The following is a 72,089-nucleotide window of genomic DNA, read 5'->3' on the forward strand; positions in this document are numbered from 1 at the left end:
CTAACCCTCACCCATGCAAATCTAAGGGTAATCCCGAATAAACAGGAGTTCATAATTAGCTCAGGATTGAGATCGAGTTACCTTGTTTATCTAAGCAAAATAGTCAGTCTCAAACAGTAAACAACATTATAAAATAAGAGTGACTTATTTCTTGGTTCAATATTATGCAAACTCATTGCATAGGACACCCCCACTCTTCATGTCAGTACATGAACGAATCAAGATCACTTCATTTGTAGCACCTTTACAACAACTTGTAACCGCTACAGAGTAGGCCACATCCAATAGTGTTACTAGAATAAGGCACCCAACCTTATTCGTATACACAGACAATTTTGGTTATTTACTCGAACTTGATCCATCTTTATGTCTCTATATAAAGTTCACGTATTCATGTAATAGCCATGAATTTTAGTTTATTGGATTTAGACTGTATGAATGAAATTTAAAAAATTCAATAACAACTTTATTGAAGAAATGATGAATAACATCTTTATTGATAATAGAATGTGTTTAACTTTACAAACTGTTAGTTTTAGGATAAAAACTCAACACTTGCGTCCTTAGCTCACTTACTTCACTAGATTGAGAAACAGTGTCATCAAGAGTCCTTGTGCCAAAATTCTGAGAGTTCTCCGCCATTGTTGATATGAGTTGGCTTGCTTCAGTCGATGTTTTGTCCGCTAAAGCTCCATTGGCAGACATATCAATGTTACTTCTCTTGGATGGAAGTAAACCTTAGTAAAAATATTGGATTAGATATTGTTCAGATATTTGGTGATGTGGAAAAGAAGCACACAATTGTTTGTATCTTTCTCAGTATTCATACAAAGATTCTCCAACACTTTGCTTAATTCCATATATTTCTTTTCTTATGTTATTAGCTTTAGATGTCGGAACTAATTTTTCTAAAAATTTCTTCTTCAACCCGCTCCAAGTAGTGATTGATCCCATTGGCAAGTAGTACAACCAATATTTGGCCACATCCTTCATAGAGAAGGGAAAGCCCTAAGATTAGGTTGTTCTTGGGTTATCCCATGCGGACGCATTCCATCACATGGTAGATGAAACTCCTTCATATGTTCGTGTAGGTCTTCGTCGGGTTGGCCTCCAAAAGTAGGTAGGAGATGAACAATCCTCGGTTTGAGCTCAAATGGGATGGTTGTCTCTGGATACACGATGTACAAAGGTTGTTGATTATAGTTCGGCTTCGCTAGTTCTCACAATGTTCGTTCTCTTGCTTTGCCCCTGCTTACGGTTGAGGTTATTCTTCTTCTTGATGTTGGTTTAACACTTCAAGTTTTTCTTGTTCTCTTCTTGCTCTTTCCCTTTGTAATCTCCTCTCCTCAAGGTTTATATCTACAACAAAATCACAAAGAAGACTCCAAAATGAGCAGGTCATGGACAAAAGGAAATCTTAATCAAACCTACTATTTTTGTGTTATTCTTTTATATATATATATTTTTAAAAGGAATTCAAGATTCTAAAAGACCAATTGTACGGTTCCCCGGCAACGGCACCAATTTGTTTAGTGCTAAAAATAAGTGTGGTTAATTCTATCTAACCCAAAACAAATGAAATTTATAAAACACACACAACTACTAATACTAACACGTAGTAATAGTGGAAGCTCGAGGTTGATCTATAGAGAATCTCTATTAATTGGCAAAATTGAACTTTGAATTCGAGAAGATAACAACTGGGGGAAGTTTGTTTGTAAAGAAACTAATAAAATTCAAAGTAAAGGCAATCGATAGGAAAATTTTTAGTAATAAGAGAAATGAGAGAGATTATGTAATAAATTTCAATGGAAAAATAAATCACGGGAATTTTTATGTATATTTAGCAAATTCTAATTAACTCAACAAAATTCATGCAATTAAGTTCCATAGTTCATTAAGGATTACCCCTAATGCCCTAATTAGTCAGTTAAACAATTGACTCTAATTTAATTCTTAATTTCTTCCCAAAGACATTCCACAATTAATCTTTAAATTGCATTAAACTCATGAGTTTTCTTAATTATGATGATTCTTGAAATCAAAAGACTGAAAATTCAAGATTGATTGTATGGATGTTGTAAATTAGTAGGTTCTTTCATGAAATAGGAAAAGAAGTCCAAGTTTTCTATCAAGACTACTAATTCTTGCAACCTAATTACAATTTTATTATAGAACCATGTAATTTTGCATATAAAAATTGATCAAAATTGAGTTGTCAATTCATTTTTAATCAATTTATTCAAAATCTCAGCAAGAACATTCAAGAACAAGTAATTACATGAATAAATTCAAAGAAAGTCTTAAGAAAACAATCTACATAATTCCCCAAGAAAAAAATTACCTACTCATGGAGATGTAAATTCTTCAAGAAATCTATTGAGAATTGCATAATTGCTACAAAGAATAAAGTAATTTTGACAGAATCTCTCTAAAATTTACAAAGAATAGCTCTTGGTGTTTGTGGGAATCAAAATCTCTCTAAAAGAAAAAGAATGAAGTTCTTTCTTCTTTGAAGTATGAAAATTGAAGAATTTGTACTGAAGAGGGTCGTAGCATTGCGACCCTACGAATTTAGAGGTCTAACGTTGGCTTGCATAGGCGCACACACACTTTTATTTTTTCATCATTCTTAGGAGTGTTGCAATGCTTCGTAGAGCGTTGGGATGCTGCACTGTTTTGCAGCAAAATGTAGCATTTTGTCTTGTAGCATTGGAGTAGCATTGGGTTGTGTTGTTTTGGGAGCGTTATAACACTCCGAGCATTGCTGAAGTGTGTTAATTTGCTTTAGTTGAGGGGTAGAATGGTAGTTTGATTTGATCTTTTTCTTAAGTGATTTGTTTGGTCTATTTTGGCTTGATTTAGCACCATATTCATTGTAATGACTTCATTGTTGTCGAGATTGGATTTTACCTATAATATATATATATATTAAGCAGATAATTGAAGTAGAATTAAGGGAATTAACATAGAAATCATGGTGACATAACATTTGGTCTATCTGCTTTTAAGCTTCTTTTGGTTCGGGGTGTAGGTGGGAACATATTTTAGGCTAAGTCGGAAGATTCTATTTGAACTCTCACCTTTGGTTTTTTTTTTTTTTTAATTTCAATGTTTTGATGATCGATTATGATGATTGAAAGAAATACCTGGTCAATTTTATGTTTCTTTGGTGGTTAATCTCTTGCAAGATGGGGAAGGGAGTGGGTATTTGGAGGTTAAGTTTTTTAGCAAATTGAAGTAAAGAAGGGAAAGCAATCTCAAAGCCATTAGGCATGTGCTCAACATTCTCATGTTGGAGTTTGGAGATGTTTTGGTTATTTTAATTTTCATTATAAAAATAGGTTTTATAAAGAAGGAACAAAGGGGGTTCAGAAGTGGGTGTGATTGAAAAAATGGATTTTATAAAGAAGGGAAAAAGGGGGTTCAAAAATGGTTTGGGGAGTAATTGTTAAAAAATTAAGAGAGAGAAATGAAAGGCTTTTGGAGAGAAACAATTTGTTTTTTCTTAATTGTTCTGGATGCTGGTTTAAACTTGGTTTAAATATATTTTTTTTGTTAAAATTGAAGTAACTGGGATCCTATTCATTCTGCACATCTTTTTGTTCTCTTTTGATGTATTGAATGAGTTGATTTGCTAGATTATGATTTATTTCTAAGAATTGTTTATTATAATTTAACTAATGATGAGATAAAACATTTTGTTTATCATGCAGATATGAATGACATATATTCAGCTACTGAATAACAAATTCTTATTGTCTTTTGTCCTATTTAGAGATGATAAAACAAGCAATGAAAACATCTTTTCTATTGGTATTAATACTATTGTATAAAGGACAAACACGTAAGAGAATTATGAGTGGAAGTTCTTTCTATAGGCATCGAATTAAATAGTTAAACTTTTTTTGTCTAATTCATGAGAGTGATTTCATATGTCTCGAGACGACACGAATGAATAGGAGATGTTTTACTATACTATGTTATATGCTAAAAAAAGCTTGCAAATTAAGAGGCACGACAAATGTAGAAGTTGAGGAGATGGTTGCAATATTTTTACATATCCTTGCACATGGTGTTAAAAATAGAGTTATACGTCAAAATTTTGCACGTTCAGGAGAAACAATTAGTAGACATTTTAATATAGTCTTGAACTTTGTGATACGAATATATGAGTTATTACTTAAACATCCTGAGCCTATTCCTGCCAACTTCTTGGATGAAAAATGGAAATGGTTTAAGTTAATTTTTGTTTTATAGTTTTACTCATGTTTAAATATTAGTAGATGATTTAATTAATTTAGAATATTCTTTGTATGTAGAATTGTCTAGGGGCATTAGATGGAACCTACACTAAAGTCAATGTGGGTATTCTCAATAGACTTAGGTATCGAACCAGGAAGAATGAAATTGCTACTAATGTCTTAGGAGTTTGCTCCCAAGATATGCAATTTATCTATGTTTTACCTGGATGTGAAGATTCGGCTTTTGACTCAAGAGTTTTAAGAGATGTTGTATCTAGGAGAATGGATTAAAGATTCCAAAAGGTAACATGTATGATATTAGGATTGGTATGTAGTTTGGATTACAAACACGCTCTACATACATTCTCAAGTATTCAGTTGGTGTATTTAGGTTGTTACTATTTATATGATGCTGGCTATATAAATGGTGAAGGATGTTTGGCTCCTTACAGAGGACAACGATATCATTTAAATGATTGGATGCAAGGATACCAATAAAAAACTCCATCTGAATTTTTTAATATGAAGCATTCCTCTACGAGAAATGTAATATAACGAGTATTTGGACTACTAAAAGGTCGATGGACTATTCTTCGAGGGAAATCTTATTATCTAATAAAAGTTCAATGTTGCATTATAACAACTTGTTGTCTCATTCATAACCTTATAAGAAGAGAAATGCCTGTAGATATGTTAGAAGAAGATGAAGTTGGAGACACTCATTCAAATACTTTTGACATGGATAACGATCGAATAACCCATATTGAAAGTTCAAATGAATGGAAAAATTAGAGAGATAACTTAGCAATTGAAGCAGCAGAACGAGAAATGGACAACAATGATTTTTGGAGAGAAATGGATGGTTTTTATGTGCCTGATCCACCAATAGTTGGAGGGGAATAATGAATGGATCTATCTCAATGAGTGAAGTAGCAACGAATATATAATCTACTGCACATACATCAAATAGGTCTAGTAAGAAAAGAGCAAGAAGTGTAGACCCATTGGTGGCGGTAGTGAATGGTCTTGAGAATGTTATGAGCAGTAATCTTTCAAGCGCTAAGGATAATATTCAAGAAATTGTTGTGTTTTATCGATAGGTAGTGGAACGAGAGTCTACAAGAGAAGCACGTCGAAACTCATTAGTTAGTGAAATTAGAAAGGTAGATGGATTAAGTGTTCAACAAAGGGTGAGAACGGGTAAGATTATCACTAAAGACCAATCTCAGATTGACTATTTATTTAATCTTCTACATGATGAAAGATATGAATCCATAATGGAGGTTCTACAAGAAGATGTTCATTCTTAAACCGTGGGAATATCGTAATATCTTCTATGTAATAGGAGACTTTATAACATGTTATACATGGGCAATTATATATATATATATATATATATATATATATATATATATATATTTGTGCCCTTATCAAATGATGTGTACTCCTTATTTTGAGCTAGCATGTTAGCGCTTGCTAAGTATCCTCATTTTGAATGAGTGTTGCACTATACTCTTGTTTGTAACTACGAATATTGCCATAATATAAATGCTTATTTTATCTACGTTTAGTATTTATACTTTGATATTGGTCATATTTTATTTTTGGAATAAAAAATAATTTAATTACTTAAGGTTTTTTTTTTAATAATTGTAAAATAAAAATAAAACTGCACAAATTAGTTATTTAAAATCAATTAAGGAAAGTTTTTTTTTTATATTAGTTATATGCTTTATAATTGCACAAATTTTTTTAAAGTGACCACACAATTTAAACAAAAATAACATTTACTTGGGTAAAATCTAATAATATTCCCGTGCAACACCAAACACATATATTACTTATTCCTAGAAAAAGTTGATAACATTCAATTATTTTTAATTTCCAGCATACTATTTCTAGGCATTGACATTGTTTTCCTATGTACAACCAAACACCACATATAATTTTCAAACATTATTTTCCTAATCATCTAAAAAATCTCAATCCAAACGTCCCCTCGATGCATGGGTAAAGGGATACACACGGGATCCAGTTTAATAACTCAAGTCACCGAATATTTCATTCCACGTGGTTCTGGTAGTGTCTGTCAACACGGATTGGGCTAATTTTTTAATCCATGTGATTTAGACCCTAATGGCCCATTTTGCTCTTTCAATTTAGGCCCTTTTAATTTTAACCAGCGTGGCATTCTTGGATCAGGTCATGGATTCGGTTCTGAGTCTGATGGTTCAAACGGGTCTGCTGGTCGAATTTCATGCCAATTTTGCTCCAAACTTAGTTGCCATAATTGTGTGAAGTTTTCTTATCAGGGTCGTCATCCACATCTCAATTGACATGACACATAACTCTATCAATTCTCAATCCTCTGGCAGAGGTGTTTAAAAAACCCGATAACTTGAAAAAATCGATCAACTTAACCTATTCCGTGCGGTTTGGGTTGAGTTGAGTTCGAAAATTTTATAGGTTGGGTTGATTCATGCATTCACCTAATATAACTCAAACCAACCCATACCAATCCAAATTTATTATTAAATTTTAAAAATATATTTTTTTTGTTACTTATAACACAATTATTTATATATATATTGATTTTAATTTTATTTAATTCCATTTTTTTAATAATTTATTCTTCAATCATTCTTAAAAGTAGTTTCTTTGCACTCTAGAAAAACAAATTTCACTATATAAATTGAAATTGAATAGTTAATCTTAATTCAATATATGAAAATAATTAAATTAGATTTTTACATATTTACATTTTACTTCTTTCAAGAACATAATTTTAAATAAATGAATTGATTAACCCAAACCAACCCAATCCAAATATTTCATGGTTGGGTTTGGATGGATTCATTTTTTAATAAGGGTTATTTGAGTTGAAGAAATTTATAACCCGAACAATTGGGTTGAGTCTAAAAAGTCTTTCAACCCAATCCATGAACATCCCTATTCTCCGGTGACAACTCTAATAATTTCTAGTTGTCTAATAATGGGTGTAACATTCATAAGACAATTGAGTTGGCAAATCACAATTTATTCAACAATTAAAATGGTAAAAAATTTGTCACGATTGGTAATGGCCAATTTTTAAGTATTTCAAAATACTAGCGGTGTACACTCTCAACTCCTTCTCATACCTTTAATCTTTCCAAACTTCTTCATGCTCCTGATCTCGCTACTAATCTTTTGATGCATTCACAAATTTTGTAATGATAATAATTGTAACTTATCATTGAAATTGACTAGTTCCTCATTCAAGATAAAGTTTACCGGCCGGACATTATACACCGGTGAAAGCATCAGCGATCTCTATCCAATTCCAAGCCCTTACATCTTATCTAATTCCATACTACGCTAAAAAAACTTACAATTTTCATGCAAAATAAGAGTGTTTGTTATGGAAATTTTAGTTTGGACATCCTAATCCAAAATTTTTTTGTTCATTTTTATCTTTTATTGATCTTTCTGCGGCTTGCTCTTTTTCTACTTGCGAATGGATTAGTTGTTTAAAACCTAAAATATCTAAATTAGCATTTTCTATGTCCTTTTCTACTTCTCTTAACCCACTTGAACTTGTTTAAAACGATGTTTGGGGACCATCTCCCATCATTTCTTCCAATGGATATTGTTAGTTGTTAGCTTTTCTTTACTTTCCCATTTTTAAAACGATGTTTGGGGACCATCTCCAACTTTTCTTTCCTATTTTTCCACTATTAACTGCCAATTTTACAGCAATTACCATATCGTTTTTTAATTCCTCTCTTAGTACTTATGCAATGCAAATACGAAGGAAATATGCAATTTTTAAGACAAAGGCCTTCTTAACCATGCAGTACTCATTACTTCCAACAACTCCCACAACTTATACTGAGGCTTCAAGATATTCTAAATGGAGATTTTCTATGTGTGAGGAATTCAATGCCCTCCAAGAACAAGGTACATGGTCTTTAGTACCTCCTCTCCCATCCATGAATGTTGTTGGTAAATGAATCGAATTCCTATGATGGGCTTTTGCCTCAGAAAAATTATACAAAACAGAGATAAATTACAAGATTAAACATGCTTTTAGAAGATTATTGGGAAAAGAATAATTACCTTTGAAGAACAGTCTTCGATATCTTCTCCCGATTTGATTGATTTTTCAACGACACATACAAACTCGTCAAGAATGAGACACCAGTAAGTATATCTACTCCATTATCCTCTTGGACAAGGATGGTTTGTGGGAACCAATTGAAATGAGAAGAAGAGGTGCAGAGAGTTTTTCTTGAGAGAGAGTGAGCGAGAATGTCTTTTTTCTCTTTAGAAAAAACTTAGAAGAACTTGCGAGATCATTTCCCATATAACCGTGAGGAGAGTTTATGACTCCCTTTCCCACTCACCACTTCCCTGCATTGGGAAGTTATTTAATTAATAAATTTATTAAATAAATTCTAGTTCAATTAATTAATTAATTAGTTAAATCTAATTTAACTAATTAATTAATTTATTAAATAATAATTAATTAAAATCTAATTTAATTAATTAACTTATTAATGAATTAAATCTAATTCAATTAATTATATATTTAAATTAATGTATATGTGAATCATATTCTAATATATATTTTCTCTCCTAACTTATAGTTTTAGTGTGAATCTCTTCCACATTAATTTTAACATATAGTTTAAATATGAATCCAATTTATATTAATTTAATATTTGAATCTTATTCAAATATTAATACTCTCATATTATAAATTGAATTTTGAATCTAATTTAAAATTAACTTTATATTATAATGCATCTCATATATCAATTCTCTTAAGTAACTTGAACATTTCAAATTCTTTCAATGTGAAATATCATTGTTTAACTCGTTGTGAGCTAGCAAATGAGCTTAATGGACCTAGTTATAAGCTCCAACGATACGAGAATAATTAATTAAATTTGTTAATTAAATTAATCAACATTCATTAACTATAGGGCATTCCACTAAAGACCCATAGTTGCACTCCTATAAACTATAGATTATTTATGTATCCATTGATTTGACCATTTTACGTAAGTCAATTCTTCACAAGTTGTTCATAATTACAGTTAAGTCAAGTTACCATTTCCCCCCTATAATTACCTTTTACTCCTCTAATGAACAATTTATTTATGGTCTTACCACAAATCAAGTCTCTCTCATGCAAGCGAGAGGGTGAGGCCTTGCTGTTCAAATCCTGGAGTTAGCAGTTAAGGCAACAACCTTTCTACTTACTCTCAAGTGAAGAAAGAGTGAATTCCATCTTGTGTAGCTATGTTCCCAGCTCCCCACTCGGTATCTCCCTTTAAGTGATAGGTATATTGAGTCTGCAACTAAGGTCATTCTCACTTGTACAAATTAAAGAACGACCCTCATGAGCAGGAATCACAACTCACTCAGGATTGAAATCGAGTTATTGAAGGAATTGAATCCTCACGGAAGCGTGTGAACACCATGCCAATGACAGTCAATTTTGAAAAATACACAAAACAAAGAAATAAAACTCATAATACGGAATAAACATTTACTTATATCATGCTTTTTGGGAGGAGAAAGGATAAGAAATACTAACCCTTGAATACTATCTTCACGTATTTCTTCTCTTGAACTGATCTCTCCGAACTCATGAACTCACGAACAAAAAATTCCTTATTGGATCTCAAACAAACATGTACAGGAAAATCTTCAACACAAGTACAGGAAAACTTATAGACACCACCACTTAGAATCCTCACTATTCTCAGGACAAGCTAGGATCTATGGGCTCTTAGTTTTGGTAGGGGAAGAAGTTTGTGTGAGAGAGATGAAGTGTTGAGGGAATTCTTTTATAGAGAGAAACAAAACACAGTTTTTATGTATATGCTTTTCAGTATTATGCAAAAATCAATTCTCTCTCTTTTTTTAACGAGAGAATAGGTGGGAGGCCCTCCACCACTACGCATCTGACTTTTATATGAATTAATTTATATATAAAAGCTAACATATATAAATTGAATTAATAATGTTAATTAATTAGCATTTAATTAATCAACTATTAAATATTACATATTTAATATCTTTGAATCATATTCAAACCACATTCTCTCATATAACCTATACTTTTATATGAATCACATTCACATAAATAATATTTGAATCTTATTAAAATATTTATCTCTCTCATATTATAAAGTATAATTTTGAATCTCATTCAAAATTAACTTTATATAAAATGTATATGTATACATTATATTTATTGTATCTGTATACAATTAATTCTCTTATTTAATTTGAACAATTCAAATTAATCCAAAAATAATTTATCCTTGTTTTACCTTTAATGAGCTAATGAGGATATCTGATGGATCTACAAATTAGAAGCTCCAGTGATACGAGATTAATTAATTAAACTCTTTAATTAAATTAATCAATATTCATTAACTGCATATCACTCAATTAAAGATCTACAACTACACTCTTCGCATTGTAGACACATTTCTGTGTCCATAGATATAACCAATCAATACTAAATCGACCCTTCACGAATTGCCATAACTACAACTGGGTTAAATTATTGTTTTACCCATATAGTTACATCTAATTTCTTAAGTACCACTGATTCCTCTAATGAACAAACAGTTTATAGTTCAACTATATACTAATCCCTCTCGAGCCAGTGAGAGGGTGTGGTCTCATTGTTCAAGATCTGAAATTACCTATCAAGGGAACGATTCATCTACTTATCCTAAAGATGGAAAGGAGTGAATTTCATCTTGTGTAGCTATGTTCCCAACTGCCTACTCGGACAAATCCCCACAATGGTAGGCTTATTTAGTCGACGAAACTGGCCACTCTCACTGATAGCACAAAAAATGTGCTATTTTCCTCTTCTTAATTCTAGGTCGTTACTATGTTTAATGTGTTTATTTGATGATTTTGTAGGTATTGAGCATCTTAAAGGTAGAATCAGTAGTTACGAGTTATTTGGGTGTTAGTTTGGAGCAATTAGGATATAATTTGAGCAACCAGGCTTCAAAGGGATATGAACGGACGAAAACACCCTGGACAGAGCGTTGTGATGCTCAAACGAGCATTGCGCAATGCTATAAGGTAGTAGCTACCTATTTTCTATAAAACAGGGCAGTGTTGCAATGCTACATGGGGCGTTGCAACGCTACAAATTGAAGATGAAAGCGCGCTGCAAGATAGAGTAGCATTGCAACACTAATTTGTGCAGCATTGCAACGCTACGACGCTGCACTATATATATGTTTCTTCGCTTTAGATCAGAAGAAGATGCCCACTTTTGGCCTCCAGTCGAATTTCCCCTCTCTTCTCTCTTCCACTTTGTATTTTGGGTGTTTCTTTAGTAATTTATCGAGTAGATGTCGGATTGTAGCTTCTCATCCTCCATGGAAAGATAAGGTTTTGGTTTCTTAGTTTAGGGATTCGGAGGAACTCGATGTAATTTCTTGAGATTTCGATTTATTGATGTATACAAACTTGTCTATGGGTTTTAATCCGAATTTATGTTTATGAATTGCATGAGTTTAATTGTTGATTGACGCCCAATAATTTTGTTGTATAATTCTAATGCTTTGTGATTAACTTGTAATATTTGACACATATTTATAAGTTAATTCCAAAGGAAGCAATAGGTTCGTTAGGCAAAAAGGATTGCTCCTATCAACCTAGAGAAAAACCATAATGATTGTTTAATTAGACGTTGGAAGTTAAACACCCATCTTAGCGTAATCCCTACAACTTAATGCAATTTGTTAATTTGTATGGAGTGAATTTGTTTTCTGTGCATTTTGATTAATTAGATAATTAGGATCATTGGTTGGGATTCCAATCAATTGGTGTAGGCATAAACAAGAAGTTTAAGTCATAAATTGGATCAATGATCTAAATTATATTGGGTGAATCTATCTCTCTAAGCTAAGATATCTCGATTAATTGTATTTCTATCTTTATTTTTCTTACACTTTATTTTATGCAATTTCGTAAACTCGACCTCTTCCACTCACCCATACAGACCGAAAGATTGTTCACAACTCACTCAGGATTAAGGTCGAGTCACCTGTGGTCCAGTCTTATATTGATGCATTGTATAGGATACCCCCACTTACATGTCATCACATGAGCACTTTGAATCAAATCATTTGTAACACTTACAACATTTGTAACATTTACAAAGTGGGACGTATCCATAATATTACTAGGATAAGGTACCCAACCATATTCATATACTATAAACCTTTTCGGTTATTTCTTGAGCACGATCCAACTGTATGTCAGTCATATACGGTTCAAGTTAATTCAATAACTTTGGATCTTAGTTTATTGGATTTTTGAGTTATGCAAAAAATAAATAACACGTTATCTATTTCAAATAAATAATACTATATCTATTCAATAATTTGCTTACAAATTTATAGTCTACGAGGTTCAGGACATAAATCTCAACAATTAGTTGTAAACGGATTTTTCGAACCAAATATAATACTGATGGTTCAATTGCTTGTCATAAAGCTTGACTAGTTGTTAGAGGTTATCATCAGGATGAAGGCTTCGATTTTTGTAAGAAACCTTTAACCCCATAGTTAAGAAGCTAACTATATGAGTAACTCTTACTCTTGCTGCTCAATATAATTGGTCCTTAACTTAACTAGATGTCACAAATACATTTCTCCATGGACTCCTTAATGTAATGGTTTATATGTCTCAATCTTCTGGGATTTTTGGATAAATCATGCCTCGATCATGTTTGTCTTCTTCACAGAAGTATTTATGGATTTAAACAGGCCTCTCAAGCATGGTTTGATTGATTTACATCTTATTTATTTACATTGGAATTTATTCCTCCTGCTGTTGACTCATCATCGGTCTATTGGATCTTCTTTGACTTACTTACTCTTTTATGCGGATAACATCATTATTACTTGACCTAACACTTCTTATATTAATTTTTCTCTTAAGAAGCAATTGACATTTGAATTTCATATCTCTAATCTCGACCCTTTAAAGTACTTTATGGGTCAGGAAGTTCACTTTTCGACTAATAATATCTTTATCAATCAAGCTAAATGTCTCATAGATCTCCTTACCGCTTCAGGAATGTCTTCTAGAAAATCATTTTCAACTCCCATGTCTACTATAGTTGATCTTTATATCCCACTGCACAACTATTCAATGATCCATCTCTTTACCGTCAGCTTGTTGGCTTTCTACAGTATCTCATATTTAATCACCCTAACATTTCTTTTTATGTAAATTGTGTAAATCACTTTATGCGTTGCCCAACTGTTGTTCAATTTTCAACTGTCAAACGCATTCTTCAGTATCTTTGTCACACTAAGGCACTTGGTATTATCTTCTACCAGGTGATTTATCTCTAAAAGTCTTTTATGACTCCGATTAGGCGTGAGGTACATCAAATCGTCGCTCAACTTCTGGGATCATTGCCTTTATCAGATCTAGTCCATCACTTGGTCTTTTAGAAAGCAACCCATTGTATCTCGCTCACCTACAAAAGTAGAATATCATTCACTTGCCACAACAATTGTAGATATTTATCGAATAAGACAACTCTTTTTTGTTCTTCATGTTCCATTGCCTACTCCTCCAACATTATTCTGTGACAATGTCTCTGTACTATATATGGCTAATAATTCTATCTTCCATGCTCAAACCAAACATATTGAAATTGACTATCATTTTTGTTGTAAATTTACTGGTATTTTATTGAATAAATATTTGCTACACATTTACAATTGAAGAAAATAACATAAATATACATAAGGTGAATAACAACCAAGATAAATCTCCTAGTATTAAGCCTAAATTGTAGCTATGATACATATATAGCAACACCCTCCCACAAACTTAAGTTTGTAGAGTAGAGACCAACTAGAATTTGTGAAGCAACTGAGTAAAGTGACTAGGTGACAAAGATTTTGTAGAAATGTCAGCTGGTTGCTCTATGGTAGATACAAATCGTAAGAGTAGAGTGTTGCTTAGAAGAGGATGACAGACAAAATGACAGTCATTTTCAATATGCTTGGTACATTCATGAAATACATCATCGTGAGTAATTTGGATAGCACTTGATTGTCACAGTGAAGAATAGTAGCAGAGAGTTGAGCGGCCCACATATCTTTAAGGAGCCAACGAAGCCACAATAAATTTGAAGTAGTATCAACAAACGTACAATAATCAGACTCTTTGTTGGAACATGATACAAAAATTTGTTTCTTACTACGTTAGGAAATGAGCGAATCATGTAGATAAAAGCATTAACATGTGATGAATTGTCTATCAGTAGGATCACCAATCTAGTTAGCATTAGAGTAGCCAGATAGAATGAGGGATGACTGAGATGAAAACTAAAGTCCATGACCAAGACTACCTTTAACATAGCAAAGAATACGAAGAAGGGCAATAAAGTGTATAGTGTGAGGAGCTGCCATGAATTGACTGACAACATAAACTGCATAGGCAATATCTGGGCGAGTCACAGTTAAATAGATAAGATTGACAACAAGTTGTCGATATAGAGTGAGATTTTTGAAAGGGACACCATCAAAAGGGGTAAGACAAACATTCGGATCTAGGGGTGTTGAGGAGGTGGCAAAGTCAGTAATACCAAAACGAGCCAATATATTAGAGACATATTTTGCTTGAGATAAGTAGTACCCATCAAAGCGAGATGAGATCTCAAGGCCAAAATAACTAAGTGGTTCAAAATCTTTCATCTCAAAGTGTTATCCTAAATAACATTGCAGATCATATATGGCTTAAGAATCATCACCTGTAATAATCATGTCATCAATATATAAAAGAAGGATACAATATTAGGAAGAGTCTGATGAGTGAATAATGTTGAATCATGGGAGCTGAAAGTGAATCTCAATTGAGTGTTGGTGAAATTGAAAGTTGTAATCCACGCTTGTAGAACCTGTTTCAGTCCATATAATGCACGACGGAGAAGATACACTTTTTAAGGTGGAGAAGATGTGTCAGGTGGTGGCTTCATATATACTTCTTTAGACATGGTGCCATTAAGGAAGACATATTTAACATCCATCTGAATGAGGGGCCACTATTTGGCGCTGCGACCATCAAAAGATTGTGAACAGATGTCATTGAAGCAAAAGGAGTAAACGTCTATTCGTAATCAATACCATATTCTTAAGAATAGCTTTTTTTTCCACAAGTCGAGCTTTATAATATTCAATAAACCCACCAAAGTGAGGTTTGATTTTATAGATCTATTTACAGCCAATAGATTGTTTGCTTGGGGGTAGATAAATGTAATCCTAAGTATGAGTCTTTTCTAAAGCCTATAGTTCTTCATTCATTGCTTGCTACCAAAAAGGGTTAGTACTAGCTTCATGGAAAGACGATGATGCAATAAAGACATAGTAGTGAAAACATGATGATAATCATAGAGGTGATGGAGAGGTTCTCTTACCCGAGTGGAGCAACGAACTGAGGTGATTGAAGCAGGTTTAGGTTTAGCAGAGGAGACAGATGTTGACTTCGGGAGAGCAGAGATAGAAGTAGATTGATTAAGCTCGAAGATGGGTAGAGGATCAAGAGCGATTGTATCATCAGAGTTCAAGGCTGGTTTGGGAAAGTAGGGTCAGGAAATGATGAGTCAGTCTCTAGAAAAAAGGTATTAGAGGGATCAATGAAGAATGTTTGAAAATTGGATAGAGAGAGGTGTGAAAGTAGGAGATACTGAAAAACATACGATGCTCTAAAAAAGTAACGTAGTGAGAAATACATAACCGTTTAGAGATAGGATCCCAACAATGTAAATCTTTATGCTCAGTTCTGTAGCCAAGAAAATAATATAAACCGACACAAGTTTCAAGTTTAGTAGGTTCATGAGGATGTAAAAAGACAAATAAGCGTAATCAGAAATTTTAAGATGAAAGTAAGAAAGAGAAGCACCGTAGAGACGCTCAAACGGAGAGATGTTTTGAAGAACTGAAGAAGGAAGACAATTGATGGAGTGAAAAAAAGTGAGAACAACCTCGCCCTAAAACTTCTTAGGGCAAGAAGCAGCGAGAAGTTGGGCACTAATACAATCCAAAATATGGCGATATTTTTGTTCTGCTCGATCACTTTGTTGAGAAGTATGGGGACATGAACGATGAACAAGAGTACCCTATCAGGTGAGAAAGGAGAGTACAGTTAAATCCTTATACTCCATTGTTGGAGTTAATGTCCTAAATCAAGTTTTAACTTGTAGCTTGTAAAAACAAATTATATATCTAATAAAAAGAGGTATTTTATTAATGTTTAAACTGCATTAAATCAATCCAATAAACTAAATCCAAGGTTATTTTATGACATACGAGTGGATCACGTTTAAGTGATAACCTAAACGATTTATTTTAGATGGATAAGACTGGATACCTTATCCTGGTGACACTACAAATATGACTTGCTTTGTAGATGTTACAATTGTTGTAATGTACTACAATAGATCTGATCCTGATCGTTCATGTGGAGACATGCGAGCGGGGGATATTCTATACAAAGAGTTTGTATAAGACCAAAACGTGAAATGAATAGCCTCTCTATGTAACACTGTTGCTAGAAGAGACTTACATTTCACTAGGATGATCATAGGTGATTTGACCTTAATCCTAAGTGAGTTGTGAACTTTTGTTTATGAGGGCAATCCTTTGATTTGTATGGGTAAGAGTGGTCATGTTAGCCGACTCAACAAGCCTACCATTTTTGGGACTTATCCGAGAAGGGAGCTAAGAATACAACTACACAAGATGAAATTCACTCCTTTCCCAACCTTAGGGAAAGTAAATAAATTGCTCCATTAATAGCTGATTCCAGGTCTTACACATTGAGGCCTCAACCTCTCACTGGCTCGAGAGGTGTTATTTTATAGTTGGACTATAAATTGTTTGTTCATTAAAGTGATTAGTGATATTTAAGGAGTTAGATGTCACTACAGCGGTAAAACGGTATTTTGACCCAGCTATAGTTATTAGCAATTTGTGAAGAGTCGACTCATTAATGATTGGTTATATCCATGGACACATAAATAAATCTACAGTGTGAAGAGTATATCTATCAGTCTTTAGTGAAGTGACCGATAGTTAATGAAAATTGATTAATTTAATTAAATAGTTTAATTAATTAATCTTATATCATTGGAGCTTCTAATCTGTAGGTCTATAAAGTCCACTTGTTAGATCACTAAAGGATATATTAGAGGAATGGTTTGAATTGTTCAAATCAATTGCAAATTAATGAGATTAATATAATATGGTTAATTATAGATGTGATCTATAATTAAGAGAGAAAAATATTTGAATATGATTCAAATATTAAAGAGATGTATACATATAAATATGTGATAATTATATGTTGATTAATTCTATATTAAATATGATTTAATATAGTCATTTAATTGACTAATTAATGGTTAATTAATTCATTAATTAATTTTTGACAAGTAAAGATAAATAAACATGTGATGTTTATTTATTTATTAATTAATTATATATATTAAATTGGATTTAATATATGGTTATTTAATTATTGAACTAATTAATTAAATAAAAGTTATTTAATTAAATTAGAACTAGAGTAGGAATAGAAAAGACTAGGAGAAAGGGGTCACCCTTCCTCTTTATAAAGATCTTCATGGTTAAGGTTTGTGATATAGTTGAATTGGGAATTTTGAATCCTAGTCTCCTACTACTCTCAAAATCTCTCTGGTTTTCTCTACTACTTCTTCCTCTTCCAAGTCTTGGAGACCACACATCCAATTCTTGGGATCCTAGAGAATAATAAGGTTTTACTTACGGTGATGTCCCTTGATCATTGAAGAGACGTCTCGAAGAAGACACAGAGGGAGTCGTAAAGAATTTGAGAATCTACAAAGATAAGGTTTAACTCTTCCCACTTTTCTTCTCTTAAATGCATGCTAATCATGATTGTTTATCCATTATGTTATTATTTTATAATGTATTTTGTTTATGTAAAATAAAAAAAAAATAAAAAAAATAAAAAAATTGTAAGGCGATCACACGTTTCCCCTTGGGATTTGATTCCTTCAATTGGTATCAGGGCCCAATTTGTGCAATTTTTTATTTTCGATTTTTTTGAAACAAAATCAAGATAGAATGGTGGGTTGCTTTTAAAATATATTGATGAGATGTATGTAGTTTTAATTGTGGTTTGCGGGTTGACTGTTTAGGATTTTTCCATTTAGATTTACGGTTTTAATTGATGAGATCAATGTAAAACCCAGTGTCTATGGGTATTTTTTTTTTTTACTATAAATCGAGCCTATAAGTCCATGTCTTTTGTGGCAAAAGTTACTGTGAAAAAAACCTGGGAAAATAGAGGGAAAACAAGAAAAAAAAATAGAGAGAAACAATGTAATGTAGTTTGGTTTTTCAGGGATAGCTTTTACAAATTTGTCGATAACTGGAGTTCTCATCGTTGGATCATGCTAAAATTTGGTTAGTATGTTGAGAACACCTAGGGTCTCGTTTTGAATGGTTGGATAGTTGTTTTGAGTTCTGGTGTATCCACCATCGCCACTGAACAGAAGCAATTTTTTTTTGTCTTTTTCCTTTTTCTTTTGGGATTTTCTAAAATCTAGGGTTTTAGATTTTATTTTATTTTTTAGGAATGTCAATAGTTGGTCAACTTTTTCATTTTGTTAATTTAATTATCATGAGATGTAAGATTTAAATTATTTTGAATGGTGCCTAAAGTACGCCATTTAGATTCAAAATCTCACCATAGGATAAATGTGTTCATGCATCAAGTCAAAATGTAATTGTTATATTTTTGGATACATGATTAAATTAGCATGCTCATGCATCTTAGTATAAATGTTATATCATTTTAGATGTATGGTACATTAAGCATGTTCATGCATCATACTAGGTTATAATTGTTATAGTGTATGATGACATGATGATATGTGTGCTTAATAATTGTTAGATATAAGTGTTACATTTTTCAATTAAAATAAGTTTTGCATTGAGCATGACATTACTTAGATAAATATAAATGTTATATTTAATCAATGTCTTTGAATGTAATTATATATTTTATTTTTCATTATTTTATAATGGTTATAAGTATAATGAAATTAGAATTAAAATCTATAATAAAGAGTTGCATGCAAACATAAGTCCAATTTAATTTTAAATGCTTTAGAAATAATTCACCTAGAGTTATGTTAAACACGTTTTTAATGAGATTAGAAATAGGGTAATCTTTTAATTCGTTTTAATAGGATTAAAATGAATTTCAATAAGAGTTAAATTTATAAAATAATTGCCCATAATGGACCTTGTCTAAGGAAAATTCTGTCTAGGCTGAGGTAGCTAACGAAGATGGAACACCTTTACCTGGGAACTGTCTGAAAGGTGAATTGGGTAAATATTTTATAAGCATGCAATAAATGATTGACTTCGTTAAAAAGTTTAACAAATGAAGTCACATATTGTTGAAATATTCAATATAAGCATTATATTGAGCAAATTAACAAAGACTTAGTTAAAATTAATTAGCTGGTTTTTACTAGGTTAATAAACCCATTTTTGTAAAATACTCAGTGGGAGGAAAAAGATATATACGATATGTCAATTTTTCCACTCACATTGTTCCTAAAAGTTATTCTGGTGTAATGATTGGTTGAGAAGTGTCTCAAATCAGGGAAGGGGTGACTAACCACTCTTTGGTGACTTTTGTTCTAAATCACTGAAGCATCATTGCAAAATGAAACAATGTTGGGTTCATTATTAGTTTTTGCTAAACTGATGGGATTAAACTGAATTTTTGCATAAATGTCTAAAATAAGTAATTTGTTTTGTATAAGAAAAAATGACTAGCGCTTCAATGAACATTCTTAATGCTGAAATATTGACTGAATTCAATTACACAACTTGGAAAGAATCGATTCAAACTATGTTCGTGGTTAACGACATTAACTTCGTCTTGACTGAGGAATATTCTCCAGTTTTAATGCTTAATGCAACAGGAAATGTTCGTGATGCATATAAAAGGTGGACGAAGGCCAATATTAAGGCTCGAGTTCACATTTTGGAAAGCATACCTGATGCCTTGGCCAAAAGATTTGAGAGCATGATCACTTGCACTTCAGATCATGCAATCAATGCAAGAGTTGTTTAAGCGAGTGTCCTCACAATTCAAGCAGGATGGGGTTGATATAGACGAAACCAATAATGTCAACTTCTTATTTGAACTCTGGTCCGTATTGAATGTCAAGGGACAAATAGAGGAGGCAAAAGTTACTAAGTTTAATGAAGTTTATCAAAGATGTTTGACCTTGGAGGAAAAACTTAGAGTTCATAATAAGGGTGTTCAAGTTGATTCCACTGCTCTCTAGAATAGGAAGAGATTCAATGATAGTCAATTTGATTTACTTATCCTGGAGTCGTGCTTAGTAAAGAATAATGATTCTGACTAGATAGTTGATCCAGGGACTACTAATCATATATGTTCTTCCTATCCGGGATTTAATTCATGGAGAGAATTGGAAGTTGGGGAGATGACTCTTCGAGCTTGTACTGGTGAGGCCATTTCAGCTGTTGCCGTAGGCAGGCTTAAGTTACTTTTAGTCAAGAAACGATATATGTTATTAGATGACGTATATGTAGTTCCTAATATGAAAAGGAATCTAATCTCTGTTTCTTGTATGATTGAGCAAAATCATTCTTGCTTCTTCTATGGAAGTAAAGTGTCTATTTTAAAAAACAGGATGGAGAAAGGATTTGCTTCAAAAGAAAGTAACTTATATGTATTAAGGCTATTAGTTACAAAGGTTGTCCTAAATATTGAAATGTTCAGAACGGCAACAACTGATAAGAGACCAAGGATTTCATTTAAAGAAAATTCTCAACTTTGGCATCTGATGTTAGGTCACATTAATCTCAATAGGATTACTAAATTGGTGGAGAAATTGGTGAAAAGTGGACTTCTAAATAGTTTAGAAGAAAATTCTTTACCTATGTGTGAGTCATACCTTGAAGGCAAGATGACAAAACGACATTTTCCTGGAAAAGATTATAGAGCCAAAGAAGCCGTAGAACTTATATATTTAGACCTCTGTGGTTCGATAAATATAGAAGCAAGGGGTGGGTATGAATATTTTATCTCTTTTACAGATGATTATTCAAGATACTGGTATCTATACCTAATGCAAAACAAGTCTGAAGCACTTGAAAAGTTTAAGGAATATAAGACTGAGGTTGAAAACTTGTTAGGTAAAAAGATAAAAACACTACGATCTGATCGTGGTAGACAATATATGGACTTAGGATTTTAGAACTATATGATAGAACATGGAATTATTGGAGCTTATGCCCTAAATCTCGTGCGTCCTATAGTTTGTAATTGTAATGTACAAAAATTTTATTTATTTAATCAAATATGAGATGTTTTATTCAATATTTAGTAGCATTAATCCACAAACCAATAAATTAACATCCAAGGTTATCATCTCTAGCTTAAACATGTATTTAGAGATATATAGGTGAATCATGTTTAAGTGATAACCTAAATGGTCTGTAATAGATGGATAAGGCTGGATACCTTATCTTGGTGACATTATGAATACGACCCGCTTTGTAGATGTTACAATTATTGTAAAGTGCTATAAATGATATGATCCTGATCAATCATATAGAGACATGTGAGCATGGTGTTTATACAAAGAAGTTTGTATAAGACCGGACCACGAAATGAATAGTCTCGTTATATAACACTGTTCATAATAAAGACCTATATTTCACCAGGATGACCATAGGTAACATGACCTGAATCCTGAGTGAGTTGTGAACTCCTACCCATGAAGGCAGTCCTTTAGCGTTTAAGTTTACTTCCAATGTATTAAATAACAATATTGTATCAAAGACTTTCCCTCTACAGTTGTTATAAGAGTTTCATATAAATTCTTATCGAAGTTGCACATACAATATCAATAGAGAAATTTCAGGTGTTCCACATGCAATGTACTGAGGGAGTTCAACGAAGAGATACAACAATCTTCAATATTGAACGAGGGAAAATATTACTAGATTTTTTTTGTGATTTGATTATTGATATTATTATAAATAGTATGATAATAGATGCCCATTAGATGCTCAATAGTGTCCATTGACCATGTATGATACCCCATTTCCCAAAGTGTTGTCCATGTGTGTCAACATTGTACATTATTAGTGTCCATGTAATCTACCTCCTACTTGCCAAATTACCTATAAATAGTAGCATTTGGTGGGTTTTGGAAGACACACACATCAAATTCAATGAAAATTAGAGAAAGTGCAGAATTGAGAGAAATTTCTTATTTTATATTTTGCTAATTTATTTTATTTTAATTATTTATATATTATGTTTAATTTATTTTAATATTTATTTATTTTGTTATTATATTATATTATATTTATTTCAATATTATATTTTTATTGGTAACCGTGTTCCCATTATGCTCCTCAAGTTCACAACACGTTATCAACACGAGTTTCTATTGTTTTTCCCACTAAAGGTAGGTCCTAAAAGTATGTCAGCCTTTTCCTCTTCGTTGTAATTAATAAATTTGATGTTATTTTGCATATTTAATATCTATTAAATTTCTAATATAAATATAATATTTTGTAATAGTGTTACTATGAAAAATATTACAAATTAGAATTTTTAGCATTTGACATTAATGGTAATAATTAATTCTCATTAGTGTTTGATGCCAAAATACACTTGGATGCCTAAAAAATGTGATCATTAGAAAATAATTTATCGTCCTAAAGCTCATCAGAAATGGATGCACTTGAGGCTCCAAAGTTTTAAATCGATATGTTAGAGAAGATATTTTTCAACATCTCGGATATGCTTCTACAGTAGCAATATCGAGAGAAATATTTTAAAAGTATAATGCACTCAACTGATTTCTTCTCGTGGCTGAATGAAATAATGAGTTGTTGACTAAAAAAAAATGAATTGCAACCAACTAGAGCAACACATTCTTTGAAGTGAATGTTGTAAATTTTAATAATTGTGGATGAAAAAATAATTAATCTCGACCAATTAGGAGGACACAATTTCCTGAAATGAATACTGTGAATTCTAATAATCGTGGTCGAGATCATGGTCGTGGTTGACGTTGTGACAATGGCAGAGGAAGAAAAAATTATTATTTTTATAGTATAATCATTCAAATTTCAAAAGAACCACATAAAATGATGATCACAAAGAAAAAACTCCACAAGATAAGAGTTCAAAAAGTGTTGAAAATAAATGCTTCTGATGCGGGATGACTGGGCATTGGTCACTTACCTGTCATACGTCAAAATACTTAGTTGATCTCTATTGAGCCTCCCTAAAGGAAAAAGGAAAAAATGTGAAAGTAAATTTTGCATGCTAGGATAATGAGATATTTTACCCATCCAATACAACAGATTTGGATGTCACACATTTTTCTCCTGAAGAGAAATTTGGCATAATTGATGGCATAACAAACGTTTCTTTTGATTTTGAGAATATTTAGTATTAATGTTGTCCATTTTTAATTTTCATGTTTTTTTCCTTGATTATTTCTTTTAATGAAGAAACTTGGATCATTTTTATATGTTGAGTGACTAAAAAATGAGTAAAGAAGATCTATGTCTGGCATATAGTGCAACTACACATACAATACTTACAAGTAGAAAATATTTTTCAAGACTGACAATGCTGAAAGAAAAAGTCAATACGTATCATGTTCTGCAAACCTAATTGAAACGTTTGGAAAAGCAAATAATAATTTTCCTAGAGGAACAAAATTTACAATTGTCAATGTATTGTTCTCTAGTCAATCATAGAGAAATCTACTTAGTTTCAAAGATATACATTGCAATGGTTATCATATTGAGACTAATATAAAGAATAATATGGAGTATCTTTATATCATATCTACTATCTCATATAAAAAACGTATATTGGAAGATTTGTCTGCTTTATCTTTTAGATTATATTATATCCATATATGGGAAATTGAAACATATGCAACAATGAATCTGAAATTCATGAATCCAGACATATTTACAATTTGACATGACCAATTGGGTCATCACAGATCTATAATGATGAGAAATATTATTGCAAATTCAAATGGACATCTATTGAAGAGCTAGAAGATTCTTCAATCTAATGAATTATCATGTGATGCTTGCTCTCAAGGCAAATTAATCATTAGACCATCAATAACCAAAGTGAGGACTGAATCACTTAAATTTTTAGAACGAATTCATGGTGATATATGTGGACTTATTAACCTACCAACCTACCAAGTGGACTATTTAGATATTTTATGGTATTAATAGACGCATCTAGCAGATTGTCACATATGTGCTTATTATCAAGTTGAAATCTTGCATTTGCAATATCACTTGCTCAAAGAATTAAGTTAAGAGAACAATTTCCTAATTATACAATTAAGATCATTTATCTTGATAATGTTGGTGAATTTACATCCCAAGCTTTTGATAATTATTGTATATCAATTGGGATAAGTGTTGAACATCTTGTAGCTCATGTTCATACACAAAATGGTTTAGCAGAATTACTCATAAAAAGTTTGCAGTTAATTGCTAGAACATTGTTTATGAGACTAAGCTTCCTACATCTATATGGGGGCTATTTTACATAGAGTGTAACTTGTACACATTAAGCCAGTATCTTATCATAAGTACTCACCATTACAATTAGCTTATGGTCATGAGTCAAATATTTTCCATTTGAGAATTTTTGGATGTGCAATGTATGTTCCAAGTGCTCCACCACAATGTACTAAGATGGGTCCTCAAAGGAGGTTAGGAATATATATTGGATATGATCCCGAATCAATTATTAAATATCTTGAACCCCTGATGGGTGATGTATTTACTGCACGATTTGTTGATTATCATTTTATTGAGACAAATTTTCCAACATTAGAAGGAGGAACTAAAAAGTTAGAATGAAATTACATGGAATTCAACGTTAATGTCTCATTTAGATTCATGTATAGATCAATGTGAACTTGAAGTTCAAAAGATAATTCATTTTCAAAATATAGCAAATCAGTTACCAGATGCATTTATAGATGCAAGACAGTAACTAAATCACATATACCAGCTGCGAATGTTCCATCGAAAATTGATATCTCAACACATCAAGTTATCACTAATGAGTCTGGAACACGCTAAAAGCGTGGTAGACCAATAGGTTCTAAAGATAAAAGTCCTTGAAAATGAAAAATAATAAATAGGAAAAAAGACTTGGTTGAGGATATAAATACCTATGAAGAAATCTTTGACATGATTAGTGATAAAGGCGAAATACCTAAAGATATATGAGATTTCAATAAACTATGTCATGACAGGAAAAAGATAGAACCAAACTCATGTAATTATTAGCAACATTTTTGCGTATAATATTGTTCTTGATATTATATCTGAAAGTGAGGATCCTGAACCAATATATGTTGAAGAATATCGACATAGAAAAGATTGACTTCAGTAGAAAGAAGCAATCGAAGCAGAATTAAACTCACTTTCAAAACATCAGGCTGTATAGTCGACCTTATTAGATCGAATTACTGTATTTATTCAAGCAATCCACAATTGTCAAACTTGTGGGATAAAAATGGGTATTTATGAGAAAAAGAAATGGAAATAATGTGGTCACAAGATTAAAGCAAGGCTAGTTGCACAATGTTTTTCACAAAGGCCTGGTATTGATTATGAGGAGACGTATTCTCCGGTGGTGGATGTAATCACATCAAGATATTTAATTAATCTGACTTTGTATGAAAATCTAGATATGCGTCTTATGAATGTAGGCACAACATATTTATATCGATCTCTTGATAATGATATTTATATGAGAATCCCATAAGGATTTAAGATACATGAAATATATAAATCAAATTCCCAAGAATTGTATTCAATAAAGTTATAGACTATATGGATTGAAACAATCAAGACAAATATGGTACAATCGCTTGAGTGGAAATTTGTTGAAAGAAGGATATAAAACAATTGAATATGTCAGTGTGTTTTTATAAAGAAATCATAGACATGATTTATTATTATAACTGTATATGTTGATGGCTTGAAATATAATTGGGACTCCTGAACTTTCAAATACAATAAAATATCTTAAGAAAGAATTTGAGATGAAGGATTTCGAATGAACAAAATTTTGCCTTGGCTTGCTATTTGAGCATTTAGCAGATGAGATATTTATTCATTAGTCAACTTAGACAAGAAAAGTTTTGAAAAGATTTTATATGGACAAAACACATCCATTGAACATACCAATGGAAGTTCGTTCACTAGATATGAAGAAAGATATATTTCGACCTTGAGACGATAATGAAGAACTTCTTAGTCCTGAAGTAACATATCTTAGTGCAATTAGTGCACTTATGTATCTTGCTAATAGTACAATACCAGATATTGCATTTCCAGTAAATTTATTAGCAAGATATAGTTCTTCTTCAACGGAAGACATTGGAACGAAATTAAGCATATGCTCTGTTATCTTCGAGGAACGGTTTGTTTTATTCAAATAAATCAAATTTTGATCTAGTTGGTTATGTAGATTCTGGATATTTATCTTATCCACACAAAACTAGATCTCAAACAGCTTATCTATTCACATGTGGAGGAACCGTTGTATTGTGGCAGTCAGTGAAACAGACCATAACAGCTACTTCCACAAATCATATTGAAATTCTTGCAATTCATGAGGTTAGTTGAGAATGTATATGGCTAAGATTAATGACTCAGCACATTCGTAAAACATATGGTTTTGTCTTCTAATAAAAATCTTCTGACAATATTATACGAAGACAACACAATATATCTATCCCAAATCAAAGGATGATATATTATAGGAGATAGAACAAAACATATTTCACCAAAGCTTTTTTACACTCATGATCTTGAAGAAAATTGTGATATTACTGTACAACGAATTTGTTTGAAAGATAACCTGGCAGATTTATTTACAAAGACATACTAAAAATGTTCACGGGGTGGGGGGGGCGGGGGTGGGGAGAGGCCATTCCCCATCCTCGTCCCGTTCTCTATTTCATTCCCCATCCCCGTGAAGTTCCCCACGGGGATCGGGCGGGGGAATTTTTCTCGTTATTTTTTTTTTTGTAAAAATCCAATTAATTTAAATCACTAGTGTGAGTAAATTTTAATTAAATAATTAACTTTATCACTAAATTGTTTAGTATGGTTAGTTTTGTATGACAACTTGAATTTAAAGGTAAATTATTCAAATTTTAGCCTAAAAAACTAATTAATTTTTTTAGTAGAAAGAAATAAATATAAATCAAATTATTCTCATATATAATCTAAATTTAAATATTCAATTTAAACATATTCACTATCTTTTCCAATAAATAATCAAATTTGAAATTTTAATGTAATATTTATATAATAATAATAATAATATAACATTAGATAACTATACTAAATAAATATGTAAAAGCTAATCAGGGCGGGGACAGGGAATGAGACGGGGGCGGGGGCGGGGAATGCATTACCCGTCCTCATCCCTGTTTAGCTCACAGGGATTTTTTTCCCCACTCCCTCTCCCATTCCCCGTCTAATACGAGATGAGGGACAGGCCCCGTCCTCGTGGAAAAATTATACTCTCTAGGCATTACCTACCACAATCTTTGAAAAACTGATGCACAACATTGGAATGCGGCGACTCAGAGATCTCAAGTGATGTTTCCATGAAGGAGAGTAAATATACTTTTTAGGAATATAAATTATATGAATTATGTACTCTTTTCCCTTCACTATGATTTTTTCCTAGTAAGGTTTTAATGAGACATATTTCATATATGTAATGGTCATCTAAGAGGGAGTATTATAAATATTATGATAATAGATGTCTATTAGATGCTCATGCTTAGTGTCTATGGACCATGTGTCATACCCCAATTTTCCAAAGTGTTGTCCATGTGTCTTCAACATTACATATTATTAGTATCCTACTTGCCAAATTTCCTTTAAATAGTGGCATTTGATGGGTTTTGGAAGACACGCATTGGAAAAATTCCATGATAATTAAAGAAAATGGAGAATTTAGAGAAATTTCTTATTTTATATTTTACTATTTTATTTTTATTTTTTATTTATATATTATGTTTAATTTATTTTAATATTTATTTATTTTATTATTATATTATATTATATTTTATTGGTATATGTTTTCCCATTGTGCTCCTCAAGTTCACAACAGATATATTGTTTTTTCGAATTTTTAGTTTCACCATTGTTTTAGGATTATTAAGGTTTGAGATTTTGTTTCTTAGCCCCCATTTGATAACTATTCCATTTTTTTAGTTCTTTTTTTTTTTTAAATTAAACGTATTCCTCTCATTTTCTTATAATGAGTTGCATCCTTATTAAGCATAATAGTAGAATTTTTAACAAAATTCTAAAAACAAAAATTAATTTTTTTAAAACTAATTTTTTAAGTTTCAGATATTGACTTGATTTAAAAAAACATGGGTAGAGAGTAGATAACAAATCAGAAAATCTAAAGACGTAAGAGATGTTTATAGACTTAATTTTTAAACACCAAAAATAAAAATCAAATGATTACTAAGTAGACTCTAACTTTTTGTTTTCCAGATAGTTTTAATTAATTTGATATCCTCCCAAATACCTCTTAATTATAGGGATTTGTTACTAGAAGTACTTTAGTCTTTTTAAATCGACTAAAACATAGTTGATATATTCTTTGAGCTATTTTTATAATTGAAAATGTGGTTAGCCGCTTGTCATGTTTTTCTTTTAATTATACTTTTTTAAATCACAGAAGTGGTTACTATATTTATAATTAGTTTTTTTTTCCAATATTTGCAAGCGATCATACATAATATATTTAACTCAAATAATTACTCTCCCTATACTCCCAACGTCAAAATGACTATAGCTGGTTCAACTAACATAAAGTTAATACTATAATCAAGAGTGGATATATGAAGGGATCGGGAACACATGTCCCCTCACATCGTATCGTATCGTATTGCATATACATATACTATTTTTTATTAAATATAAAAAAACTTCTTTATATATTGAACATATATTAACACATGCCCTAGAAGGTGAAATGGTATTTTGCCTCAGCGGTAGGGAGGAGCTCAATAAACTTGCAACCATGGTTCGATTTCATTGTGAGACAAATTGAAATGATTTTAAAATTTTAGATTCTTTTGGTAACTATTTGATTATTTCTTTTTAGTTTTTAAAAATTAAGACATATAAACACCAATTTTACATATAATTTTTTTGTTTTGTTATTTACTTTACTATTATTTTAAAATCACGTTAAAGTCAATCTAGCTTAATTTTTAATATTTAAAATTATGATCAATAAGTATCTAAACTTTTAATTTTAACTTTAATAAATCCCTTACAAATGTCTAATAGATATATAAATTTTAAATTTAGTGTATAAAAATCTCACAAAATATTTGAAATGCTTAAAAATTAATCGTTATTAGATAAAAAAAATATATTTTTTTCTAAGTGAACCTCACAATTTCAATTTTGTAGCCGTAGTTACATTATTTTTTTAGAAAAAATATCTAGTACTACATATTATACATAGTTATCGAGATGTTAGTCGTCTAGTATAATTTTTTTTCTTTTTAAATTAAGAACTATATATGACACAAATTTAGATGTTAATGAGTTAAAATTTTAATCTTATATAAAGTTATGTCCCCTAACATGTAATTCTGGATCTACCACTGTTTGTGTATTAGTTAGTTATGATCATTTTGACCATATTATATAAGTTGAATATTATGTCGATGTATCTAAAATTATATTTAGCTGAACTTGTATCCCTTGCATAATATCCTAGCTCTGCTACTGACTATAATTGACTTCGAGGTTAAAAATTTAATTCTTCCTCTCCATATGTAGCTAAAAAATACATTATTAAGTTCAAATACTAGAACAAAAAATGTTTCTTTTAATGTATTGACATGTCAATTCACTTATATATCTCGAATTTTGAACAATATGAAAAGATATGGATAGAAATGTAAATATATGTAGACATAAAATTAATACTCTAGTTTAAAATGATGTTTTTTTTTTTTTTTTTTTAAAATAAATCTAGCCAAAAATGTTGGAGAATAGAATCTCAAATATTTAATTTAGTGCGACAATTTTCAACGGTAGGAGCCTAGGAAATAAGAATCATAATGGGTGAAAATTTTGTTTTTTTAAAAAATCAAATAAAATATTTTGCGGTCGAAATTCAAGCACGCTGTATATTAATTTTGAATAGATTAAATTATACAAAATGTCTTGAATTCTGTGTCGTTAAATTTTTAAAATTTTAAAAAATATTCTTAAAAATATATTTAACTTCCAAAAGTTTCAAAAATAAATTAAAAAAATACTCTTACAATTAATGTATGAACAAAAACTATTGATACTTGGTTATAAAAATACCTTTAAATTTTTAAAAATTACATTAATATCTTTACCTTAAAAAAATAAAATAAAATAAGCTCTTACAGTTTATTTTGAATTTTGTACGATTTTATATTTTAACTTAAACTTTTGGTTCATATTTCTTGTGATAAAATTGGCTTAAGAATTGGACCATTGAGAGAAAATTGAGATCTTTTTATGGAAACAAAACAAATATTTATGTAATTTATGTTAAAATGAGTTCTTTTCAAAACCAAAAAAACTTCAAACAAATTGATGATTATATTAATAGTAGAAGCATTTTTAGTGAAATGTTTGAAAGTTCAAAGATACTATCGAAATGAGTATTGTTAGTTTGTGTTCATGTAATAACAATAAAGATATTTTTGAAGTTCTTTTTAGGTTTAAGTATATTGTTTAAAGTTTTGAAAGTTCACAGGTATTTTTAAAACAAAACACTAACATATTTCATTTAGAACTAATGATAAGGATATTTTGAACTATTTTTGAAACTTTAGAGGTGTTTTTGAAATTTTTGAAATTGCAAGGTATTTTTGACGCAAAATGTAAAGATTAGAGATATTTTATATAATTTAGCCCTTTGAATAACAAAATTTTCAATCAATTAAGTTCTTTAAGATATTAAATTATATCTTTTTTCAGATCCAGAGTACAATATTATTAAAGAAAACACTGCTCATATGATTCAATTTAATTAACCCTTTCTATGTAGTTTAAGTACAAATCTTAATAAAATATTAACACACATTCAAAGGTTTATTTATTTATTTTATGTTTTTAGTTCAATTAAGTTGTGAAGGTTAGAGATTCCAACCTTGATGTGTTGGTGAAAGGTATTTCCATTAACTAGTTGAGTTCTTTTACTTAGATTTGACATACATTCAAACATTGCATTATATATTTGTCAAAATTTTTAGTTTTAATCGATGGGAGCAGCTCAACAGTAATTAATATGATATTCTTTCATTGTGATCAAAGGTCTAATCACCACCGATGATGTATTAAAAAATATAAAGTTAATTTTAAGATGATAGAGAAGAAATTGATATTTAAAAAAAAAAAAGAATAAATCATTTATACACTTAAATTTTGGAGGTCCTATCAATTAAAACTCCAAATTAAATATGATTGTATCAATTTAAACTATACACTTTCATAAATAAATTAATTTTAGGTCAATTTCAAAGTGAATCAATTTAGATCTTTTATAAGTGATTCATACTTGATTCCATTTATGAAAAAATCAAAATAACAAAAATCAAATTATTTTTCTCTCACAATCTTACCTAATAGCAAGAAAAAAAACTTTTAGTACTACCTTTATGGTCATTCCAATCTACCTTTACCTAAATAAAAAACAGAGAAATAAATGGTTGTTAGTTTTTATTAATTGGAGTGATTTTAATTAATTCAAAATATAGGCTTACGTGAAATTTGAAATAAACCTAAGTACTATTTTTATGGCCATTCTATAACTTCAAAGGTGTTCCAAAAACACTCTTCGATGGAATACAATTCAAAATATAGGTTGCATAGGCTAAACCATATCCAAAAAGGTTTGATTTCTCTTTCCTGATACACCATTCTGCTGAGGTGTACCAAGCGTCAAGAGTTGGAATACAATTCAATGTTCTATCAAATAGTCTTGAAATTTCAAATCCATATACTCTCAACCTCAATCATTTCGAAGTGTTCTAATTGTTTTACCTAATACATTCTTAACTTCAGCCTTGTACTTCTTGAACTTTTCAAGGGCTTCAACCTTATGTTGCATTAAGTAAACGTACTCGTACCTTGAATAATCATCAATGAAAGTGATGAAATATTCAAACCCTTCTCTTGCCTTAATATTCATAGGACCACAAAGGTCGGAATGTACAAGTTCCAAGAGTTCTTTAGCTCTGTGACCTTTTCCAGTAAAAGGTCTTTTAGTCATTTTGCCTTCAAGGCAAGACATACATGTAAAGTATTTTCTTTTAACTCACTTACAAGTCCATTCTTAACTAATCTCTCAATCCTATTGAGATTTATGTGACCTAACCTTAGGTGTCAAAGTTGGCATTGTCTTTATGAGAAATTTTCTATCTTTTGTTTTGGGTTATCGCAGTTTTAAACAATTCAGTATTTAGGAAGGTCTTTGTTGCTAAGGACCTTAGCACATAAAGGTTATCTTCGAGATTTGCAAAACAAATTTGTACACCATTCTTATAAATAAACATTTTATTTACATTGAAATTTAAGTTCACAATCAAATTTCATGAAAGTCTATATTTTGAATTGTATTCCATCCAAAATATTAGGTAGATTGATAGGGAAATAATGACGAACAAAAAAGAGGATAGAAGAACTATTTAAAATAACATAAAAATATTAGGATTTTAACATTTAATGACTAAATTGGTCAAATTGAAATCTTAGAAATCAAATACATTTAGTCCTTAGAACTCAAGACTAAATACATATTTTTTTCTTTTAATAATAAAGATATTTGTATCCAACTTTTAGATGCAATTTTTCTTTTTAACAATATGTGAGGTAGGAAGAATAAATAATTTGATCAAGGTTGATGTAATATAATCTTTATGCTAGTTAAGCTATGCTCATGTATAGAGAAATTAGAGATATAGAATATTGAATATTTTCTTTTAGGGTTTTGGTGGGGAATAAATTGATGATCATGCGATAGTCTGAAGAATATGCATTATGCGTTAAGCGTATATGCGATGATCATGCATTCCTGTCACAAGTTTTCTTGCTCTTTCGCCAAGTATAACGAGATCGCAAGTTTCTCGGGATGATTCGAGGTCGAACACGGGGACTTGCAACTAAATGATGAATGTAAAGTAATAAGTTTGCGGTGGAGAATAAAAATAAAAAGAAAGAAGCTAATTAACTATGCATTACTCCTACTCTAACTAAACAAACAGTCAACAATTGAAGTCTAACTATAATAGTTGTTAGAGAGCGGCAGTTGTTAACGCGTAATAAGATGTATGGAGAAGTGGGGTTAGGGAGGATATAATGCCAAGTCCCCAAGTTTGGTCGCAAGGGCATTCCTAGCTTTCCACACTCGTGCATCGCACACCTCTCGGTAGTCAGCTACATGTGTCATATATCCATGACGCATGATTGATGTTGCGTTGAGCATAAGGTTATTTCTATCTCTAGGAACACTTCTTACTTTGCTTAGTGAGGTCCACAACCACTTACCCTCTCAAATAGTTGGTTATAGCTACTTGTTTCTATGAGCAATCATAGACAAGCATTGCGATAGCCTCACACTAAGCCAACAGGATCGACTTGCCACACTCGCGTATCGCACACCTCTCGGTGGTTTGCTACATGCATCATATCTCTATGACGCATGATTGAGGTCGCGGTGACACTTGTTATCAACACTTAGCTCATGGCGGTGAAGAAAAAGATAATAAAATAGAAGGAGATGACGAAAATAATACTGAAGGAATTAGAGAAATGCATTGATTACAAAGTGTATTAATATCTTAAGCCAAAATGTAATACAATACATAGGTGAGAAAGAAAGGTGAAAGGCTCGATGTAGGCAATCTCTTGCGTCCATCAAGTGTATGTCAAGGCTGCCAGTGGTGCAATGGAGGAGTGGTGGAATAGGCTCTCTCGAGCTCCATCTTCAGTGAAGTTCCGATCGTCAATTGGAGGTAGTTGTGGACTAACTCCCAAAGAAATTCTTGGTCATGCTCTCGTATGTGATCACAGGAATCTGCCCAAGGCAGAAGTCCCAGATGCCTTGATCATTGGCATCAAGGCTCTATTTATAGAGCCAAACGATGACAGCTTTGATAATCCCACTCTGACTAGCCACCATCACTGATGCGGTAGGTGAGAATGTCAACGCTGCATCATGGTCAACGATGTGGAAGCATGTCAGAATATCTGCTGTACAATTTCAGAAATCCTGAGGCATGCGTTCATATTCATTTCTCATGAAGGATCAATGCTTTCCACCCACTATTTGCGATGATCAACGCTTTCCACCCACTCTTTGTGATGATTAACGCTTTCCACCCACTCTTTGCGATTAGACTTTTATCATGGTTATCATTGGGTAGTGCATGCGACCAACTTTTCTTCATTGAAATCAACGCATACGATCGACTCCTACGATAACTACAAAATAGATATTTTGGCACAAGATAACGTGTGATATGGGGTTTAGTTGGGATTTTTAGTGTAAATCAACGAAAGTTCATTATTTCACATGAATTCTTAGTATTATCAACGCATATTCTACTCATCTACCTTCATTATTCTAAGTAAAAGCTATCACACCCTCAAATTTAGAATCATGTTTGTCCTCAAGCATGTCTTATAATAAGGAAATTCAAAACTTGCCTTCTACCTTTTCCTCTACGTTGACTAGCTTCTCAGAATATAATTCACATGCACTTCTAGCCTAAGCAGTAGTACTCTCCTCAAACTTAGCCACTTCTTTTAAGAAATATTTTCTAAATTTAATTCTGGCAAGCCTCCACTCAAAACTTTTTACTCATCGCAGACAGCTTTGTTTTTCAGCTTTTTGCAATGCGATCGTTCAAAATGATTCAAAGCTTGCGACTTATTATTAGATTATAGGTAAGACGTTGAAGCTGGTTATGCTCTTCGTTTTGGCTTACCTGCACGGGTGTCACGCGAAGTATCCAACTATGCATAAGTACCTTTCACAACTTAACTATTATCAGTTTGGGTTTTCCCCTTTGTGCTGACAGCAGAGTTTTTATTTTTTTATTTTTTATCGTTATCGCAATGTTTATGTTGAACGCATTTGCTCAAGTCGATCCCACTCCTAAATTTAGAGAGTGGCAAGGTCCTTGCCAAAAAGTTAAAGACAAAATTGTTCAGAGATGCGATAAAAGAGGTTTGAGCAGAGGTTTGCACGTAATAAAAATTAGAATGTCAAACTATTGAAGAAGCTACTAAAGCGATGTGAGCCATGCGACTTTTAGCGAGTGGGTTAAGAAATTTTACATAAGTATCATCATGGATGCTAATTTATCAACACAAAAGAAGGCAGACAGGAAAAAGGTAATTTCAAAAGGATAACACATGAAAGATAACAAGAAAAGAATAAATGCAGGCAGAATGGTGATCACATCATACTTAGAATTCATGCAGAAGAAATCATCATGCGTTGATATATTTTCTTGTTTGTGGCAAAAGGACAATAAAGGAGAAAATTCTTCTTTTGAAACAACGCATTAAAAGGAAATTATTATCGCACAAAAAGGAGTGATCGTAACATACCACATCCAAGAAAAACAACCGTAAATCCAAAACAACAATAATCAAATAAATCAACTAAAAAAGTTAACTAGGAAAGCAAAGTAGAAATAGAATAGAGGACGTCTCTGAAGGAGTTTGGATTGAAGCCACTACAAGAACTCTTCAACGTAGGGGATTGAACTTGCCTGTTTAGGTCAAGGGACTCGTTGTCTCGACCACCAGAGCCTCGAGCAATCTTTGGCCGCATGAGGGTTACCAGGCTCCTAAGACTGCTTCCAACTTATGCGACAAATAGTCTTTCGATCTCAGGGTCAATATTGAATTCAGGCGCAACACCTTTACTCAAATACTATTTGCAACGTGGTTGCACAAGCTACAATACGCCTAAGATCAAATGTGGCTTGCGAAAACACAAAACTAAACAAACTATTAGATGCCAAGTCCCTAGCAATGGCGCCAAAACTTGGTGGGGAATAAATTGGTCTGTTGATGATCATGCGATGGTCTGAAGAATATGCGTTATGCGTTAAACGTGTATACGATGATCATGCGTTCCTGTCACAAATTTTCTTGCTCTCTCACCAAGTAAAACGAGATCATGCGTTAAGCGTGTATGCGATGATCATGTGTTTCTATTCTATTCGAGAGCGTTGGAGGTGCAACTTTGATGAGTGGTGCGACGGTGGCATTGGGGCATCTCCAGAGCATTACAACGCTATCCTGCATTCGAGTATTTTGTCCAATAGTGTTGAGCTAGAGTTGTACTTAGGTTTAAAGAGAGCGTTGCAATGCTTGGCAGAGCAGCAACCTTCTTTTCTCTTCATTTGATCATTTTAGCTCCTAACTTCATCATTTTAACGCCTTTTTGTCTTGAACATTGCACTCGACCACTTGTACACTCGAGTCCTACAAAATAATCAATTTAGGCAAATTAAGTAGCTAAACAACCCCGAGTTAAGTAGAATAAGATAGCAGATTTCCAGTACTATCAAACACCCCCAACTTAATTCTTGATCATCATCGAACAAGTTAAAACAAACAATCATGCAAGAATAATCAGTTCGTCAAACTAGAATGTTCCTTATTATTCGTCAAACTAGAATGTTCCTTATTCAACTCTCAACAGTGAACTAGAATCAAATTCACATTCGATTAGGTAATCAAAAAGCATTCTATCATTTCAAGAATGGTTTGAAAATTCGTTTTAAGATTTGTTATGCATGTTCAAGCTCAAAGCTATTTATTTTGAACAAGAGCGAGCCCAGAATGGCCTTATGAATCTTCCATTTATTTTCTCTTTACACTGGTGCGAAGGATTCAGAATTAACTTTCCTAAATTCAAAGTGGTAATGACATCACAATGGATCTGTCAAAATCTAAACATTCATCACCCTAATTACATGCTTTTCTTTCTCTTACTTTTTTTTTTTCATTTTCAAACGAAGGAGAAACTTAATCTAGGAAGCCGAATTTCGTTTTGGCTTGCCTACACGGGTGTCATGCAAGTCATCCAACTACAGACCAATTTCCCTTCAAAAGTGCTTAAGCTTACTTATTCCTCTAGGATAATTTAGCTTAGAGAGAAACCATGGGTGTCATGGCCGTCCCAGGTTAATCATACCTTTGAAGAAGAGGAGTAGACCTCTACACATGCATATATGAAATTTCTTTTTTTTTTTTTTACTAAGCGACAGTGATATCAATCGACTACATCTCAAAGCATGCATTACTAAATTGAATCTTGGAAAGACTAATATCTATTACCAAGGCCTATCGGAGTGATAACAAACTTAGGTCTCATAATTCAATTCTAAGCAAGAATACATGGTAAAGATAGATATGCAAAGGGCTTGGAGATGTAATAAAAAATTAAGCAGAATTTTCAAAACATCATGAAAATTATGAATTCATTCATCCAACCTATTCTAATGCAAAAACGATTCATACGAGTGCGTCATAGACTAGTCATCGCAAGGAACAAAACAACAAGAATAAACTCAATCAAGCAAACATTTTCCGAGCACAATGCTCAAGAACCATCATCATAAAAAAAAATTCAGCCCAAAAATCGCCAAAAAATCCACACATTCTACCTCCAACTTTTAAAATGCACATTGTCCTCGATGTGATTAAAATGAAGCATGATGGATCAGAATACTTTCCTAAACAATGGAGTGAAGAAAGGATGTCAGACACTCGAATCAACTCCTTTCCACAAAAAAATCTTAGCAAAACAAGAATGATAGAAAGAATTAGGCTCAACTAAAATAAAAAATTACTGAATTGAAATCTAAAATAAGAAAGCAAGAAAATTTAAAGCCCGGATACCTCTAGAAAGTGCAAATATTTATGGTCGGTTGTTCAACTGTGAAGACTTAATTTCAGATGTAGACCGGTGAGTCCAACCGATAGGCAGTGTCGAAGTAATACCAAGACTCGCCATCATGGAAGACCTTCAACCCTATGCCCATTAACTTTTATAACCTTTCCTGTCTCAAGATTAACAATGTCTACTGCACCATAAGGATAAACATGAGAAACACCAAATTGGCCAAGCCATTTGGAAGTTTACTAGGCATAAATTGTTGAGGTTGATGCCCTAAATCTCATAGGGTTCTGTAGTTTGTAAATACCTGTATGAACAAACGCTTGTGATGTAATAATATGAGATATTTTTTTCACTGTTGTCTATGAAATATGAGATATTTTAGTTGCATTTACCACAAACTAATAAACTAAGATCCCTGGTTGTCTTTGTAACTTAAGCATGTATGTGGAGACATACAAGTGGATCATGCCTTAAGTGACAACCTAAATGGTCTGTAGTATATGGATAAAGAAGGGAAACCTTATCCTAGTGACACTACGGATACGACCTACTTTATAGATGTTACAAGTGTTGTAAAGTGCTACAGATGGTCTGATCCTGATCATTCATGTGGAGACATACGAGCGAAGGTGTCCTATACAAAAGAGTTTGTATAAGATCGGACCACGAAGTGTTTAGTCTCGTTCTATAACACTGTTCATGACAAAAACTTTCATTTTACTAGGATGACCATAGGTAACATGACCTTAATCCTGAGTGGGTTGGGAACTCCTGCCTATAAGGGCAATCTTTTGATTTTCATGGGTGCGAGTGGTAAGATTGCCGACTCAAACCTTCCACTTTAGAGATTCGTCTGATTGGGGAGCTGGGAACTCAGCTACACAAGATAGAATTCACTCCTTCCCGGAAGAAGAGCTAAGTAGATAGATTTTTCCCTCAAGGGTTGATTTCGAGGCTTGAACGATGTGGTGCCACACACCTTCTCATGGCCGAGAGGTGTCCACTCATAGTAGGACTATGATGTATTGTTCATTAGAGGAATCAGTGGTACTTATGAAGTTAAATGTAACTACAGGGGAAAAACGGTAAATTGGCCCAGCTATAATTACAAGCGATTTGTGATGCATTATCGTTGTTGAGATTGGTATCCTAATTCTCACAGAGTCTCGTCGTTTGTAAACTGTACACATTGTTATGAATAAAATAAGAGTTATTTTATTGGCATTTACTCATATCCAATAAACAAAGCTCCATTGTTATTGTATGTAAACTTAAACATGTATATGAGATATACAAGTGGATCATGCCTTAAGTAATAACCTAAAAAGGTCTATTGTATAAAGATTAAGGAGGGATACCTGATCCTAGTGACACTACGAATACGACCCGCTTTGTAGAGGTTTACAAGTGTTGTGAACTATTACAAATGGTAGATCCTGACCATTCATGTGGAGACATGCGAGCAGGGGTGTCCCATACAAAGAGTTTGTATAAGACCGGACCACGAGATGATTCGTCTCTTTATATAACGTCGTTTATACTTGAGACTTACATCTCAACTAAACGACCATAGGTGACATGACCTCAATCCTGAGTGTTTTGGGAACTTTTGCCTTTGAGGGTGGTCCTTTGATTAGTATAGGTGAGAGTGGCCAGATTTCCATCTCAACAGGCCTACCTTTTTTAGGATTTGTCTGATTTGGGAGCTGGGAACTCAGTTACATTAGAAGGAATTCACTCCTTCCCCGAAGCAGGGGTAAGTAGATAGATTGCTCCCTTAAGGGCTGATTCCGGGTCTTGAACATAGTGGTCAGGCTTCTTTTTGGAAGAGAGGACTTATTCATAGTAGGATTATGACTTATATTTATTAGAGAGATCAATGGTACTTAAGAAGTTAGATGTAACTACAGGGGCATAACGATTATTGACCCAGCTGTACTTACGAGCGATCTGTGAAGAGTTATCGCACTATTGATTGGTTGATATGGACACAAAATATATCTGTAATAAGAAAAATGCAGTTGTCGGTCTTTAGTGGAGTGCCTGGTAGTTAACGGATGGTGGATCCCGTGACTAAAGAGTTTAGTTAGTTATTCACGTACTGTTGGAGCTTGAAACTACAGGTCCATAAGATCCTTTTGGTAGTTCAATGGATTCAAGTTGAGAATCAGTTATTGGGGTTGATTTGAAATGTTCAAATTGACAAGAGGAAATTCGATTATATATGATATGATCAGTGTGATGTATGAGATATATCAAGTGGAGGATTAATGTAAATGAGATTTACATTAAATACCATAAAATAAAAAAAGAACTATGGTTTATATATTTCATGATATGAAATATTAAAACTATAGGTTATAAATATAATATGGTAAGTTGGTTATCATATATATTTATAATAATATTAATTATTGGATAATTATCTCTTTTTCTCTGATAATCAATTGAGTGGGAGGTTATTGGTGGTTTTATGATAACCGTGAGATAAAAAGGAAAATGTTTTCTTAAATTTAGAAGAGTTGCTATTCTCATAAAGAAACTCACGTTTGCTGTCAAGTGGAATTGTTTCACTAAACGATAGCTGAAAGAGACACTAAACGATTGTGGAGTGATACTATAGATAGTTCACTCAGCTGATCGTAGCTAAATGATCGCAGAGCATTTTCTATACGATAGATTGCCTTCGTCTACACGATTGAGCATTCGTCTATACGATAGACGCTTCTCATCTCCCACTTGCTCTATCATCTACACGATTGTTATTCCTCTGATCTCTTCCTCTAACCAAGTCCACACAGAGCCCACACTTCTGAATTCTCACACCGAGAATACCAAGTTAGCCATTGTGGTGGTGTCCTCACTCAACTCGACTGAGTTCGAGGTTTGAGATGTCGTTCATTGGGTTCGTGATCTTAAAGATCGTTGAGTTCTTGTTTGTTGTTGATCGTGCTGTGTTGCGGTCGTTGTGTTCGAGCATTCGTGTGTTGCTGTCTGGGAGACTGAAAGAGTGTTCGTGGAGTCTTCAAAGGTATGTATACTTTAACCCTTGATCTCATTGTAAAGCATGCTATAATTTTGTATTGTGCATGACCTATAAGTTTTCGTTTCTTGACTGTGATTGTGTATGTTCAATTTTGAATGAAATTTGGAACGGTCATTCTCCTTCTCATTGAAATCCTCATATCTAATTTCTTTCACTTCTGTCTATGAAATATGAGATATTTTAGTTGCATTTACCACAAACCAATAAAGTAAGATTCCTAGTTGTCTTTGTAACTTAAGCATGTATGTGGACACATACAAGTGGATCATGCCTTAAGTGACAACTAAATGGTCTGTGGTATATGGATAAAGGAGAGAAATCTTATCCTGGTGACACTACGGATACGATCTGCTTTGTAGATATTACAAGTATTGTAAAGTGCTACAGATGGTCTGATCCTGATCATTCATGTGGAGACATGCGAGCGGGGGTGTCCTATACAAAGGAGTTTGTATAAGACCGAACCACGAAGTGTTTAGTCCCGTTATATAATGTCGTTCATGATAGAGACTTTCATTTCACTCGGATGACCATAGGTAACATGACCTTAATCCTGAGTGAGTTGAAAACTTCTGCCTATGAGGGCGGTCCTTTGATTTGCATGGGTGCGAGTGGCTAGATTACCGAATCAAACCTACCACTTTGGAGATTCATCTAATTGAGAAGCTGGGAACTCAGCTACACAAGATGGAATTCACTCCTTCTCAGAAGTAGGGGTAAGTAGATATATTGCTCCCTTAAGGGCTAATTTCGAGGCTTGAACGATGTGACGCCACACACCTTCTCATGGCTCGAGAGGTGTCAACTCATAGTAGGACTATGATGTATTGTTCATTAGAGGAATCAATGGTACTTAAGGAGTTAGATGTAACTACAGGGGTAAAACGATAAATTGGTCCAGTTGTACTTACGAGCGATTTGTGAAGGGTTATCGTTTCGTTGACTGGTTATAGCCGATGGATACAAAAATATATCTGTAGTGAGAAGAGTGTAGCTGTCGGTCTTTAGTGGAGTGCTCGACAGTTAACGAATGGTGGATCTCGTGATTAAAAAGTTTAGTCAGCTATTCACATACCATTGGAGCTTCAAGCTATAGGCCCATAAGGTCCCTTTGGTAACTTAATGAATTCAAGTTGAGAATCAATTTTTGGGTCAGTTTGAAGTGTTCAAAGTGACAAGAGGGAGTTTGATGATATATGATATGATTAAACTGGTTTAATTATATGTGATATAACTGATATGATGTATGAGATACATTAATTGGAGGAAGTTGATATAAATATGATTTATATTGAGTAAAGGAGAAAAGGACTATGGTTTAAATGTTACATATGATGTGATATTAAAACTATAGGTTATAAATATAATATGATGAGTTAGTTATTATATTTATTTATAATTAAAACAATTATATGATAATTGTGGGTAGTTTCTCCTTTAACCATGTGTGAAAGTAGGAGGTTATGTTCAGTTTTCATAATTGAAGGATAAAATGAAAAATGTTTTCATTTTGAAAGGAATCGCTTCATTAAGAGCATTACTAATTGTTTAGTTAACTAGAGACTACAAGATAGCCTTCTAAGCGAGAGCCTAAACGATCGTGTAAGTGCCTTTCTCTAAACGATCGTGTAAAGCGATTTACTAAACGACCGCATGCTAAGTGAGATTCTATAAACGATCGTGTAAAAAAATCAAGAGTGTTTAACTAAAAGATCATATACCTAGCGAGATTTACTAAACGATCAAGCACACAAAGTCTACGCGATAGACAGTTCCTTTTCCTACTTACTTGGTTGTTTGGTTCGATCGTTGCCTTGCTCCAACCCTCTACCAAATTCAACAAAGCCCACACCTCCTAGATTCTCACTCAGAGAATACCAAGGTTGCCGAATGGTGGTGTCTAAGGGGTTGCTTGTTCATGGAGAAGATTGTTCGTGATCTAAGCGACAGCGAGAGATTGTTGTTCCAATCTTCACGAGATTGATAGATTAGTAGAAGAAGCATTCTTCAAAGGTAAGTCTCTCACTTCTGTGGTATTTAATTTCTAAGATTCATAACTATTTTGTATGTTTGTGAATGCCTTTAATTTTGTCACAATGGGCTTGGAAAGATCTTGCTTCTGCTCATAGGTTCTCTTTGATAAGAGTTTCTTCAATTGGTATCAGAGCCAGGTTGGCATAATTCTGCATTCGTTGCCAGATAGCTTCCTGCACTTTGTTAGTAATGCTATACTGAACAAAGTTGACTATACCCTTACAACCCTCCTTAACGAGTTGTAGACATTCCAATCCTTGCTGAAAAGTAAGGAGAAGAAGGTAGGTGAAACGATCGTGTAGGTCAGCACACATAGTCACTGACTACATGATCGCATAGTAAAAGTTACTTAGCGCTTGTTCTATGATCGTCTAGACGATCATACTTCACAGCATTGTAGTCGTCTACACGATCATTTAGACTTACGTTTAATATTAGTGCGCTAAACGATTGAGTGGCCTCATGCTTCATCGCATAGTTAAAGGCACTTGATCATTGCTACACGATCGTGCCTACTCTACCCATTTTACTAAACGATCAGGAAGAAGACTTCGCTCGGGCGGTTCAAGACCCGATTTGCTTGTGAACCAGTTTGCTCGATGGTTTTATGTAATAGATAGAATTTAATTTCCATTTTTTAAGCTAATCATCCCGGTCCATTATTTTTTTGTGAATGTACATGAGATGTATGTTTTATTATATACTATATGGTATGTCATATAGTTTTAAATCCCACCATAGGTTATGCATTGGTCATGCATCATCTCTATATTGTAAGAGTTATGATATAGTAGTTTGCATGATTAATTACTTAAGAGCATACTCATGCATCATATAATATAAAAGTTCTATTTATGCATGCATTAAGCATATTCATGCATCATCTTTATATTATAAGTGTTATAGTATAAGGGTGCATGGAAGCATGTATGCTTAGTTCATTACAAGTATATAAGAGTTATATATAGTAATGAATGGACATTGCATGAAGCATGACACATAGGTTCAATTTATAAGAGTTATAAATACCTAGTTTTTCTTAGCAATGTGAATAGTTTTGGTTGTTTCTTTTATAAGTGTTATAAGGAAAACTAGAACTAAAATCAATAAGAAAGACATGCATGGGAACTTAGGCTTGAATCATTTTTTAAAAGAGTTTTAAAATTTGATGGAGATAGACCTAAGATCACGGTTCTAATGAGATTAGAAACCTAAGATTTAATCTTTTAATCAGTTTGATAGGATTAAATTGACTAATAAAATATTAAATATATAGCAAATCTATCTATAAGGGACCTTTTGTCTAAGGTGGGTTCTGTCTAGGCTGGGGTACTTAAGTTAACGGAAACGGAACACCCCTACCTGGGAACCTACCTGGAAAGGTGAATTAGATAGATTTGATGCATGCATACAAATTTGATGATAGTCTGTTAAAGAGTTTAATAGGACTTGATTTGAACTTGTTTAATTATCAAAGAAAAGAGTTGTTTTTAAGCAAATTAAACACACGTAGATAAAATCAGTAGTCGGATTGTCTAAGTTAATGAACCCCTAGGTAGAACATTCAGTGGGAGGTACTTGAGGTATATGATACTTCACTTAAACCTTTTCACGTTTCTCTCTTATGTTCACACCATGAGATCTATCCTCGGCCTCGAGGCACCCTGGGAGTGTCCCCCTAAAGAATAGTATTTGGGTAGAACAATACCAAGGTGAATGGAGAGAATGTTCATAGTAAGTGGGAGCGAGACGTGTGACAACATATCCCACGGTCTCTCTCATTAGGTTAGATAACATTTCTGTGCATCGCCTCGAGACACCCTAGGAATGTCTCCCTAAAGAATGGCATTTTTGCACGACTCTTTATCTGATCTCCTGTATAAGATAAGGTCACTTTAGACTCTTATCCTAATCTGCTGTTTTCCTACAATGGGCGCATTAGGGCGGACTCTAAGGCCGAAAATGAAGGGTTACACTTACGCAAAATTGTTAAAGGTTAACAGTTTTGGACCGAAAAATTATGACTGTTAGAGTCAGTTAAAAGATTTGTTTTTGTCTAATGGTTGAGATTGTCTCATCCCAGTGAAGGGGAATTTGATCACCCCACCAGTGACTTTTGTCCTGCCTCGCTGGGGCATCATTGCAAAATAGATGTCTTTTCACTTAGGGTACATGGAAACTATTCTGCTAAAACTAAAATTGGTGTTAAAAATGGTAATGCATAGACTTATTAAGTTTGTTCATGTTTTTCAGCAACGTAAAACGGCTACAGCCATATTAGCTCTTTTAAGTGTTGATAAGTTGAATGACGAGAACTATGCTAGTTGGAAACACATTATAACTACATCGATGACCTAAGGTTTGTCCTTACGGAGGAGTATCCTCCTATTCTGACTCAAAGCACCACTCAAATTATTCGGGAGGCTTATGAGAGATGGACACGGGCGAACGAGAAGGTCCGAGCTTACATCTTGGCCAGTCTAAATGACGTTTTGGCCAAGAAGCATGAGCCTATGGTCTCAGCGCGTGAGATCATGGAGTCCCTGCAGGGAATGTTCGGACAACCATTTGGCTAGCTTAAGCACAAAGCTCTCAAATGCATCTTCAACTCCAAAATGGAGGAGGGTACATCTGTTCGAGAACATGTTCTAAACATGATGGTCCACTTCAGTGTAGCGGAGATGAATGGGTCACACATCAATGAGGGAAACCAGGTTAGAATTATTCTGCACTCGTTGCCAAATAGCTTCCTGCACTTTATCAGTAATGCTTTACTAAACAAAATTGACTACCCTTACAACTCTCCTCAACGAGTTGCAGACATTCCAATCTTTTCTGAAAAGTAAGGAAAAGAAGGTCGGTGAGACAAATGTTGCTTCATCTTCAAAGAAGTTCCATCGAGGTTTGACCTCAAGAACTAAGTATGCACCTTCTACTTCTAACACTTCCAAGTGGAAGAAGAAGAAGGGTGGTAAGGGAAAGTGGAAGACACCTACTAACCCACTGCCGCATAACGGGGAAGGCGACCAGCGCAAGTTGACAAAGGAAAGTGTTTTCATTGCAACCAGGATGGGCACTGGAAGTAGAACTATCCTCGCTGGATAAAGGAGAAGAATAAAGCTAAAGCGAAGATAAAACAAGGTAAACATGATTTACTAGTTTTGGAAACTTATTTAGTGGAGAATGATAATTCTTCTTGGATTATTGACCCTGGGGCCACTAATCATGTTTGTTCTTCTTTTCAGGAGATTAGATCCTTGCGATAGCTTGAGGCTGGTGAGATGACGATGTGAGTAGGCACCAGGCACGTCATCTCAGTTGTGGCAGTGGAAGGACTCCGGTTAACTTTACAGAAGAAATTTATCATTTTGAATGATGTTTATGTTGTTCCCAAGTTAAAATGGAACTTAATTTCTGTAAAATATCTGATTGAATATAAATATACTCTCAATTTTTCGGTGAATAAAGTATTTATTCTGAAAGATGATGTTGAGATTTGTTCAGCAAAACTGGAAAACAATTTGTATATGCTAAGGCCGTTAGCAATAAATTCCCTCCATAACATAGGGATGTTTAAAACTGTCGTAACTCAAAGTAAACGACTTAATATTTCTCCTAAGGAAAATACCCAACTTTGGCACCTTCGATTAGGGCTCATCAATCTCAATAGAATTCAGAGGTTGGTGAAGAATGGACTTCTAAGCGAGTTAGTTGAAAATTCTTTACTTGTGTGCGAGTCATGCCTTGAAGGCAAGATAACTAAAAGACCTTTTATTGGAAAAGGTTATTGAGCCAAAGATCCTCTAAAGTTAGTGCATTCAGACCTTTGTGGTCCGATGAATGTGCGAGCCAGGGGAGACTATGAGTATTTCATCACTTTTACTGATTATTACTCCCGGTATGGGTATGTTTATTCATGTAATGGAAGTTAGAATCCTTTGAAAAGTTCAAAGAGTTCATGGCTGAAGTTGAAAACGCATTGGATAAACAGATTAAAACACTTCGATCAGATTGGGGTGGAGATTTTTTGGATTCTAAGTTCCAGAACTATATAATAGAACATGGAATCGTTTCCCAACTCTTGTTGATAGAAGTTCATCTGGTAGGTCCGATCCACCTCAAGAGTTGAGGGAACCTCAACGTAGTGGGAGGGTTGCGAACCCACTTGTTCGCTATATGGGTTTAACTGAAATCTTGGCTATGGTAACCGATGGGGAGGTTGAGGATCCGTTGTCTTATCAGAAGGCAATGGAGGATGTTGACCGGGATGAATGAGTCAAAGCCATGGATCTGGAGATGGAGTCTATGTACTTCAACTCAGTATGGGATCTTATAGATCAACCTAATTGGGTTAAACCTATAGGTTATAAATGGATCTACAAGTGAAAACAGGGTGCCGATGGAAAGGTGCAAACCTTAAAGGCTAGACTTGTTGCAAAGGGTTATACCTAGGTAGAGGGAGTTGACTATGAGGAGACTTTCTCGCCTGTTGCCATGTTGAAGTCTATCCATATCCTCCTAACCATTGCCTCATATTATTACTATGAGATATGGCAAATGGATGTCAAGACTGCCTTTCTGAATGGTAATCTTGAGAACCATGCCCGAGGAATTCATAGCCCAAGGTCAAGAGAAAAAAGTTTGGAAACTAAATCGGTCCATTTATGAGCTGAAATAGACATCTTGATCTTGGAACATTAGGTTTGATACTGCGATCAAATCGTACGACTTTGACCAAAACGTTGATGAGCCTTGTGTCTACAAGAAAATCATCAATAATTCAGTAGTTTTCCTAATGTTGTATTTAGACAATATCCTACTCATTGGGAATAATGCAGGTTTACTGATATTAGTTAAGAACTGGCTAGCGACCTAATTCCAAATGAATGATTTGGGAGAGGCTTAGTTTGTTCTTGGTATTCAGATCTTTCGAGATCAAAAGAACAAAGTGCTAGCGTTGTCTCAAGCATCGTACATTGACAAGATGTTGCTCAAGCACTCGATGCAGAACTCCAAAAGAGGCCTACTGCCTTTTCTGCATGGAGTTCATTGTCTAAGAAATAGTGTCCTAAGACACCTCAAGAGGTTGAGGAGATGAGACGGGTCCTCTATGCATCTACCGTTGGCAGTTTGATGTATGCTAGACCGGACATCTGCCACATTGTGGGGATAGTTAGTATATATCAGTCTAATCCAGGACAAGGTCACTGGATGCTGTCAAGAATATCCTTAAGTATCTTCGGAGAACGAGGGATTACAGGCCCGTGTATGGATCTAAGGATTTGATCTATACTGGATACACAAACTCTGACTTTCAAATTGATAAAGATTCTCGAAAATCCACTTCAGGCTCAATGTTCACTCTTAACGGAGGAGCTGTAGTATGGCGAAGCACTAAGCAGGGGTGCATCACCGACTCCACGATGGAGGTCGAGTATGTGACAGCTTGTGAAACTGCTAAGGAGGCCGTTTAGCTCAGGAAGTTCTTGATTGAGCTAGAAGTTGTTACATGTCTAGGCCCATCACCCTTTATTGTGATAATAGTGGTGCTGTGGAAAACTCCAGGGAGCCTAGGAGTCACAACCACGACAAACATATAGAGCGGAAGTATCATCTCATCTGCGAGATACTGCATCAAGGGGACGTGATAGTTTTGAAGATCGCTTCGAAGCACAAAGTTGTTGACCCGTATACGAAGGCTCTCACTGCTATAGTTTTTTAAGGTCACTTTCAGAGCATGGGTCTACGGGACCGCCAGCGGCAGGACTAGGGCAAGTGAGAGATTTTGTACTGGGCCTTAGTGCCCTAGTTTATTGTTTTGTACTTGTTGTTATCTTGAACACCCATTCACTTTAGAATAAGTGAGAGATTGTTGGGGTTGATGCCTTAAATCTTGTAGGGTTCTGTAGTTTATAAATACCTGTATGAACAAACGTTTGTGATGTAATAATATGATATATTTTCTTCACTGTTGTCTATGGAATATGAGATATTTTAGTTGCATTTACCACAAACCAATAAGCTAAGAACCCTGGTTGTCTTTGTAACTTAAGCATGTATACGAAGACATACAAGTGGATCATGCTTTAAGTGACAACCTAAATGGTCTGTAGTATATGGATAAAGGAGAGAAACCTTATCCTGGTGACACTACGAATACGACCCGCTTTGTAAATGTTACAAGTATTGTAAAGTGCTACAGATGGTCTGATCCTGATCATTCATGTGGATACATGCGAGCGAGGGTTTCCTATACAAAAGAGTTTGTATAAGACCGGACCACGAAGTGTTTAGTCTCGTTATATAATGTCGTTCATGACAAAGACTTTCATTTCCCTAGGATGGCCATAGGTAATATGACCTTAATCCTGAGTGAGTTGGGAACTCCTGCCTATGAGGGCGGTCCTTTGATTTGCATGGGTGCGAGTGGCCAGATTGCCGACTCAAACCTACCACTTTGAAGATTCGTTTGATTGAGGAACTGGGAACTCGGCTACACAAGATGGAATTCACTCCTTCCCAGAAGCAGGGGTAAGTAGATATATTGCTCCCTTAAGAGCTAATTTCGAGGCTTGAACGATGTGGTATCACACACCTTCTCATGGCCCGAGAGGTGCCCACTCATAGTAGAACTATAATGTATTGTTCATTAGAGAAATCAGTGGTACTTATGAAGTTAGATGTAACTACAGGGGTAAAACTATAAATTGGTCCAGTTGTACTTAGGAGCGATCTGGGAAAGGTTATCGTACTGTTGATTGGTTATATCCGATGAACATATAAATATATTTGTAGTGAGAAGAGTGCATTTGTCAGTCTTTAGTGGAGTGCCCGACAGTTAACGGATGGTGGATCTTGTGATTAAAGAGTTTAGTCAGCTATTCACGTACCGTTGGAGGTTCTAGCTACAGGTCCATAAGGTCCCCTTAGTAGCTCAATGGATTCAAGTTGATAATCAGTTTTTGGGTCAGTTTGAAGTGTTCAAATTGACAAGAGGGAGTTTGATTATATATGATATGATTAAACTGGTTCAATTATATGTGATACAATTGATATGATGTATGAGATACATTAATTGGAGGAATTTGATATAAATATGATTTATATTGAGTAAAGGAGAAAATGACTATGGTTTAAATATTACATATGATGTGATATTAAAACTATAGGTTATAAGTATAATATGATAAGTTAGTTATTATATTTATTTATAATTAAAAAAATTATATGATAATTGTGGATAGTCTCTCCTTTAATCATGCATGAAAGTAGGAGGTTATGTTTAGTTTTCATAACTAAAGGATAAAATGAAAAATGTTTTCATTTTGAAAGGAATTGCTTCATTAAGAGCATTACTAATCGTTTAGCTAACTAGAGACTACACGATAGCCTTCTAAGCGAGAGCCTAAATGATCGTATAAGCGTCTTTCTCTAAGCGATCGTGTAAAGCGATTTACTAAATGATCGCGTGCTAAGCGAGATTCTCTAAACGATCGTGTAAACGATCAAGAGTGTTTAACTAAACGATCGTGTACCTAGCGAGATTTACTAAACGATCAAGTACACAAAGTCTATGCGATAGACAATTCCTTCTCTTATTTGCTTGGTCATTTGGTTCGATCGTTGCCTTCTTCCAACCCTCTACCAAATCCAACAGAGCCCACACCTCCTGGATTCTCACTCAGAGAATACCAAGGTTGTCGAGTGGTAGTGTCTAAGGGGTTTCTTGTTCGTGGAGAAGATTGTTTGTGATTTAAGCGACAACGAGAGATTGGCTAGATGATTGCAGTGACAGCGAGAGGTTATTGTTCCAGTCTTCATGAGAGCGAGAGATTAGTAAAAGAAGCATTCTTCAAAGGCAAGTCTCTCACTCTGTGGTATTTAATTTCTAAAGCATGTTGTAATTTATTCTAAGATTCATAACTGTTTTGTATGTTTGTGAATGCCTTTAATTCTGTCACGATGGGCTTGGAAAGATCTTGCTTTTGCTCATGTGTTTTCTTTCATAAGAGTTCCTTCATAAATTTCAACCGAGAGTTTATCAGGCATAATGAGGGTTTTCAACGGTCGGTGATCCAAGCACTCGACCACTTGTACACTCGAGTCCTACAAAATAATCAATTTAACCAAATTAAGTAGCTAAACAACCCCGAGTTAAGTAGAAGAAGATAGCACATTTCCAGTGCTATCACTAAGCCAACATACATGTAAGAGAAAGAGGTTTGAGAAATTGGGATGCGTTGATAGAATATGTAATGCGTTGGAATGTTATGTGAGGATTTCTCAGTAAGAGACAACAAGTTTGTATGAAATCAATGGAATGAAATGGGGTTGGAAAGACTATCTAGTAATCTATAAGTATACATTTGTGATGCGTCCAGGTTTTATTCTCCACTTAAGTCTTTCAACATCTCTTGATGCGTTTGGCACACATATCTTATCTCTAAGGTACATGAGTTTACTAAAATAACAGATCAATAAACGTTTTAGGTATACATCAAGCAAGCTAGACGCACATATATGTACTTAGCAGATTAACATTTAGTTCCACCCAATCCACGATGGATTTAACTACTCATGATGAAAGAAAGTAAGAAAATGGATATGGAAATTGATGAAATCATGATTGAATTAATACTAATAAAATATTTCTATAGAATCTCGGTTTAATTAAGACAAATAATGGAAGAAAATGCTAAGTAAGGGAAAGAAAATTGTGTTAAGCTGCTAGGGTCAATACCTTGCTCCTTTTGGCTTGATTTTAGGTGCTTGTTGTTGTGATTGGGGTGAGGACGTGCTAAAGATTGTCCCCCTCAACCTCTAACTTCAGCAGAACCTCCATATTGGCGGTGGAAATGGTGGTCGGACTACTCTTCTTCTTATAGGCAGTTGAGGAACTAATTCTGTACAAAGATATTACTGCTTACTCCTAAGTGTCTAACTTTTTTACTTTCTAACTAACTAACTCTTCTTCAGGTAGGCAGCATCTCCTTTTATAGGCACTGGACTCAGCAACTTGTGATGTGATAACATTCAATTTCATACCCTATTGTAGCTGCCTGCTATTCTGATATGCTCAGATGCCGCCTGTTAGGTTGCCCATACTGCAAGTTGAGATTTGATGTTGAGTGCAGATGCCGCCTGTTAGGTTGCCCATACTACTGAAATGAACATACAAAAGCGTTAGTAGTGCTTCAATGTATCTTTTTGTGTCCACTTTGTTCCAACGCGTGCTTCCTGCATTGGCTTCTCTGCAACACTTTATGAGATTCCAAGATTCTAGCGTTATCAAGCGTTAGTAGTGCACTTTTCTTTAAAATGATGCTTTTGTACGTATGGAATGTATATATGTAATTTTATGTGTTTTTCTACTGAAATGAATGTATTTCTCATTATTTGATCCTAACTGTTCTAACTTTAAGAGAAAAATTACTTGTATTTTTACAAGTTATCAGACAACCTGATTCCGATACCAATTAAAAGGTTTGAAATACCCCGAAGTAGAAGCAATTGACTATCGTTGTGTCCCGATTTTGTTTTAGAGGACAAAATATTTAGAGTGACATAAACCAAATCATTACTCATAAGTTAGCAATATTATAAAATTCTTCCCCTCTCGACTTCAACGCCAAAATGGAGGTGCCTTAATATGGTATGCACCACAGATTGCACCCATAGCTCTGGCACTGCCGACTACAAAAATATTAATTGGTTTTGAGGCACAATAATTGAACTCTTCGCCACCTACTTTGGGGTCGAACAGTGTTTTATTGAGTCACATAGAAGACCACACATCAACATAACTTTTAATTCAAAATCAGAATGGAACTGGTAAAGTCTTTGATAACCTCCAACAGCTTCCAAATAAGGACAATCACCTCCTTGAACAACTTTGAAGAATAAAAATTACATAAAATTCTAACTCTATCAACATTTATCATTCACATATCGGCATTTTCCATGATAATTTTCACATTTTCTATGGATTCAATATTCATAGGAAGAGTTTAATCAACATTTTTATTTTATCGTAAAAAATTATATGTAAAACATAAAAAAAATAAAATTAAAAAAAAATATTACTAATATAAATATAATATATCAAATAATTAAATCGTCAATTACAAAAATCCATTAACGATAAATATTGATATGCTCAATACACACAAAATTCTATTGAGGGTGAGGGTTTTTTATGGGTTGATGGACTTTTTAGTCTTTTTACAACCTCATTAATTTTGGTCAGATTAATTTTGTTTTCCTTTCTTCAACCCCTAGATATTTTAAGCAAGTTGATGTTTGATTTTTTCTTTTCTTTTGTCATCTCCTCTGATATTTTGTCCTTTTCACTCATTTTTCTAAAGAGACAACTCTTATAGTTATCTGTCATTTGTCTGAGAGAGGTCTTACTTCCCACATTTACAACTTTACCCTCAACTCCCATTGCAAAAGTTAGCAATGAACTAAATCAAATTGTATAAACACGTAATTTCATTCCTCTTGTTCGGGAGAAGTAAATTTTTTTCACTCCACATGGTATTGAAGTTGGTAACGAGATCCCTTCCATCCAAGTCTTTCACCAATTTCACGTGGTGGTGCCCATTAGTTGACTATTGCTTTTCATATCATTTCAGTATCTTCAACATTATTGAGATAAGAGCCCATTCGTTTGTCACATCTCAAACAAAGTATAATATTGATTAGAAAAATTAGTTATTATCAATATGTAAGTAAGGAGAATTATTTCCATTAGTATATGATGTTAAGTTTTGATAAAATATTAGAAGTGTAGTTATCCTACATCGAAAATGTTCAAAAAAGTTATGGACTTCAATACTATTAAAAACACTTTAAACTTGAGTGCTCGTGTAATTTGGGATTAGGAAAGAGTTCTTATGGTAGTAGTGAGATCGAGAAATACTTTAAACTTGAATGTACTAACAAGATTTGAGAGAATGTTCATTTAATTGGGATCTTGGATCGAGAAAGAGTTTCTACGATAGTAGTGAGAGATTTTTTTTCCCAACATATGAGGCATTTTAGTACACGAAACCAAATACAAAATTATTAAAATTTATGTAAAAAATGAATAATATTATATGATTGTGGAAATATGTGGTGGTTTCTATCTTCATCGGTTTGGGTCTATAAAAAAGAAGAGAAGCATAACGAAAGCTAAAACCCAATCCTTCCTTTCTCAAAACAAATCATCTCAGGAGAATTAAGAGAAATGGGTTCTTTTTCCAAAGGACATCGAGAGAAACAACAACCTCATGCCGTGTTTGTCCCATACCCTTCACAAGGCCACATAAGTCCCATGCTAAAGCTTGCAAAGCTCTTTCACCACAAAGGCTTCCACATAACTTTTGTCAACACAGAATACAACCATAGACGCCTCCTCAAATCTCGAGGTCCCAACTCCTTGGATGGCTTGCCTGACTTTCACTTCAGAGCCATTCCCGACGGCCTCCCGCCGTCCGATGGCAACGCCACCCAACATGTTCCTTCACTTTGCTATTCCACTTCCCGCAATTGTTTGGCCCCACTTTGCAATCTCATTTTGGAGATCAACTCGAGTGGCGCCGTTCCGCCGGTGTCGTGTATTGTTGGCGATGGGGTCATGACTTTCACTGTTTTCGCTGCCCGCCAACTTGGGATTCCTGCTGCAACGTTTTGGACGGCAAGCGCATGTGGGTGCCTTGGATATATGCAGTATGCAAAGCTTGTTGAACAGGGCTTGGTGCCTTTTAAAGGTATGATGCCATATTTAAACCTACTACCAGCTCTGTAACTTTTCAAATGTGTTTGGGTAGAGATCTATTGAAACACATCAATTTATACTTTCATGTACTTTTTCTTCTTGTAAATTTGAAGTTATGTTTTTCCAAATTGATAACATGGTTTTTAGGAACTAAATTTAAGATTTAATATTTATTTAAATTATATAATTAAATAATAGGAAGAAAAATATTTAAATGTATTTTAGACAACACTTATCTTTATACATCCCATTAAATTATCTAATCATAACTTCATGTGACAAATTTTGCTTTTTCTCTTTTTAAAATATTTTAATATTTTTTAGATGTAAGTGGTGAAAAGGGACGCACAAAAATGAGTGGTCTCCGAGATGTACCCAAATATTATCCTAATAGAAAAATATCTTTTTGGATAATAGATTTAGAGTCTACTTTTTATTACACCCATAAGTTTCAAGATAATACATTTTCAGTTATTTCACCCATAAGTTTTAAGATAATATATTTTTAATGTTTGAATTTTGAATTTGATTGTAATTTAGTTCGTATGTTTCAAAATATTACCATCATATATAGACTGTATAGAAATCCAAACTCTAAACCAAATATAATATCTTAATTTTTTTCCTAATAAGTAAATATAATAATAATAATAATTTTGTTTGTTCTCTCTTCTAAATTATTTTTCTCTAATTTTAATTTAGTTTCTACTCATAACTTTATTTGTTTGCCTGGTGTAGATGAAAAATTCTTGACAAATGGAGATCTGGAAACAACAATAGAATGGATCCCACCAATGGGGAAAATCCGTTTGAGAGATATCCCAAGCTTCATTAGAACAACCGACAAAAACGACATAATGCTCAACTTCTTCATCCAACAATTAGAAACACTTCCCAAAACCAATGCAATAATCATAAACACATTTGATTCCTTAGAGCACCACGTTTTGGAAGAACTTTCCTCCAAGCTCCCTCCCATTTACACAATTGGCCCAATTAACTCATTAGTTGCCGAGTTGATCCAAGACGAGAAAGTTAAGAACATCCGTTCAAATCTATGGAACGAGCAATCAGAATGCATGGAATGGCTCGATTCACAGCAACCTAACTCAGTGGTTTATGTCAACTTTGGAAGCATAACTGTGATGTCACCTCAACACTTGGTGGAATTTGCGTGGGGACTTGCCAACAGTGGGAAGGCGTTCTTATGGATCATAAGGCCGGATCTGGTGGAAGGGGAGACGGCGGTGTTGCCGGCGGAGTTTGTGGCGGAGACAGAAGGAAGAGGGATGCTGGGGAATTGGTGTAATCAAGAAGAGGTTTTGAAGCATGGTGCAGTGGGAGGGTTTTTGACGCACAGTGGATGGAACTCGACGATGGAGAGCATTGCGGGAGGAGTGGCCATGATATCGTGGCCGTTCTTTGCAGAGCAACAAACCAATTGCCGTTACTGTAAGACGGAGTGGGGAAATGGGTTGGAGATTGAGAGTGATGTGAAGAGGGAGGAAGTGGAGAAGCTTGTGAGACAGTTGATGGAAGGAGAAAAGAGTGAAGACATGAGGAGGAATGCTAAAGAGTGGAAGAGAAAAGCGGAAGAGGCTTGTAAGCTTGGTGGGACGTCAACTACAAATTTCGATCGAGTCATTTCTCAAGTTCTTCTCCGGAATAATGCCCAAAAATAGGCGTCTTTTCTTTCTACGTAATAATTGGATGTAGGGTCTATCCATCTCTTCATGTTATAAAAAATAACAAAATATCTTTTTGAAAAAATTATTTTATTTATGATTTATTATTTTACTTTCTTTCTTTTGCTTGGTCTAATTTTAATTTATCTAATAAAAAAGTGAATGCTCGAACTGTGTGCCAAGTGGATGAACATAGTTTGAAGGGAGCTAGTGATCTGAAAATAATAATAATAATAATAATAATAATAATAAATGCTTTACTTGAATCTTTAATTTGATAAAATTAATTAATCACTACAAGTCAATAGCTGATAAAAGAAGAAAAAGGTTGATGGAAGGCAGTATGAAGCAGTATGACAGAGGAGCTTTCGTAAGGAAGGTAATCTCTTCTTCCTTTTTCTTTGTATATCAGTATGTATATTTACTTCTGTTTTTCTTGTATGTTTTACCGAATGAATGAGGGAATTATACATCAATTGAGTATATGAAAACGACAAAATGGAAAGGAATAAAAAATAACAACTTCTGTCCTTTGTTGGTGTGCAGGTGATTGGACATCTGTTGGTTATAACAGAAACAGTTTGGGGAGAGAGAGAGGCCACGTTGGTTGCTGAGGTGGCTCCACGCTGGACTTCTTCTTTTGTCAAGGAAGCTGACGTGTCATCCTTGTCATCCCCTCTCAAGCGAGAGCTTAACTGAGTTAGGTCGAGCTTGCTTCGCAAATAAGAGAAGGTTTGAATTGGAAGGGCTTTGGTGAGGCAATCAGCAAGCTGCTCTGTTGTAGAAACATACCGCATTTGGAGTTGATCACTGAGGACGAGATCTCGAATAAAATGCACATCAATTTCGATGTGTTTAGTTCGAGGGTGGAAAACAGGGTTAGCAGCCAATGCACCTGCTCCCATATTGTCACGCAGCCAATGCATCTACTCCCATATTGTCACACCAGAGAACGGAAATGCCGGTTAGAGAGAAGCGTATTTCAGTGAGTAAGTTGCGAAGCCAAATAACTTCAGTGGCAGCATGAGCAAGAGCTCTATATTTGGATTCTGTGCTAGAGCGTGCCACAGTTGCTTGCTTCTTAGAGGACCAAGATATAAGAGTGGAACCAAGATAAAGACAGTACGCAGCAGTGGACTTCCTATCATCAAGGCTCGAGGCCCAATCAGCATCAGAATAGGCTAAAATGGTAAGGTGTGGATCAGATTGAATGGTTAAACCAAGCTGTGTTGTTCCAGCTAGGTAGCGAAGCACTCTTTTGACAACTAACCAATGTACATCAGTTGGAGCTTTGAGGAATTGGCTTAACTTGTTAACAATAAAGGCTATGTCCGGGCAGGTATTGGTTAGATATTGAAGGGTGAACTGTGCTTTGATAGAGAAAAGGATCAGGGAGAGGTTTGCCTATATTGATTGATAACAAGGTGCCAGGGGCAGCAGGTGTTGGACAAGGTTTGACATGCTGAAGATTTAGCTTGGCTAACAGGTCAGTGATGTATTGAACTTGATGAAGGTGAAGGCCGGTTGGTGTATAGTAGATTTGAATGCCAAGGAATTTGTTAAGTGTGCCAAGATCTTTAAGGGAGAATTGTTTATGGAATATGGATACAAGATGATCAATATGAGCTAGATCATTGCCTGTAAGGATTAGGTCATCCACATAGACAAGAAGTATGGTAATAGATGATGAGGTTCGCATATAGCATAGGGAGGTATCAAGGGAACTTACTTTGAAGCCATTGCGACATAGGAAACCTTTTAGCTCATCATTCCAAGCTCGAGGGGCTTGTTTAAGCCCGTAAATAGCTTGATTGAGCTTGCAGACATATTGAGGGTGAGTTGCACTTTCAAAACTAAGAGGTTGAGACATGTAGATAGTCTCTTTGAGTGTGCCATTGAGGAAGGCATTGTTGAAGTCTATTTGACGAAGTGGCCAGCGATGGGAGACTGCAAGTGTGAGGATAATTCTGATGGTGGAGAACTTGACAACAGGGCTGAAGGTGTTGAAGTAATCAAAGTCAGGATGCTGATGGAAGCCTTTAGCAACAAGACATGCTTTATACCATTGAACTTATCCTTGTGCATCACGTTTTAGCCTATAAACCCATTTGCAACCAACTATAATGGTAGCAGAGGGAGGAGGGACTAGTGTCCAAGTATTTGTGCGCTGCAGGGCTGTAAGTTCTTTAACCATTGCTAGTTTCCATTGTGGAACTGACAGGGCTTGAGAAACAGTGTGTGGTTCTGCTTGAGTGAGATCAGTAACAAGCTCTGCAAACCATATTTTGGGCTTGAAAACACCTGCTTTTTCCCTAGTGATCATAAGATGAGTGCCTAGTAAAGGCTGAGCAGAGATTAGTTAATGTTGTAGGGAGGACTGTGGAAGAGAATTTGGTAGAGGTGAGTCTGTAGGAGAATTTGGTGAGTTGTGTAAGGCCTGAGATGGAGACATGAGTGGAGAGCTTGGGGAAAGTAAACCAGAGTTTGAGTGTGGGGTGAGTGGAATCAGTAAGGGATCAAGACAGTGATGTTAGTTCTGAGATGGATGAGGATGGTGGAGAACTGGTGATTGACATGATGGGGGTAAGTTTATTAATGGTTGAGGAAACCAAGTAGTGATTGGAGGAGCTGAGGTAGGAGGGCTGGAGGGCTGGTTATTGGCAAAACCAGTTTGAAAGGGGAAATCCTCTTCATTAAATACCACATGGCGTGAGATTATTAGTTTTCCATCATCAGTGAGGCAACGGTACCCTTTGTGCATAGGTGAGGGGTGAAGATATACACACTTTCTATTGTGGAAATCAAATTTGTGAGAATGATAAGGCCGTAGATGTAGGTAGCAGGCACATCCAAACACTCTGAAGGATGTCAGGTCCAGTTTCCTCCCAAGTAGTGTTTCCATTGGGCTGATGTCCTGAAGAACAGAAGAAGGAAAGCCATTAATAAGAAGCACAGTGGTTTGAAAGACATACCATCATAGATGTAGGGGCATCCTAGCTTGAGCAAGGAGTGTTAGACCAGTCTCAACAATATGCCGATGTTTGCGCTCAACACGACCATTTTGAGCTGATGTGTAAGGACAATACAATTTGATATAAATTCCCAACTGTGTGCACATTTGAGCAACAAGTTGGTATTTTCCTCCTTTATCCATTTTCAAGGTTCCAATGGTTCTATTAAACTGTGTGCGAGCAAGAGCTTGAAAGTTTTGAAAGGCAACTAGTGTATCACTCTTTTGTTTTAGGGGGTAAAACCAAGTGAACCTGCTAAAGTCATCCACAAATATAACATAGTATCTATAGCCATCTGCTGATAGTATTGGGGCTGGTCCTCAGAGATCAGTATGAACTAACTCAAAGGGTTGTTTAGCACGAGACAGAGAATCAGAAAATGGTAGATTATGTGACTTTCCAAATTGGCATGCTTCACAAAAGAACTTTTCATTAACAACATTTTCCAGATTACATCCACTAATAAGTTTAGACAAAATTTTAAGGGATGGATGGCCTAATCATCTATGGAGGAGTAGTTTGGAGATAGAAGTACTGGTTGCAAGAGCAGAATGTGAGGAAAACTGGTTGGACCAATTTGTCAAGCGAGCACCTGAGAATCCTGATGTGGAAGGTGCTTTATTTATTAGCTGGTTGACATTGTCCAAAAGGTAGAGTCCATCTTTAAGTCATCCGGTCAGAAGTGCCACCCCCGAGTCCTTGTCCTTAACCACACAAAAATCAGCATGAAATTCAACCACAACATTATTATCATTGGCTAATTTGGATACACTGATTAAATTTTTGGTGATTGCAGGTACATAAAGTATGTTTAGTAGGGACAGAATGCCATTCTTAGTATGTAGATTGGAGTGTCCTGATTGTGATATACTAAGAGAAGTACCATTACCAACAACAACTCTGTCATTACCTGTGTAGCTGGAGGAGGATTGAAGGAAGGTTAGGCTACTGGTTACATGTGTTGAGGCTCCACTGTCAACATACCAGTTGGGGTTAGCTACTGTTTCAGGGGAGGTAGCTGTTGAGTGAGCAATTAAGGCTGAGGAAGGCTGTTATTGGTTTCTATTTGATGGGAGCTGAGTAGATTCAGCTCGAGTATGTGTCTATCTAGGATTATTGAACTCTTTATTGTACCTGAAGTAACAGATATCAGCAGTGTGGCCTATTTTTCCACAAGTTTGGTAGGTAGGCCTGGTTGTAGAGGCATTGTTTCATCGACCGTGCCCTCTATTTCTTCCTCCTCCACCTCTGTAATTTGAGGATTGATTGTATCCATAGGAGTTTCAATGGGAATTTGATGGAATGTTGGGACTATTCTATACTACATTTATGAATGGAGAGTCTAGGGAGATAGACATATTTTTCATACCAGTAACACCAGACTTGATGGCCAGCTGATACTCAAGTCTCTTCTCATAAGATAACAGGTCAGATTGAAGATCAGACCACCTGGTTGTGCCTTTGCTTTGCACTACTACAACAACTGGATTGTACTCTTCATCCAAGCCAACCAACACTTGAGATATAAGGTCAGAAGGAGACACTGGTGAACCTGCAAGAGCAAGACTATCAGCATATTTCTTCATTAGAGTTAAGTACTCACTCACTTTCAGGGAAACTTTGCGAGTTTGTTGGAAACTTCTCTTCAGGTAGTCAGTTTCAGCCCTCAATTGAACTCTAACAAGCTCTTTGACATCTTCCTATAGCTCCCTTGCTGTTTGATGTCCAATTACTTGTGTAGCAATGTCTTGGTTCATGGAGTTGTAAAGCTAACCTAAGAGTAGTTGGTCGACTGCTATCTATGCTTCATATGCTGGATTGGGTTGTAGCTCAGCTTCTGTTGAAGTTGCAGGGCTTGGATCAGCACTTGAACTTTCATCTGAATTTTCATTTGCTTGTCTGACAATGAATCGACTTGGGCAGGGGTTTTCTTTGGTTAGGAAGCCTTCCAGATGGTAGCTTCTGAGGATTGGCCATGCTAGGTTTTGCCAGAGGAGAAAATTGGACCTATCACTCTTAATGGATGTCACCTGGTTTAGTGGTTGATTGAGGGGTGGACTTGTGATATTTCCACTATTAATGATTCCAGGAAAAATAGGCTGAGGGGTAGCCGGTGGATTTGCCATCTTGGGATCGATTCGCTTATTAAAAGAGCAAGGAGTGGCTATTGCTCTGATACCAAGTTAGAGTAGCTGATAAAAGAAGAAAAATGTTGATGAAAGGTTGTATGAAGCAGTATGACAGAGGAGCTTTCGTAATGAAGGTAATCTCTTATTCCTTTTTCTTTGTATATCAGTATGTATATTTTCTTCTGTTTTTCTTGTGTGTTTTACAGAATGAATGAGGGAATTATATACATCAACCGAGTATATGAAAACGACAAAATGGAAAGGAATAAAAAATAACAACTTCTGTCCTTTGTTGGTGTGCAGGTGATTGGGCATCTGTTGGTTATACCAGAAATAGTTTGGGGAGAGAGAGGCCACGGTGGTTACTGAGGTGGCTCCACGCTGGACTTCTTCTTTTGTCAAGGAAGCTGACGTGTCATCCTTGTCACTACATATTTGAGAAATAACTATACTTCTAATAATTTTCTATTATTTATACTATTTAAAAAATATTATTGGAGAAAAATATTTGATTTTCCTTTTGTCCCTTTTAGATGGTGGTTATAATGTCATCTTGAATAATTTCGCATTCAAAGTATTAATAAAATTAAATAAAATTAAGAAATTTTAAATCACATTTAAAAGAAAAAAAAAACTTAAAAAGGAACCGTCTCTCAATCACGTTAAAAAGAGAAAATAAAAATAAATAAACATATCGATATACTATCTAAATCTAAAATCTAAAAGATGCAATGTAGAAAATATTAAAAAAAAAACCTCTAAATCACGTTTAAAAGGAAAAAAAAATAAAAATAAAAATCACAATTTCTAAATCACATTGAGTAAAAGTTCTTTCAATCACAATAAAAAGATCAATCTATGCTATCTAAAAATTTCTCTCAATCACGTCAAAGAGATTAAAAAAAACAAAAAAAAGCTTTTTTAGATAAAATCTCATTAGTTAATTTTTTTTGGATGATATCTTTTTTATATATATATAGTTTGGAAGAGATTAATTAAATAATTTATTTATTTCAAAATAATATAATCATTATCTTTTTATTATTTTTATTTTTCTAACAAACATCATCTCAAAATCCCATATCTAAATTAATTTTATAAAATCAAATTAAAAAATTAATATATAAATAGCTAAATTAAACCTTCAAATTTTCAGTATCTTTTCTTCACTTTCTTCTTCTTTCTAGTACTACGGTGGTAGTATGGAAAATTTTCTATACTACCTTCATTTATTGCTTGCCACAATAGGAACATTTAAAAATTATATGAGATCTACAAAATAAATAAATAATAAATTAATAAATCATTTAGTGATGTGTCAAATAATAAATGGAAAAAGTTGGCATTATGGAAGTACTAGAATTTTTTTTCAAAAGTTCTTGATTTTTTTATAGCATTATATATATCTATTTTTTTTAATTTGGTTCACTATTATTTCACGTTTTTGTGTCGTTTTTTTATTTTATTTTTATTTTTATATATCGTTTACCGTTTTTCAACTTCAGGTATTGTTTTTTTCTTTAATAAAAAAACGTCATTAACAATATGTAGCATCACATTTAATTTTTCTCTTATTAAGCTTTTAGGTTTTTTTTCCAACTCCTTATATGTGATTCTTTTCCAATTTTTCCTTTGTTTCACTTTTTCTTCTTCTAATGACTTTTTTTCTAATTCTTTTTCTTTTTCTTTTTCTTTTTGTTTATTCCCATCAGTTTCTCTTTCTTATTTATATATATGTATATGTGTATATATAAGTGTTATTTATTAATTAAATTATAAATTATCTTAATTATCAAATTACATAAATTGTAAGAGATTTCAGATCTAGGGTTTTAAAATTACTATTGATGTCTCCAAGGTAAACATAGATTGTTGTTAATAAAATAATTTGTTAAAATAAATTATTAAAAATTTAAAATGTGGTATAGTTTGAAGATGCAAACAAGTCTCTAAAATTGAATAGATAAATTTGTGAATTTTTAAAATTTTTTTTATCTTATTTAAATTTAAATTTAAATAAATTAGTTTATTTAAGATTTTTACCATGTGGGAATAACATTTTTAATTAGATTTAAGATTTAAGATCTGTTATCTACTAAATAGTGACTAAAAATATTAAACTAATTCAAATGTATATTTATTTTTTAAATTAAAAATTTGGAATTAAAGAAATTAAAATACAACATTGGAATAAGTGAGAAAATTATTTGATCTATTTTTAAGAATTATTAATAGTCATATATAAAGATTGTTAATAAGATTTAATAAAATAACATATCGACTTCTACCAAAGAGGTTATATTTTAAAATTTTATAACACGTGCATCACATAATAAACTAGTTTTAATAAATGATCCAATTAAATTAATTGGAATATAACCACTAGAGGAACTACGTTGGGGCCAGAGGGGACACGTGCCCCCTTCAACTTATCGTATTTTGTATTTTTTATATAAATTTTTAATAATATTTAACAATATATATATAATGAAAAACCAATGATTTCTTGGAGACATGAAGATGGTGCAGCGGGAACAAAGGCATTTATTGATGCTTAGGTTGTGGGTCAATCCTTCCGATGTTATCTATTACCAAAGTCTTGCCTAAAAATGGAATTTCGGATAATAAAAAAAGACATTAAATTTCTTTTGATTATAGATATTTTCTTCCTCCTCGTGTTTCACATTTATAGATATTTTTTTCAACCTCAATTTTCACACTCTAGTCTTAACAACCTTCTATTGAAAAGATATTATAACTTTTTTTTTACCTAATTTTTAAATTTATATTATTTAGTATATATTTATTTTAATTGAATTTAGAGTTAAAGCTACAAGATAATTTTCCCTTTTCCTTGTCAGAATATATGTGTCATACCATTCACTAAGTAAGTTTCAAAATTTTCTCAATCTATTTAATTTTCATATTTTTAAATCTATGTAATAAATCATAATACTTTTATTGATAATACTCTTGTAAAGTTAACTCTATATAATATGGAGAGAAATTTTAAAAGAAACATAACAATAGAGACCATAGTGTCATCGTCTTCAAAAAGAAAATACACTTCTGATTATGATAGATCTTATATAGTAATCAATTTAGGAGTACTAGCCATAGATCTGGGTCTAAGAACTAAAATTTCTATATATAATGATAATATTGAAGATCGAGTTCGTAAAGCATACTTACAACAAATTCTTTGTCAGTCTCAAAATTATATTTTTCCATTCAAGAAATTTGAATCGATTTCAAGACATAAAAACTCGTAGAGAACGATTGTAATATGTACTAAATTAGTTAATCTATCGAGTTATTGATTTTTTATATATATTTAATTTGCATTGGACTTCACAGTCCTTCAATTGATATTAGAGTGGCGTTCTTGGTCACAATTTTAATTTTTCTGAATTAAAATTCAGTTTATGATGGGTTGCATTATGTATTTTTGTTCATGATGATGAATGAATGAATAGGTTTTGCAATTGCGGATGTTTTCAGAATTGGACTATAGAATTTATTGCTTTTCTTTACAAATTTGGTTTATAATTCCAGTTGTTTTGGGCATAACTATTGCAGTCGAGTTTGTAATTCGTTATTAGTGTCGTTCGTGAGTTTTTCGACGACATTCTGTTGAAAACGAGGCCCAAATTGGACCAAAATTAGAGCAATTGTTGCAAAACAGTAAGCGACTGTACATCAGTTGCAACGTTGTGCCCTAGCGTTACAACACTTAGAAGAGGTGGACGGAAATTTCTTTCGTTGCAATGTTAGGTCACAACGTTGCAACGCTCTGAGACAGCAAATTCACACGATTCGCGAACGGTTTGTGAAGTTTAGGCAGTCTGGTTCACTTGGTTTGAATGGTTCGCGGCTTGGTTCGTGGCTTTGGTTCGGTTCAGGCAGTTTTGAAGCTATTTTTATGTAATAGTTAGTTTTTTAAATAATTAAATTAATATAAAAATTCTATTAATTTAATCAATTATTTGGGAGTCCAATCCCGGTTCAATAATTTCTCTTTAAATTATGCATTTAATGTATAGTTTAATTTTATTGTTTTATATGTCATAATGTATGTCATATGGTAAAATCCCACCATGAGTTATGTATTAATATGAATCACGAATGTTATAAAATGTTATAATATAGTTGCATGATTTATTTTATAGCATGCTCATGCATCATATAATATAAGTGTTATAATATATGTTTGCATGCATAATAACGTTGACATGCATCATTTGTATTATAAGAGATATAATATATAGTTGGATATATGAATGAATATTATAATTTTTTATTTCATTACTTTAGTATATAATTGTTATGTATGTTAAGTAATGAAATGGAGATTACATGAAGCATGACACTACTTTAGATAATTTTATCAATGTTATAATTTTACTAAGTATGCCATAAAATGTAATGTATGGTTTTAGTTTGTTTAATTTATTTTATAATTATTATAATTAAATAAAATTAGAAATTAAAATCAATAATTCAGAATTGCATGCAAACTTAGGTTAAAATCATTTTTTAAAATATTTTAAAATATGATTCACATAGACTTAAGTTCACAACATTTCTAATGAAATTAGAAATTAGTTTAATCTTTTAGATCAATTTAATAGGATTAAACTGGTTTTAATAAAAGGTTAAAATTGTAGCAAATGTATCTATAAGGGATTTTTGTCTAAGGCTGGTTTTGTCTAGGCTGAGGTATTTAAGCTAATAGAAACGGAACACTCCTACCTGGAAACTGATCTAGAAGGTGAATTAGATAGATTTGCTACAAGCATGTAATTGTTGATTAAAGTTTGTTGAAATGTTTAATGAACATTAATCAAAATTATTTAACTATCCAAAATAAGTGTTACTTTTGGACAAATTTAAATAATCACTTAGTAAAACTAATTAGCTTTATTTTTCTAAGTTTAATTAACCTTAGGTAAAATACTCAATGAGAGGAAAATGGGGTATATGATACTTCATTTTTTATTTTCACGTTTTTCCCTCATAGTTCACACCATGAGATATATACTCAACCTGAGGCACCTTTATCTGTGTCTTCTATGAATAGTGTTTGTATAGGTCAATACCAAGGTGAATGGAGAGAGTATTTATAGTAAGTGGGAGCAACACATCCCGCGATCTCTCCGTTAGTTTGTAGTAAATTTTCATGCTTGGTCTCGAGGCACATTTGCTTATGTCCCCCTACGGATGGCATTTGCATGATTATTTACTCAAAATCTAGAAATGGATAGGGTTTCTTTTTTTTTTGCCCCAATCGGTTTTTTCCTACGGTTGGCTCATTGGGGCGAAACTCTAGAATTTAAAATAAGGGGTTACACTTACAAGAAAATGTCAAGCTAGTTAACAATTTCTGGGCCGAACAATAGTGACTGATATTTACAGGAACAAGGAATTATTTTGCATATTGGTTGAGATAGTCTCATTTCAGTGAAGGGGTACCTGATCACCCTACAGTGGCTTTACCTTGTCTCACTGAAACATCATTGCAAAATAGATGTCACATAGGGTGCATTAAATTATTTTGTAAATTTGATTGGTTCTTCTAAATGGGTAATGCATGAATACTTATATAAATAAATTGTATGTTTCAACAATTTTTCCAAAATGACTTTTGCAACATTAAATATGCTCATCGTCGAAAAATTAGTTGGTGATAATTACATCACCTGGAAAACACTATTAATACAGTTCTGATCATCAATGATTTGAGATTTGTCCTGGTGGAGAAATGTCCTCCAGTCCTAGCTCAAAATGTCACTCAAAACGTTTGGGAGACATACGAGCATTGGGTACAGGAAAATGAAAAGGCTCGAGCGTATATCTTGGCAAGCCTTTATGAAGAGTTGGCCAAGAAGCATGAGCCTATGCTCACTGCCAATGAGATCATGGAATCCCTGCAGAGAATGTTCGGACAACCGTCGCACAACTCAGGCATGATGCTCTTAAATTCATCTCCAATGCTCATATGCAAGAGAGGACATCTGTTCGAGAACATGTTCTCAACATGATGGTCCACTTTAATGTAGCAGGGAAGAATGAGTTTTTCATTGATGAAGCAAAGAAAGTCAGGTTAGCTTCATCCTGAAACTTTATCTAAATGTTTCTTACAGTTCTGTAGCAATGTTGTTATGAACAAGATTAACTACAACCTAACCACTTTGCTCAATGAGCTGTAGACTTTCCAATCATTGATGAAAGTTAGGGAATAGAAGGGTAAGGAAAATGTGGCATCGTCCTCTAAAAAGTTCTTTAGAGATTCAACCTCTGGAACTAAGTTTGTGCCTTTCCCTTCCGGCACCAAAGAGTGGAGAAAGAAGAAAGGTAAAAAAGGGAAAGCTAACCCACTAGTTGCTGCCCAAAAAGGCAAGAAGGTCAAGGCTGCAAATAGAGGTTGTTTCTGTTGCAACCAGAAAGGATATTGGAAGAGCAATTGTCCCAAGTACTTGGCAAAAAATAAGAAGGCCAAGTAAGGTAAATGCAATTTACTTGTATTGGAGACTTGTTTAGTGGAGAATAATTATTCAGCCTAAATAATAGATTTATACGCCACTAACCACGTTTTTTCTTCATTTCAGGGAATGAGTTCCTGGCGACAACTGGAGGCTGGGGAGATGACAATGCGTGTAGGAACTGGGCATGTTGTCTTTGTGACGGCATTGGGAGGACTCCGACTTACTTTATAGAAAAATTATGTTTTATTGGAAAACATATATGTACTTCCTGATTTAAAAAGGAACTTAATTTCTATATAGTGTTTACTTTAACAAAATTATACTTTTTTTTTCTATAAATAAAGTGTTTATTTACAAAAATGGTATTAATATTTGTTCTACTAAGCTAGAAGACAATCTTTATGTGCTAAGATTGTTAGCAACAAAAGCTCTCCAAATACTGAACTGTTTAAAAACTGTGGTAACTCACAATAAAGATAGAAAATTTTTCTTAAAGAAAATGCCCATCTTTGATACCTAAGATTAGGACACATAAATCTCAATAGGATTGAAAGATTGATCAAGAATGAACTTCTGAGCGAGTTAGAAGAAAATTATTTACCTTTATATGAGTCATGTCTTTAAGACAAAATGACTAAAAGATCTTTGACTGGAAATGAGGGAAGCACATAGAGCGGACAAATCTGCAGAGGATCATCTCATTCGAGAGATTGTGCATCATCTCATAAAGCAGACAATCCTATGAGTCACAAACACAGGAAGCACATAGAGTGGAAGAATCATCTCATTCGTGAGATTGTGCATTGAAGTGACGTGATCGTTACGCAGATAGCTTTGGTACACAACGTTGTTGATCCATTTACAAAGGCCCTCACGACTAAGGTGTTTGAGGGTCAACTGTAGAGTATGGGTCTACGGGACATGCCATATCTAGTCTAGGGTAAGTGGGAGATTTTGTAATGGGCGCATTTTATGCCCTAGTTTCTTGTTTTGTGTTCTTTTGTATTAGTATGACTTTTGTGATGTATACTCCACTAGCTTTAGGATAAGTGGGAGATTGTTGGGGTTGATGCTCTAAATCTCATGGGTTCTTTAGTTTGTAATTGTAATATACAAATGATTCATTTATTTAATAAAATCTGAGGTATTTCATTTGACATTTAGTAGCATTAACCCACAAAACCAATAAACTAATATATGAAGTTATTTTTGTAGCTTAAACATGTATGTAGAGACATACAAGTAGATCATGTTTAAATAATAACCTAAATGGCCTATAATAGATGGATAAGGTTGGGTATCTTATCTTGGTGACATTACAAATACGACTCGCTTTGTAGATGTTACAATTGTTGTAAAGTGCTACAAATGATCTGATCCTGATCATTCATGTGGAGAAATATGAGTGGAGGTATTCTATATAAAGAAATTTGTATAAGATCGGACCACGAAATGATTAGTCTCATTATATAATGTCATTCATAATTGATGAGCATAGGTGAAATGACTTGAATCTTGAGTAAGTTGTGAACTTCTGCCTATGTAGACAGTCCTTTGATTTGTATGGGTGAGAGTGACCAGATCACCGACTGAATAAGTCTACAATTTTAGGATTCATCTGATTGAGGAGTGATGTGCATGTCATCTTAGGCATTTTACTTAGAATTATGAAGGTTGTTAAGTAGAATATGCGTCGATCATGATAGGAATTCACAAGAATATGAGCTTGCGTCGATTAGCATGTTGAACTCAGCTAACCCGTTACTTTGTGTTAATTATGCGTTCAATGTTCTATCTTTGTAGCTAATGCAGGAAATAAATGCAAATGCGGAAACAAGACCACCGCATAGATGACCGCATGGGGAGAAGCTCTCCATCACAAGGCAAACGCATCGATCAACGCATAGGTGTTATGGTGATCAGCCACATGCGTCTATCACATGAGGATTACGCTCGTTAGGTGATTGCGGTCATCGTGTAGAGTTGCGGTATTAAGCGAATGCGGCCATTAAATGATTGCGGCTATGCGACAACGCAAATTAATGGATCAACGTAAGGTAGGTGAAATGAACGCATCAATGCATCTACCTCGAGAAAATCCAAAGCTGATGTTGACATTTCACCTACCATGCCGTTAGTGGCAGAGGTTCAGAAAGGACGAACGCGCTGAATGTCAAACTCTAAGCAGTCCAATTAATGCTGCCGACAACTCAAGCTCTATAAATAGAGGCCGAAGAGCTGAAATTCAATCATCCAGAGATTATCCCTCAATCGAGGATTTTCCCCGCGATCCAGATACAACGTGTGAGAAGATGGCTGAGAGTTCTTCACCTCCTTCATCCATTTCGAGTGACGATCGGACCCTTTGACCGAAGCTAGATCTCGAGAGATTCAGCTTCTATGCCCATCCATGGCACCACCGACAGCCTTGACGCACATCCGCTGGGAGAAAATCTTTGCTTCCAGCTGGTCATTTCCTTTCCTTTCTTTTTCTATATTGTATTGTATAACATTTTGAATTAAGAAATTAATACAATTTGTTTTCAATGCACTTCTCTGTTTCCTTCAACTCCATCTCCATCTTCTTGCTTAGCATTTTTACTTTCATTGCAACACTTAGTGGGATTGTTTGGGTATTGCATATTTAGTCATGTGGATTAGGGATATGAAACATGTAGCAAACCACCGAGAAGTGTGCATTGCGTGAGTGTATGAGTAACCTTATTTGCTTAGTGTGAAGCTGCGACAACACACTGCTTGTCTATGAGTAAAGTCAACAACAACTAACTACACGAGAGGGTAAGTGGTTGGACGCATTAAGCAAGGTATACGTTGTTCACTAGGGATAGTAACAACCTTGCGTCAACCAAGTTCATGCATTTGTCTTGTTTTATGTTGTGCCCAACACCCCTTTAGAGCTACTCGAGAGAGAGTCTAAAGAAAGAACCTAATGACTCGAGAGTGCTAGGTTAGAATCTAGACTCGAGAGAGTGAGATTAGTCGGCATAAGCAAAAGATAGGGACTTAGAAATAAGCTCTATTTGTCAACACTGCATCGCATGTACCCTAGGAATAGGAATGATGATATGTGGTCACCTTGTTTGTATATCATCGCATAGATAAGAATTAGAGGCTTATGTGTAGGCCCTATAGACACCTCTGCACATACATCACATTCGTTCTAGCATTAGAAGCCGTAGCATTCGCACCGAGAGGTGGTTTACTATTATATGAGTGTTGCATGATCGCATTAGTTTGCGTTGACGAGGGTTGCCCTTGCAGTCACTCTTAAGTATTACAATGAATTCATCTCTGCATTTTACCTATTTTCCCATACATTATTTCATGTCAAGGTTTGTTGCATCTCTACCTTTCATGCATACTCTCATTGCGTTGTCCGTTAGATAGGAGTAGGAGTAGGATTAACGTAGCAATATCCCCTCCATTCTTTTATTCAACTGTCACATGCACAATCACCGCAAACATATAATTACAAGTCCCTATGTTCGACCTCGGATTACCTGAGAAACTTGCGTTCATGTTATACTTGGCGTGAATGCAAGAAAACT

General features: G+C 34.0%; 1 protein-coding gene, 1 long non-coding RNA gene and 1 pseudogene across 3 annotated transcripts; 2 read left to right on the forward strand and 1 right to left on the reverse strand.

Moving 5' to 3' along the window:
• Window positions 1-439: 439 nt before the first annotated feature.
• Window positions 440-10,130, reverse strand: LOC120078378 (uncharacterized). 2 transcript variants are annotated; one of them, XR_016529657.1, is made up of 3 exons: window positions 9,399-10,130; window positions 8,343-8,636; window positions 440-1,359 (listed from the first exon to the last, which is right to left on the reverse strand). It is a non-coding gene; the product is annotated as an uncharacterized LOC120078378 (long non-coding RNA). The 2 variants fall into 2 exon arrangements; XR_016529658.1 differs by lacking the exon at window positions 440-1,359 and adding an exon at window positions 8,066-8,245 and having other exon boundaries at window positions 9,399-10,052.
• Window positions 3,796-5,147, forward strand: LOC150036029 (uncharacterized; annotated as a pseudogene).
• A 44,078-nt stretch (window positions 10,131-54,208) lies between the features above and the next one.
• LOC120077908 (7-deoxyloganetin glucosyltransferase-like) lies at window positions 54,209-57,066 on the forward strand. Its single transcript, XM_039032010.2, has 2 exons — window positions 54,209-55,202; window positions 55,949-57,066. Exons 1-2 carry the CDS (start codon window positions 54,680-54,682, stop codon window positions 56,890-56,892), a joined length of 1,467 nt encoding a protein of 488 aa, XP_038887938.1. The 5' UTR covers window positions 54,209-54,679; the 3' UTR covers window positions 56,893-57,066.
• Window positions 57,067-72,089: the final 15,023 nt, after the last annotated feature.

The sequence above is a fragment of the Benincasa hispida genome, chromosome 5 (assembly GCF_027475165.1).
Source record: "Benincasa hispida cultivar pf3 chromosome 5, pf3_genome.v1.1, whole genome shotgun sequence".
NCBI classification, from domain to species: domain Eukaryota; kingdom Viridiplantae; phylum Streptophyta; class Magnoliopsida; order Cucurbitales; family Cucurbitaceae; genus Benincasa; species Benincasa hispida.

Excerpts from the sequence above, each read along its gene's own strand:
- LOC120077908 (XM_039032010.2), top strand. The coding sequence starts at position 54,680 with ATGGGTTCTTTTTCCAAAGGACATCGAGAGAAACAACAACCTCATGCC. Across the intron at positions 55,203-55,948 it reads GGGCTTGGTGCCTTTTAAAG|ATGAAAAATTCTTGACAAAT; the intron begins GTATGATGCCAT and ends TGCCTGGTGTAG.